This window comes from Colletotrichum acutatum (assembly GCF_030867785.1).
Source record: "Colletotrichum acutatum strain CBS 112980 chromosome Unknown BDZ83scaffold_172, whole genome shotgun sequence".
In the NCBI taxonomy this organism is placed as follows: domain Eukaryota; kingdom Fungi; phylum Ascomycota; class Sordariomycetes; order Glomerellales; family Glomerellaceae; genus Colletotrichum; species Colletotrichum acutatum.
Genome location: NW_026849166.1, coordinates 7,238 through 70,487, shown reverse-complemented (window position 1 = coordinate 70,487; position 63,250 = coordinate 7,238). Strand labels below are relative to the sequence as shown.

The 63,250-nt window shown below is 48.7% G+C and overlaps 22 protein-coding genes across 22 annotated transcripts in view; 9 read left to right on the top strand and 13 right to left on the bottom strand.

The window, feature by feature from the left end:
* Window positions 1-2,807: 2,807 nt before the first annotated feature.
* On the bottom strand, window positions 2,808-3,143 carry BDZ83DRAFT_640641 (uncharacterized protein). The gene has a single exon (XM_060509503.1). The coding sequence runs from the start codon at window positions 3,086-3,088 to the stop codon at window positions 2,834-2,836; it is 255 nt and encodes an 84-aa protein (XP_060358804.1). The 5' UTR covers window positions 3,089-3,143; the 3' UTR covers window positions 2,808-2,833.
* A 1,472-nt stretch (window positions 3,144-4,615) lies between these two features.
* BDZ83DRAFT_640638 (short chain dehydrogenase) lies at window positions 4,616-5,770 on the top strand. The gene has a single exon (XM_060509502.1). The coding sequence runs from the start codon at window positions 4,892-4,894 to the stop codon at window positions 5,669-5,671; it is 780 nt and encodes a 259-aa protein (XP_060358803.1). The 5' UTR covers window positions 4,616-4,891; the 3' UTR covers window positions 5,672-5,770.
* A 998-nt stretch (window positions 5,771-6,768) lies between these two features.
* Window positions 6,769-9,421, top strand: BDZ83DRAFT_640635 (H+ symporter family protein). Its single transcript, XM_060509501.1, has 4 exons — window positions 6,769-7,381; window positions 7,447-7,659; window positions 7,978-8,133; window positions 8,226-9,421. Exons 1-4 carry the CDS (start codon window positions 7,169-7,171, stop codon window positions 9,222-9,224), a joined length of 1,581 nt encoding a protein of 526 aa, XP_060358802.1. The 5' UTR covers window positions 6,769-7,168; the 3' UTR covers window positions 9,225-9,421.
* Window positions 9,422-10,722: 1,301 nt separating this feature from the next.
* BDZ83DRAFT_591478 (peptidase S8/S53 domain-containing protein) lies at window positions 10,723-14,258 on the top strand (the record flags this gene model as incomplete). Its single annotated transcript, XM_060506442.1, has 16 exons — window positions 10,723-10,872; window positions 10,932-11,264; window positions 11,319-11,382; window positions 11,435-11,491; window positions 11,547-11,586; window positions 11,644-11,701; window positions 11,755-11,811; window positions 11,865-12,125; window positions 12,176-12,655; window positions 12,710-12,830; window positions 12,889-13,324; window positions 13,383-13,498; window positions 13,552-13,627; window positions 13,679-13,769; window positions 13,827-14,086; window positions 14,147-14,258. The coding sequence occupies 16 exons, from the start codon at window positions 10,723-10,725 to the stop codon at window positions 14,256-14,258; spliced, it is 2,712 nt and encodes a 903-aa protein (XP_060358801.1).
* A 168-nt stretch (window positions 14,259-14,426) lies between these two features.
* Window positions 14,427-14,816, bottom strand: BDZ83DRAFT_591451 (cupin domain-containing protein; the record flags this gene model as incomplete). The annotated part of the gene is made up of 1 exon (XM_060506438.1): window positions 14,427-14,816. The coding sequence occupies one exon, from the start codon at window positions 14,814-14,816 to the stop codon at window positions 14,427-14,429; it is 390 nt and encodes a 129-aa protein (XP_060358800.1).
* A 362-nt stretch (window positions 14,817-15,178) lies between these two features.
* Window positions 15,179-17,283, bottom strand: BDZ83DRAFT_132450 (amidohydrolase). Its single transcript, XM_060501222.1, has 2 exons — window positions 16,708-17,283; window positions 15,179-16,655 (listed from the first exon to the last, which is right to left on the bottom strand). The coding sequence occupies exons 1-2, from the start codon at window positions 17,117-17,119 to the stop codon at window positions 15,565-15,567; spliced, it is 1,503 nt and encodes a 500-aa protein (XP_060358799.1). The 5' UTR covers window positions 17,120-17,283; the 3' UTR covers window positions 15,179-15,564.
* Window positions 17,284-18,748: 1,465 nt separating this feature from the next.
* Window positions 18,749-19,722, top strand: BDZ83DRAFT_640618 (acyl-CoA N-acyltransferase; the record flags this gene model as incomplete). The annotated part of the gene is made up of 1 exon (XM_060509500.1): window positions 18,749-19,722. One exon carries the CDS (start codon window positions 18,752-18,754, stop codon window positions 19,547-19,549), a length of 798 nt encoding a protein of 265 aa, XP_060358798.1. The 3' UTR covers window positions 19,550-19,722.
* A 7,108-nt stretch (window positions 19,723-26,830) lies between these two features.
* Window positions 26,831-27,519, bottom strand: BDZ83DRAFT_657097 (uncharacterized protein; the record flags this gene model as incomplete). Its single annotated transcript, XM_060510935.1, has 2 exons — window positions 26,831-27,280; window positions 27,466-27,519. The coding sequence occupies 2 exons, from the start codon at window positions 27,517-27,519 to the stop codon at window positions 26,831-26,833; spliced, it is 504 nt and encodes a 167-aa protein (XP_060358797.1).
* A 386-nt stretch (window positions 27,520-27,905) lies between these two features.
* On the bottom strand, window positions 27,906-28,698 carry BDZ83DRAFT_591447 (ankyrin repeat-containing domain protein; the record flags this gene model as incomplete). The annotated part of the gene is made up of 2 exons (XM_060506437.1): window positions 27,906-28,386; window positions 28,445-28,698. The coding sequence occupies 2 exons, from the start codon at window positions 28,696-28,698 to the stop codon at window positions 27,906-27,908; spliced, it is 735 nt and encodes a 244-aa protein (XP_060358796.1).
* Window positions 28,699-32,369: 3,671 nt separating this feature from the next.
* BDZ83DRAFT_724060 (uncharacterized protein) lies at window positions 32,370-33,217 on the top strand (the record flags this gene model as incomplete). The annotated part of the gene is made up of 2 exons (XM_060512621.1): window positions 32,370-32,647; window positions 32,806-33,217. The coding sequence occupies 2 exons, from the start codon at window positions 32,370-32,372 to the stop codon at window positions 33,215-33,217; spliced, it is 690 nt and encodes a 229-aa protein (XP_060358795.1).
* An 88-nt stretch (window positions 33,218-33,305) lies between these two features.
* BDZ83DRAFT_657094 (uncharacterized protein) lies at window positions 33,306-34,061 on the top strand (the record flags this gene model as incomplete). Its single annotated transcript, XM_060510934.1, has 1 exon — window positions 33,306-34,061. One exon carries the CDS (start codon window positions 33,306-33,308, stop codon window positions 34,059-34,061), a length of 756 nt encoding a protein of 251 aa, XP_060358794.1.
* Window positions 34,062-34,433: 372 nt separating this feature from the next.
* On the bottom strand, window positions 34,434-35,345 carry BDZ83DRAFT_766623 (Cupredoxin). The gene is made up of 2 exons (XM_060515271.1): window positions 34,805-35,345; window positions 34,434-34,747 (listed from the first exon to the last, which is right to left on the bottom strand). Exons 1-2 carry the CDS (start codon window positions 35,245-35,247, stop codon window positions 34,492-34,494), a joined length of 699 nt encoding a protein of 232 aa, XP_060358793.1. The 5' UTR covers window positions 35,248-35,345; the 3' UTR covers window positions 34,434-34,491.
* Window positions 35,346-37,858: 2,513 nt separating this feature from the next.
* BDZ83DRAFT_591461 (potassium ion channel Yvc1) lies at window positions 37,859-39,985 on the bottom strand (the record flags this gene model as incomplete). Its single annotated transcript, XM_060506439.1, has 3 exons — window positions 37,859-38,557; window positions 38,610-39,537; window positions 39,600-39,985. The coding sequence occupies 3 exons, from the start codon at window positions 39,983-39,985 to the stop codon at window positions 37,859-37,861; spliced, it is 2,013 nt and encodes a 670-aa protein (XP_060358792.1).
* Window positions 39,986-41,434: 1,449 nt separating this feature from the next.
* On the bottom strand, window positions 41,435-42,112 carry BDZ83DRAFT_591433 (oxidoreductase; the record flags this gene model as incomplete). The annotated part of the gene is made up of 1 exon (XM_060506436.1): window positions 41,435-42,112. The coding sequence occupies one exon, from the start codon at window positions 42,110-42,112 to the stop codon at window positions 41,435-41,437; it is 678 nt and encodes a 225-aa protein (XP_060358791.1).
* Window positions 42,113-44,966: 2,854 nt separating this feature from the next.
* BDZ83DRAFT_724057 (uncharacterized protein) lies at window positions 44,967-46,155 on the bottom strand (the record flags this gene model as incomplete). Its single annotated transcript, XM_060512620.1, has 3 exons — window positions 44,967-45,794; window positions 45,856-45,903; window positions 45,964-46,155. 3 exons carry the CDS (start codon window positions 46,153-46,155, stop codon window positions 44,967-44,969), a joined length of 1,068 nt encoding a protein of 355 aa, XP_060358790.1.
* Window positions 46,156-46,586: 431 nt separating this feature from the next.
* On the bottom strand, window positions 46,587-49,167 carry BDZ83DRAFT_745065 (Sodium:solute symporter family-domain-containing protein; the record flags this gene model as incomplete). The annotated part of the gene is made up of 4 exons (XM_060513179.1): window positions 46,587-48,174; window positions 48,222-48,499; window positions 48,560-48,821; window positions 48,880-49,167. 4 exons carry the CDS (start codon window positions 49,165-49,167, stop codon window positions 46,873-46,875), a joined length of 2,130 nt encoding a protein of 709 aa, XP_060358789.1. The 3' UTR covers window positions 46,587-46,872.
* Window positions 49,168-49,900: 733 nt separating this feature from the next.
* BDZ83DRAFT_640598 (luciferase-like domain-containing protein) lies at window positions 49,901-51,351 on the top strand. The gene has a single exon (XM_060509499.1). It carries the CDS (start codon window positions 50,025-50,027, stop codon window positions 51,285-51,287), a length of 1,263 nt encoding a protein of 420 aa, XP_060358788.1. The 5' UTR covers window positions 49,901-50,024; the 3' UTR covers window positions 51,288-51,351.
* Window positions 51,352-51,402: 51 nt separating this feature from the next.
* On the bottom strand, window positions 51,403-53,922 carry BDZ83DRAFT_724054 (uncharacterized protein; the record flags this gene model as incomplete). The annotated part of the gene is made up of 10 exons (XM_060512619.1): window positions 51,403-51,517; window positions 51,580-51,825; window positions 51,887-52,017; window positions 52,077-52,660; window positions 52,716-52,782; window positions 52,834-52,895; window positions 52,965-53,108; window positions 53,161-53,306; window positions 53,369-53,450; window positions 53,811-53,922. The coding sequence occupies 10 exons, from the start codon at window positions 53,920-53,922 to the stop codon at window positions 51,403-51,405; spliced, it is 1,689 nt and encodes a 562-aa protein (XP_060358787.1).
* Window positions 53,923-54,504: 582 nt separating this feature from the next.
* On the bottom strand, window positions 54,505-55,659 carry BDZ83DRAFT_591466 (peroxidase; the record flags this gene model as incomplete). Its single annotated transcript, XM_060506441.1, has 2 exons — window positions 54,505-54,612; window positions 54,667-55,659. 2 exons carry the CDS (start codon window positions 55,657-55,659, stop codon window positions 54,505-54,507), a joined length of 1,101 nt encoding a protein of 366 aa, XP_060358786.1.
* Window positions 55,660-58,295: 2,636 nt separating this feature from the next.
* On the top strand, window positions 58,296-60,143 carry BDZ83DRAFT_724052 (amino acid/polyamine transporter I; the record flags this gene model as incomplete). Its single annotated transcript, XM_060512618.1, has 6 exons — window positions 58,296-58,427; window positions 58,481-58,665; window positions 58,724-58,803; window positions 58,863-59,267; window positions 59,338-59,657; window positions 59,718-60,143. The coding sequence occupies 6 exons, from the start codon at window positions 58,296-58,298 to the stop codon at window positions 60,141-60,143; spliced, it is 1,548 nt and encodes a 515-aa protein (XP_060358785.1).
* Window positions 60,144-60,260: 117 nt separating this feature from the next.
* BDZ83DRAFT_132066 (uncharacterized protein) lies at window positions 60,261-61,305 on the bottom strand. The gene is made up of 2 exons (XM_060501221.1): window positions 61,067-61,305; window positions 60,261-61,010 (listed from the first exon to the last, which is right to left on the bottom strand). Exon 2 carries the CDS (start codon window positions 60,880-60,882, stop codon window positions 60,379-60,381), a length of 504 nt encoding a protein of 167 aa, XP_060358784.1. The 5' UTR covers window positions 60,883-61,010; window positions 61,067-61,305; the 3' UTR covers window positions 60,261-60,378.
* Window positions 61,306-62,622: 1,317 nt separating this feature from the next.
* BDZ83DRAFT_640589 (uncharacterized protein) overlaps window positions 62,623-63,250 on the top strand; it is a 3,965-nt gene continuing 3,337 nt past the window's right edge. Inside the window, exons 1-2 of the mRNA XM_060509498.1 lie at window positions 62,623-62,771; window positions 62,829-63,250. The exon at window positions 62,829-63,250 is cut by the window's right edge and continues 773 nt beyond it. Of these exons, the coding sequence (XP_060358783.1) occupies window positions 63,023-63,250 (228 nt within the window). The 5' untranslated portion in view covers window positions 62,623-62,771; window positions 62,829-63,022. The remainder of the gene's footprint in view (window positions 62,772-62,828) is intronic.

Below are 63,250 nucleotides of genomic sequence, written 5' to 3'. Positions count from 1 at the left end.
TAGGAGGGGGATCGGCCACAACGATCGCCGGTACCCTTCCCTAACCTCACACTGGGAGAAGTAGAGAGACAGCTCTTTGCGGCAAAGTCGTGGAAAGCACCCGGAGAGGACGGTCTGCCGGTGGCAGTGTGGAAGCACACGTGGCCAGTGGTGAAGGAGAGGGTGCTTACACTCTTCCAGACCTCACTGGATGAAGGGGTGTTGCCGAGGCAGTGGCGACACGCAAAGATCATCCCGCTGAAGAAGCCAAACAAAAGCGACTACGGTATAGCGAAGGCCTGGCGACCGATCTCGCTTCTCTCGACGCTCGGAAAAGTGCTGGAGTCGGTCCTGGCAGAACGTATCTCGCACGCTGTCGAGACGTTCGGCCTCCTTCCCACGAGCCACTTTGGCGCTCGCAAGCAGAGGTCGGCAGAGCAGGCGCTGGTACTGCTGGCAGGAGTACATCTACAGAGCGTGGAGAAAGAGAAAGGTGGTCAGTCTGGTCAGCTTCGATGTCAAGGGAGCATACAATGGTGTGTACAAAGAGAGACTACTTCAAAGACTCAGAGCGCGGGGGATCCCGGACAAGCTGGTGAGATGGGTGGACGCCTTCTGCTCCCATAGAACGGCAAGCATCCTGGTTAACGGTCACGAGTCCGAGGCTCGTCCGCTACACAGCCGGACTGCCTCAGGGTTCGGCCGCTTTCGCCCGTGCTCTTCCTCTTCTTCAACGCCCGATCTCGTACAGCACCAAATCGACGAGAACGGGGGCGCGCTGGCCTTCGTCGATGACTACACGGCGTGGGTCACAGGCCGATCGCGCGAAGCAAACCGTCAGGGCATCCAAGATATTATCGATCCGAGCACTCGCGTGGGAACGACGAAGCGGGGCGACGTTCGAGGACGGACAAGACGGCCATCATCCACTTCACGCGCAACTGGAGGCTGCCGGCGGACTCAACCAGCTTCGTCATCAAAGGTGACACTGTCCGAGCAAAGGACCACGTCAAAGTATTGGGAGTGATGATGGACACGAAACTCCGGTTTCGAAAAGCACATCGCAGACGCGACGACAAAAGGGCTGGAGGCCGTGCTGGGGCTCAACGGCTCAAAGGCCTGTCTCCGGCGACGGCCAGACAGCTTTTCGTGGCGGCCGTAGCACCGACGATGGACTACGCGTCGAACGTCTGGAGGTACAGGTGTCGAGCAGCGCAGATGAGGGTGATCAACCGAGTGCAGAGGATTGGCGCCCAAGCGATCGTGGGAACCTTCAACACGGTGGCCACGGCGGTCGCTGAAGCGGAGGCAAGCATACAATCGGCGCAAGAGAGGTACGACAGAAAATCAACGACATTCTGGGTACGGCTGCGAAGCCTTCCCAAGACCCATCCGCTTCGACGTCTGCGGGCGGTGGCCTTTAGACGGTTTCCGTCACCCTTCCAGTTGATGGCGGAGGCCTATCGCGACCTACCCCTTGACAAGCTGGAGACTATCGAAGGGTATTCGATCGCTCCTTGGGAACGTCGTATTGATACAGTAGTCGACGACGACACGGTCAAGGCCTCTGAGGCAATCCGGTCTGGATGGGCAGTGAGGATAGCGACAGGGAGCTCAGCAAGGAACGAGGTTGTGGGCTTTGGAACGGCGACGACGCTGCCCGCATCTTTCAGAGGGGGCGGTGGCGTCGTGACGGCCTCGCGTACGTTCGGTCAGAGAACGGAGCAGAACCCGTATGTAGCAGAGCTAGCGGCACTGGCAGAAGCGGTCAAGTCTCTCCCAGAGAGACTCGAGTACCGGGCCATCCACGTCTTCACCCGCAACAAAGCGGCAGTGTTGGTGATGCACAACCCGCGGCAGCAGTCAGGCCAACAAGAGATCCGACAACTATATGCCAGCGTGCAAGCTCTGCAGAGACGAGGCAACAGAGTCACTCTCTTCTGGCTTCCATCATCGATAGAGTCAGACCTGGCGCAAGCGGCCAAAGCAGCAGCAAAGGAAAGTACCCAAGTAAACAAGACACCACAAAAACGGCCGGCCAGAGCCTACTCGACGGCACTTAGGATCGCTTTACAGAGCGTGCGACAGAAGCACGGAGCCTTGCCCGACAACGTAGGAGCATATTCGAAGAAGATCGACATAGCCCTGCCGGGAAACCACACACGCAAGCTGTATGACGGACTGGCCTGGAAAGAAGCCAGCATTCTAGCGCAACTACGCACCGGAATGGCAAGGCTGAACTGGTACCTCTACCAGATCGGCGCAACCGCCGCGGCGCTATGCGCTTGCGGGCAATCTGCAGAAACGGTAGAGCATTTTCTCTTTCGATGCACACAGTGGACGGCACAGCGGACTCGGATGCTCCAACAGACGGAAACGCGGAGAGGAAATCTGTCATACTTCCTGGGAGGAAAGCGCGCGTCCGACCCTAAGGATTGGTCGCCAAGCGTAGACGTTGTCAAAGAGACGATCAAGTTCGCCATGAGCACGGAGAGGCTAGATGCACAGATCAGCCAGCAGCGAAACCACACGCAACTAACATCATCAAATTAACCGGAGACACCCCCACGCATCCTCGTGCCATCGACAGCAGGACTAGCTTCGGCCGCCGACGATAGGACGTCGAACACTTTGAGAAACAACTCCGAGATGGCCTGCTACTAACCCCACGAGCAACCGCAGCATCGACATGCAAAACTAAAAAAGACACATACGGAGACGAACAAGACTTGTATGGGCTTCTGGGAGGCAAGGATATGAACGAATGTGGAGAATATGTAGATAATCATGCGAGCCCTAAACAGCTTAGCCGGGGCGTAATAAACTATGTATGTATGTAGTTGGTTCGCGATGATCAAAGCTGTCTATTCTTGGTTGCAGTTGGATACAGGCGCAACTGTCTGGTCCCAGTAGTGATTGCAACAATTGCGACCGTGGGTAGGCATATGTAGCCGTGGGCAATCACAACCGCAACTGCCGTGCGTAGCGCTGTTAAGTACGTGATCATCGTGGCGGGAGAGCTCATATGGGGAAGCGGCCCAGGCTCAAAACTCCCGTGTAGTGCGGTTGCTGACGATAGTTGAAGCGTTATCACAATAATCACACCCATGGCCGTCACTAGCACGCAACATAAGTAGCTAGGCAAGGTGGCAAGCAAGGCGGAGCTAAGCCCACTGGGGCCAGAATACCCGTAGCAGCTGGAAACACAGGCCTGAAAGGAGTCCGAGTTGACATGCCTTGGTGAGACTTGGGTGAGACCTAACTAGGCGGCTGGAGCGGAGGGCCAAACAAAGAAACATCAGCCCATTTGGCGGGGCAAGCCTTTAGGGAATTCAATTCGCAACTTGCACGTAGCTAGAAAGTACCAAATGTTTCTCCAACTTTCAACCCGATCAAGGCTAGAACGGTGTTGGGCGTGCGCGATATACGATGAAGTTTGTTGAATTGTTCTGTACAACTCTGCTAGCGAACCCTTGCAATCACCACCAACAACGGCTCAGCCATGGATTATAAATCTGCCACTTTTTGCGGTCTGCGTAGTCCTACATCTACAGTTCTCTAAGAGCCAAGCTAACTCGTTCTGTCTCCATGACCGATACCACGATCCTAGGGCTCGCCTACTTTGGTCTTTCAGAGCTCTGGGCATTGGGCGCTCCTTTAGACGCAGACGCGTCGGACAACTTTCCCGATTCATCGTATCCGCAGCTCCATCTGACTGAAGGCAAAGCAGCCCCCGCGACCATATCAGTCGAGGTTCGCTCCTGCCACGCTGCTGCAATGTTCCCCTGACTTACGCGGCCTTAATTCAGTCACAGGAATATGGTTTTGGCCACCCTTTGACCGACCTCCTTGCTCGTGTTCCTAGAAAAGGAGGCATGACATCTTGCCCCGTGTGCTCTGCCAGGCGAAAGCTCTCCACGTTCCTCCCGAATTCGATTGGCGGGTCGTCGATGGGGCAGCCGGAGCAATTCACTGTCACACGAAGAAATGGGAAAATCAATCATAGATGAAAGGCAGCGCGAGGCGACGCGGTTCGTCATCGTGATCAGGCCGTAGCGCATTCCGTTGAAGAGTGGTGAAGGGGCACATGTACCAAGACGGATGACTCTGCGGCGCCAGATGCGTTCGCCAGATACGATACCATGTGACGATAAAAAGATTTCTCATCTCGCTGGTCGACTATTTAGAGTAGACTGTGCCAGAATGTGCCTGCAACTTGCAACTTGTGGTATTCGTCATCGGCGGTGACCAGAGGGTAGCATTTTTGCCATTTCGGTGCTCTAATTGAGCGCGCTCCGCAAGAAAGAAGAGTGGCAGTCAGAATCAAGTGTTGTTCAGGTCAACGGAACTCGAAGAACAAAGCCTAACACCAAGCAAACCCATAGGCATCTTTGAACGACCTTATGTGAGTATTCCTCCTTTCGAAGAAGTCACTTACTGTAGCATGATCCCGGATTTTCGACTTACTGTCGCGAAGCCGAATCCTCGCGCGATTAGCTCAACGGACTACAAACCTCTAGTGATGATGTTGCTCTAGACAACCCCTGAGCTTTAACAATGCCATGCCGACATTGGTTGGTCAAATGTGAACAGCAGTCTTCCACTTAAGCAGGAAAACTAGAAGTGTTTGAATCTTGGGTGAAGTCTGTAATTATTTGAATAACGGGATGACGTGATCGAGTCTCACATCCTTCGATCATCTTCGAAATCCTAACCCCACAGTTTACGCCCGAACCCGGACCCCGCTCGCGACTCGCGATTATTGATGATGCGCGGATTTAACCTTCCAGTCCGCTTGCGCTATTACTCAGCTGGTTAAGTGCCTGCTGAGACTTTACAACTGCGTCCTACTCAATATCATACCAACCATAGCCGTCTTTACAGACAAATCATTTCATCTATCACCGACAAAATGGCTCGAATTCTCATCACAGGCTCTTCTGACGGCCTAGGCGCAGTGGCTGCCCGCACCCTCCTCAAGAACGGCCATCAAGTCGTCATTCACGCCCGCAACGCTCAGCGTGCCGAAGACGCGAAGACAGCCGTGCCAGGCGCCGAGACAGTTCTCATCGGCGACCTCTCCAAGATTGCAGAGGTCAAGAAACTCGCCGAAGACGCCAACAAACTGGGAATATTCGACGTCGTCATCCACAACGCCGGTCTCTACCGCGGGCCGTACCGCAAGACCGATCTCGGACTGCCAAGCTTGACTGCAGTCAACGTCTTTGCGCCCTACATCCTCACGTCCTTGATCAACAAGCCTAAGAGGATTGTGTACATCTCTTCCGGCCTGCATAAGAGCGGCGACACCAGCTTCTCTGATCCGACATGGCGCGAGCGCGGTGAGGGAGGATGGAATGAGAATCAGGCGTATTGCGACTCGAAGCTGCACGTCACCACGTTGGCCAATGCTGTCGCTCGTCTGTGGCCGGATGTGAAGAGCAACTCCGTTGATCCTGGCTGGGTTCCGACCAAGATGGGAGGTTCAAGCGCACCTGAAAAGGCAGAGGATGGAGTGGCAAGTTACGTTTTGCTGGCGGAGGGCATTGGTGCAGGAGATGTCACTGGAAAGTACTTCAAGCCTCCCGGACAGGAAGATACTCCCGTTCCTTTCACAAAGGAGGCGAAGAGACAAGATGAGCTGTTGAAATTGCTCGAGGAGGAGACTGGGGTTAAGATTCCCGTCGCCTAAGTAAATATGGTCAATAAACGTTGGCAGATTTGTCTTGGTCCATGGTAATGAATTCCATATGATTGAGAACGTCGTTGTTATCATAACGTGACTGATCAATCCTCTGGTTGGGGAGCTCAAGGATTTAAATAATGGCACCGTAGCAGTGCGGCATGTCTTTCTCTGATTTTGGCTAATCGGCCGGTGCCGTTCATCGGGATTTTCCCGACGACCGTTGACAATGGCTAGCAACTCCCCGGCCGCTCGTCCGAGCCGCAAACGCGGCTCCGCGGCTATTTGGCTCCAAAAGGAACATCAGCAGCTTAGCATACGGGTATTGATCTATGCAAAGAGCTTACCTTGCTCAGATTGCAATGAGCGTGGACAGGAAGGAAGACCGAAATCCCACAATGCGTCAGCCAGCCCCACTCAACCCCGGTTGTCTCTGCCGATCTCGGCGCCGATGGCGCGGGGCAGCTCCGAGTGCTTCCAGAACAATGAAAGAGAATAGCTTCTTGCCAGTATGAGGTTAGCCACGGAATCATGTCAATCTTCGTTTCATCACGTAAATACGATTGCAGAATCACCAATTATCGTGGTGCGTACGGGCCGGCGAACGCCAACTGACGCCCGCTGATGTGCGCATTATTAGCGACCATCCGATCCCTGAACGAGTGGAGCTTGGGGCCGTTGCTAAGAGCAGATAAGCTAATTCCAAGCCAATGGCGGCTGGGGTTCGCCCATGGAGGGGATCTAGTGCCTGTTAGTGCGTAGGATCTTTGGGGAGAATTATTTGTGTTCTGTGTGGCTAGCAGCGGCAGCCGGGCAGGGAAAATAAGGGGTGTGTGGACTTGTTGTCCCCCAAAGGGTGTGCTGCACGCTTGCCATTGCCGTCTTGGCCTTCTCGACGTGATGTCACGGTCACAACGAGACGCACAGTCTCTGATATCCCATCGTCTTGTCGCCCAGGGTTCGTCTCATTCGGGAGTGACGACGCTCGGTTGGGGAAGCTGTCACTCAGCAGGTGAATTATGCGGCGAGACTTCGGCGTATTCAGGAACTCAAGATAGGCTTTTGTCAGATATCTCTGATGGCTTTAGGGTAAAAAGAAACGTTGTTGGCCAGTGTCTTGCAGACGATTACCAATGAGCGAAGATACTTTCTCGCGACCTGATTAGCGGGCCTTTTCGGTTCTCAGTTGTGTGCCCGAATCTAGTGTAAACACCGTGCTATCCCCATGTGTTGGCCAAACCATACAGCCCTCCCCTGTGTCCCCCAACATGAAGGACGGCATCCACCCTCCCCGGACGGGTGTCGACCCTTGTTGGCCCTACATCATTCTAGGTGTATTTGACTCATGGATAACCCCGCTCCTGAATTAGTGCTCACGGGGTTATACCGTCGACAGGCCTCGTTGTTCGTATAAGACCGCTGCGGTGCCGTACGAACTACCGCTGGGTGCAGTGGTCTTGATCTTCAACTGTTCAGCCTGCTTTGCGACTGGATTAACAGCTCATCATGGACGATAAAACACACGTCGAACCTGAGAGCCCTCACGTCGAACATCTTGGGGACCAAGAGCCATGGCACGGCATGTCCGTCCGCCGCTATCTGGGTACACGCTTTACCACCCTCAAGCCGCCTATGCTGAGTGCGCCGAACCCGTTGAGGCTGATCAAGATGATCAATGGAAGGCAATGGGCATTCTTCGCTGTCGCCTTCGCTGCCTGGGTATGCCATTCTCGTCATTAGTGCCAGGTTTATCACCTCGAACATTTGCTTACGCTTCTCCATAGACCTGGGACGCCTTCGACTTCTTCACCGTCTCCCTCACCATCACCGAACTCTCCGAGACTTTCGATAAGTCCAAGACCGACATCACCTGGGGAATCACATTGGTGCTTATGTTCCGATCCGTCGGGTCTATCCTCTTCGGTATCGCAGCAGATCGCTACGGCAGAAAATGGCCCTTCGTCGTGAACAACCTCCTCTTCATCATCCTTGAGCTAGTAAGAAAAATTACTCGTCATCTCTTCCCTCCAGCTGCGCTACTTTGATTGGCTTCAACCGGCAATTATGTGCCGAGCCTGGCCGGCGCCAGACAAGCTTTCCCCTCTCCCCTCTCCCGTCTTGGCTGCGCCGTTGGGGAATCCCTGCTCCCCTCCACAAACCCGTTCTTCTCCGCCGGGCTCCTCTCTCTTAGTCCATCTTGCTCAGTCACCTGGATGCTAGTGCCATGTCGGGGAGTGGTGACATCAGCGTCCGTCCCTTTTTCTGCGCCATCTTTGTTATGTTGGTGTTGCAAGCTAACAAGCCGATTTCCGCAGGGCACTGGCTTCTGCCAAACCTACGAACAATTCCTGGCATGTCGCGCCCTCTTCGGAGTCGCCATGGGAGGTCTGTACGGCAATGCGGCAGCCACCGCTCTTGAAGACCTTCCAGCAGAGACACGTGGAATGATGTCCGGTGTTCTACAACAAGGTGTAAGTCTCAATCCTCGAAACCAAGCCACCAACGCTTGCCTGAATCCTTCAGTTGGTCGCATCACAAGACTAACCTTCTTACTGCCGATCAGTATGCTTTCGGGTACCTATTGGCTGCGGCCTTTGCCCGAGGGCTGGTCAACACGACCCCGCACGGCTGGCGCCCGCTCTTCTGGTTCGGAGCCGGTCCGCCAGTTCTCTTCATCGCGTTCCGTCTGATGCTGCCCGAGACCGACACGTTCATTGAGCACAAGCGCATCCGCGAGGCAGCTGGCCGACGCGCTGAGGAGGCGGGGCATACAAGCGTCACCTCGACCTTTTTGAAGGAGGGTAAAGTGGCTCTGCGCAGGCACTGGTTGCTCTTGACCTACCTGGTCCTCCTCATGGCCGGGTTCAACTTCATGTCGCACGGCAGCCAGGATCTGTATCCCACTATGCTGACGAACCAGTTCAACTTCAATGCCGACATGGTCACTGTCACGCAGGTCGTCGCGAATCTGGGAGCCATGCTGGGTGGCACAACTGTCGGCTACTGCAGTCAAATCTTTGGTCGACGCTTCAGTATCATGGTCTGCTGCATCGTGGGCGGTGCCTTACTGTACCCTTACACCTTCGTTACGACGGAGGCAGTCATGGCCGCCGCCTTCTTTGAGCAGTTCTGCGTGCAGGGTGCCTGGGGCGTCATCCCTATTCACCTCATGGAACTCAGCCCTGGCGCGTTCCGCACGTTTGTCGTCGGTACATCGTACCAGCTGGGTAACCTTGTCTCGTCGGCTAGTTCCACCATTGAGTCCCGGCTCGGCGAGAATTTCCCTCTCACACCAAAGGGCACGACGAAGCGTTACGACTATGGTAAGGTCATCTGCATCTTCATGGGCTGTGTATTTGCCTACGTGTTGTTGTTGACCTTTATCGGTCCCGAACACCTGCGACGCAGCTTTGACGTGGCTGATGATTCGGATATGAGAGAGGTTGCTGGAGATGAGATGATAGAGGATGAGCTTCACAATCGCGAGGGCCGAACCGGTCACCTTGCGCACAGTGACGAGGAATTGGGACACCAAGAGAAGTCGGCTACTCACCGGGAATAAGCTCAGACCACAGCATAAGGTCATGCCGTAGCTCACAAATTGTAGTTGAGATAATCCGATGGTTCAATCCCGCACTAAAATCAGAGTCCGTTGAAAGCATACCACGAAGCGAACCTTCATTAGAAGTCAATGGCCATGGTAAATTCCGTATCGTACCTCACAATAAGTAAGATTCCCGCGCCTGGAGTGGTGGCTGGGATCGTCAAGTGTCGACGAGAGACATTTGAGTTTGTCGCAATTGGACCGGCTCGTCCAGATTCACTCCAGCTGCGGGTGTAGCGCGAATCTCCCGCCCGGGGGCTTTCACGGCTTCAATCCCGGTAAAGTGGGTCCTGATCCGGCCATTTCGCCGAATTCACCTCGATGACACTTATGCTTATCCGCATTGAATCCTCTACATGTACTCGCCGTATTGGTGCTCATCTCACTGACCTACTCTGACGGCTCTCGGAAAAGGCCAAGCCCTCGTGAAGCCGTTCAGCCGACTTCAATACGATTGCTCTTTTTCCGGATGAGGGTTCGGCCGCTACATCCGATCCCGTTCCTTCGGCCAAGATGCCATTTAAAGGGCTGGGTCGCATGCGGACGTCGAACACGAGGTGATTGATAGAAAAATATGCAGGAACCTGCAGCCCGCAGGCGCCTGACGACGGATACTTATCAAGCCTGGGCTCACTTTCAGCCCTTCGCTCTGACATCTTGCACCCAAGGGTCTCTGCAGTTCATTGAAACCCCAGCTGCACTCCATGTCATGAGCCTAATCGCACTCTGAAGTAGGAATGGTGCCATCTCGCGCAATCAGCGACCGGACAGCGCATTTTCCGAGTCACGCAGTTGGTCGTTATCGAGGACGGCGCAACACGAGATTTGCGAGATTTCGACTCGCAATTTGCCATCAAATGCACCTTGTTCTTCCAGGGGTAGCGTCTTGGCAACGTCTCTTGGGTAACATCGAGCACTTCAGAACGAGGTTACCCCTCAATTCTCACAAAACAGCTCTCTTGTTTGCTGTTCAACGCGATGGAGGTTCATGATCGAGGTTCGTAAAATACACTTCGAATAGCATGCTCATAGTTGACTTTGGATACGAGATGCTACGCACTTTAGGCGATTAATTTGTTTCTTAGTGTCTATCGTGAGACGTTCCTACCACCGAAAGGTTATTTATGACTGCAAAGTTGAAAAAGACGGTATGATTGTCAATGTCAGCGCTGCACCATCGTCCGATACCGCGTGCAACCCCGGCATATTAACCATCCCAAGAAGGAAGCTCATTCCAGCAACAATGGCGATATCGCCAGGAATCTCTCCGCCCATGGCCGTATCGGCAATGTAACGCTGCAACAAAGAGTAGCAGCCGGATTTTGGTAGAGGTGAGATGAATGTCACCAGGGCCGTCAATAAGTCATGGCTATAAGAGCTTCATCCCACCGGTATGATTCTGTCTATTCTAGAGACAGAGCTTCAAGCGGCGCACTATCTTGAGTGAACCCTCATGATGCATCTGCTCAATATTGCCAGCCTCCTTGCGCTTCCCGTTCTGGGGAGCGCACAGTCTTTCGCTCCTCGTCAAGCTCCAGAGGCTGCAGATGAGACCAACAACGCAACTGTCCCTATTGCTAAGAGCTACATCATCGAGTATGCCTCGGTAAGTATGCCCAACTCCAAGTCGGCATTCCACACGTTTGATCTAATATTGATATCTAGGGTTCAGCTAAAGCTCGTCGTGACGTCGCCCTCGAGGCCGACATCAAGGTCGTCAAGAACTTTGAGAGCGACATCTTCTACGGCGCCAGCATTGAGACCGACACCCATAACATTGATAGCCTTCAGAACCTAGCTGGTGTTGCTCGCGTCTGGCAAAACACCCGTGTTAGCTTGTCCCCTGTTGAGGGACTCAAGTCAATTGAGGAAGCTGCCGCTGGTGACTACAGCCCGCACAACACCACCGGCGTGAGCAAGCTTCACGACAAGGGCATCTTCGGGCAGGGTGTCAAAGTCGGCGTTGTTGACTCTGGAACTTGGTATACGCACCCAGCCGTTGGTCGTTTTTATCATTCGCTGAGTTGCCTTTGAGTGCTAAACATCTTGCAGCTGGGAGGTGGCTTCGGCCCGGGTTTCAAGGTTGCTGGTGGTTACGATCTCGTCGGCAACGGCAGTAAGTGTCACAGTCAAGTACGAGACGCGGGCATTCTGACTAACATGCATAGTCTGGCCTTATGAAGATAAGACCCCTGATGATGATCCGTTGGACCAGCTTGGACATGGTATGAAGATGCCTGGTGACCCTTGTTAGGAGAGCAGAATCTGACCACCGCGCAGGAACCCATGTTGCAGGAATCATTGCTGGAAAAAATGACTTGTAAGCCGTCAAGTAATTCGTTGACGCTGCCTAAGACACTGACAATTTCTCTCACAGCTGGAGCGGGGTTGCCCCTGAGGCTACGCTTTACTCATACAAGGTCTTCGCTCAACTGGTGAGCTTGACATCCGGACCCTCGCAAACGTTCTGACTTCTGACTCGCGGCAGGATGCTACGGACGATGCTACTCTCATCGAGGCTTTCCTCCGAGCTTATTCTGACGGCGTAAGCATCCTTGAGACCTTGAGAAATCCCAAGTAGCGCTGACACAAAAGCAGGTTGACATCATCACTGCTAGTATCGGCGGTCCAGGCGGTTGGTCTACGAACGCGTGGGCTGAGATCGCTTCTCGCTTGGTCGACGAGGGAGTCGTAGTCACCATCGCCAATGGCAACTCGGGTGCTGCCGGTGCCTTCTTCGGAAGCAGTGGTTCTTCTGGCAAGAATGTTCTCGCCGTTGCCTCTGTGGAGACCGAGAAGTATCCTGCATCGCCATTTGAGTTGACATCAGTTCTCGATGGCAACACCGAGACTGTTAAGGTACGACCTTCAGTCATGGATCACATGCCATGGTCTCTAACATTAGACAGGCTGGATACTTGCCTTCGACTTACTACTTCTCATCCGATATAGTTGACTGGCCAGTTGTTCCTCTCAACTTTGATATCACCGATCCTGCGGATGGCTGCGAACCCTACCCAAACAGCACGCGCAGCCTCAAGGGCGTCATTCCCTTGGTGAGAAGAGGCACTTGCACTTTCGCAACTAAGCAAGCCAACTTGGTTGCCCTTGGTGCCGAGTACATCTTGTTTTACAACAACGAAAACCCCATCATCACTCCTGGAACTGATGATGATGTTGGCCTGATTGCCCTCATCACCGCCGCCGCTGGCAAGGCCATCATTGAGACGGTTCAGGCCGGCGGCAATGTCACCGCGGACTTTTCTCTCAATCCCGAGCAGGTTGTTGGTTTGGAATACCCCGCCGGTGGTCGACCAAACACTTTCACTTCCTGGGGTGCTTCAAACGACCTCGACATCAAGCCCGACATTGCTGCTCCTGGTGGTCAAGTCAGTCTTACTAGTCCCAACATCTCCTTCCTAGACATTCTAACATTGTCCTAGATCTTCAGTACCTATCTGGATGACACATACGCATTGCTCTCCGGTACTTCGATGGCTACACCTTACGTAGCCGGTGTAGCTGCCCTCTTCATCAGTGCCCACGGCGGCCGATCTGTACATGGTAAGTCCACCCAACTAGCCAGAATCTCTGGATTGTGGCTGATCATTGCATCTTCCAGGCAAGGGCTTCGCCAAGACACTGCACCAAAGAATCATCGCCAGCGGAACCTCTCTTCCCTGGTCCGACGGAACCGCTACCGACTACGGCTTCTCTGCATCGGTGGCTCAAGTTGGCAACGGACTCATCAACGCCTTCAAAATCGTCAACTACACTACCGACATTGCCTTTGAGAAGATCGCTCTCAATGACACCCACTACTTCAGCCGTTACCACGACGTGACTGTTACTAATAATGGTGCCAAGGACGTGAGCTACAAGCTCTCGTATGAAGCAGCTGCTGGGGTGGAAATCCTCGGCTGGTACCCATTCGTCGCGCCCTGGGGTGGCGAGAAGAGACTCAAGAGCTTCACGGAGCTGACGCCCAAGAGCCTCCCTGTTGAGGTCTCTTTGCCGCGGGACTTCACTTTAAAGCCCGGTGAAAGCAAGACCCTCAGGTAAGAAGCATATTGTAAGCACACTCCATTTGGCAGTGAGTTAACACAGTGATTCTAGTGTCAACTTCCCCAACCCTGACAGCCTTGGCTGGAACTCTTCTGCTCTGCCCATCTACAGCGGAAAGGTCATAGTCGCTGGTAACAACGGAGAACAACTTTCAGTGCCCTACCTAGGTGAGATCCCGCGATGATGCAGCGCTCTGGTGAATAGGCTAACTCCGTTCCAGGCCTCGGTGCGAACCTAAAGACCGAAATCAGCCCGATATACCGTCCCTCGTACCCCTTCACCACACAGAGAGACTAGTAAGTTTATAAATCCATACCGTGGGGCAAGTACCAGCTAACCTTGGCCAGTGTCTACTCTTTCAATCTCGACCCATCCGTCGCCGATTTCCCCATCATCTACTCAAAGCTCATTTGGGGCAGCAAGGAAGTCCGATGGGATGTAAGTCTTGCTGTAAAATCCGGTTGAACATGAGAATGGCAGCTAACCCGTGTCAAGATTTACGAAGCTGGTTGGACTGATAGACAATGGGAATATCCTCCCGTCCCCGGTCAGAACGGCTATATTGGCCCAGCCACCAGCCACGTCGTAGCCGGCAGCGTGTCGTACTTTGACCCTACGCGATATGACCCTGATGACACCTGGACATACCCTCAGGTCGACTTGTACCGCAATGCTCAGACACAGGCGTCGTATCACGAGTTCTGGTGGTTCGGGAAACTTGGCAACGGAAGCCAGATTGAACTCGGAAACTACACGTAAGTCATGATGAACCCTTGCGCCTTTGACTAGGGCTGGCTGACAATAGCTCTGGATAGCATGCGATTTGCCACGTTGAAGCCTTTCGGAAACCCTGCGGCTGCTGATAACTGGGATGTTTTCCAAACACCGCAGATCCAAGTCACTGGCAAATACGAGAGACGAGGATAGGCGAAGCATAGTAGATAAGTTTTGAGAAGCTACAAGCATCATGCTGGTGGGAATCGGTCCTATCTGTGTACTTAGTTTAGATACAAGCATTGCTCTGGATATTCGGGTGTCAGAAACTCTCCAGACAGCTCTCAAGATGACGCCTTTCAAAACTCACATTTGCTGAACTCATTCCGACCGCTTCTTGTAATCCTCATCCGTCACAGCTTCATGCCACTTCGTTTCTCCAATACCAACGACAAAGTGCGTCATAATGCTTCCATCGTCGGCGCCGTGCCAGTGAGTCGTTCCCGGAGGAGCCCAAACAGTATCTCCAGCCTTGATTCGCTTAGCCTCACCGCCCTTGTCGCAAACCCATCCGCTGCCGGCCAGCACTCTAATCATCTGTCCTCCGACGTGGGTGTGCCAATGCGTCCGAGCGCATGGGGTAAAGGTGACGTTGGCAATCGCGGCGTTCTCGTCGCGGTTGATGAGTTCCATGTAGACGTCACCGGTAAAAGTAGCCGTTGGCTTTGCTACTGGCGTAGACGAGGCCGGAATGACTTTGGACTCTGGCATGTTGGTGATTGTTTGGTGGGATCTGCCTGAGTTGAGCTTGGTGTTGGAAGGATGAAGACGAGGAGGTTTGTGCTTCAAGCTGGCGGTGGGTGCGGTAGTTATAATCACGCCATCAAGTCTCCGCTATGTTGGCATTCCATGGCAAGTGGAACCGAGAGGGCATCATGCGAGGTCTTTGATCTCTGGAGTAGAACTCAATCTGAGCTGCACCGAGCACAAAATGAATCGAATGGACTTATCTGCTTCTAGACGCAAGCAAATACCTCTATCAAGATAACTCGGCATCAAAGGCAACCGGCATAGACACAGGCGCTTTTAGATGCGGCGGAGATCGGCCGAAGTGGGGTTGGCTGACAGCTCCCCGCATCTTCAGTGGTAACTCCGTGTGGTTATAACTAACTCCGTCTCGAGTTGCTGCTCCCTGATTCAAGTCATGCCTAAGCCAGGAGCCGAACATCCGGAAGTCGACCTCAATCACGACGATGTTCGAGGTGCCGAGTTGCGTCGATGGCTGGTGGTGGTCTTGAACACCTCTACCATATAAGTATGTGCACATTATGATTGGCGATATGCTCAAAACCTTTCGGATTACTTAGCGCGCCCAGCCATATTATCGGCTCCTCTGAGACATAATAGACATTCCGAGTTTTACTTTAGGTGAATGACGATATGTGAGTCAAAGTTGACAAGATAATGAACCCTCAATTGTAGGACATCCGAGTGCTCGCACATCATCAACTCCATAGACTCATGACTGCTCGAGCATATCCTTCCGATTTACGTAGAAATTGTCCATGATCGTCTCTTCCACCGCCATCATGTCGATGCTTTCTGCCGTCTTGTTCAATCTCTTCCGGCTCTGAATCAAATTCTTCGCAACATCCTTCCATGTAATGCTTTTCCCGTGGAGACCGAGGTCACTCGCCCCTTCCACTTGATCGGTAACTGACACAGGTAGCAACTTGCCGTTCTCCTTCCGAATGACGCCTCCAACAATGACAGTTTCCACATCTCTCTCACTCGAATGCAAAACCACCGCTGCAATGGGGTCCTCTTCAGCAGCAGGAAGCATGGAGGGGCTGTCAGTGCTGAAGACTACCAGGTCTGCCTTTGCACCAATGCGGATTTGGCCAACCTCGCCTGCCATGCCAATCGCCTTTGCACCACCTATTGTAGCAAGATTGAAGACTTGCTTAGCCGACGGTCCGACATGTCGGCTCCACTTGCCTTGTCTGCGAAGATTCTCTTGCCGTTCGGTTCGGGCATACTGTAGGCCGAGCCGCATCTGGCTGGGCATGAAGCTGCTGCCACAGCTGTGGCAGTCAACCCCGAGGCTGCAGTTTGCTTCAAACTCAGGCTGAAGGGCGACTGGCGGCCAACCCATCTGAAGCTCTGTGTTGGGGGTAGCAGAGATGTAGACATTGTGCTTCTTGACAAGCTCTGCGTCGCCATCCTTTGGGAAGTTGGCGTGAGAGATGAGTATATCTGAGCCTAGCAGGTTGTGGTTGTTCAGGATCTGGACGACAGAAGGACCATCGCCGAAGGCTAGGCCGCCGGCACCGTGCGATGTTATGACCTTAGCCCTTGCAGCGCGAAGCTCCGAGTAGAGAAACTTCAATTGGTCAGGCGACTGATACAAGTTATCTACCGTGAAACCAATCTGTACTCGCCCGTCTCCGTATGGGCCCTTTGTCGCTAGCGATTTCCATTCTTCGAGAACATGTGAAGATGTATAGTCATCTGCTGTAGAAAACGGGCTCCAGCTGGTCGCTCTGGGAACGCAGTAGCAGTAGACAGAACGAAGCCCGGAGGCTATCAGCGCCTGAACCAACGTAGGGGCTGGTTTCCAATGTCAACTACTGGCTATAATTATATCGAGCAAGGGTCTTACGGAATTCTGGGCCAACATTCAGGCTGGAGTGGTCCACAATGGTCGTGGTCCCGCCATCAATAGCTTCAAGTGCGCCACCAAGTTCACCCCAAAATGCGTCTTCGGTAGAGAACAATGACCCAATTAAATTTCCTCGCGGCAAGTACTCAAGTAGAGTGTGGTCGACATGGCGACCCTTGAGCGCGGTTTGCCAGACGTGATGATGTGTGCTTATAAAGCCTGGAGATACGATCTTGCCCTCGCAGTCAAACACTTTGACATCCTCGCCGGTTATCCTGACGTTTGGGCCGATTTCCGAAATCGTGTCTCCCTCGATGAGAATATTCGACCGTTCAGGGTTCACTCTGCCATCCTCTCCATGGATAAGAAGCACGCCATTCTTCAACAAAATCTTGGTTGGCGAGACAGTCATGCTTTTGTTTCTAGATAAGAAGATGTGTAGAAAGCAAATGTAGCTGCCGCATCATGATGTCTGAGGAATCCTATGGTTATTTATGGCCTTTCCCACCAGCCGTATCTGGGAGGTAATTAGCGGCACAACGGTGGGCTTCTTGAGTCCAATGTTCTTGCGCTAAGACGAGAAACCCAACCAAATAGGAAGACGCGCTCATTTCTAGGCCTCGCGCTCTTTATCTAGAACCATAAACGCGAAGAGCGACGAGATTTTGGGCCTGTGAAGGAAGACCTACAACTCGGTCCCGGACATTTCGGAGGCCGGATGTAGATGTGGAGATACGCCTAATGTCCGAACGGTATGAAAGCTAGACGCCACCCAATGATAGGGTAACGTACCTTATATAACTTCTCATCGCTTCCTAAATATTGCCTTGTATTATGCCGGATGACTTCATTCATTTACAGGTTGTGAATATGTGAGCATTTCACAGACAGCCGCCGTGGGGTGTTGTATCTAGCAGTGCACGGGTCAAGTTCTCAATTTTTACTGTTGATAAGTGGACAGCAAGCATCAATGAGGTTTGGTATTGGATGAGTATCAAGGACACAACAAGGGAAAGATAATAAAGGACTGGTCTCCACGTTCTAAACTGAGAAAATGAAGATTTCAATCCTGGAAACTAGCTTCAGATACAACAGCTGTGTCTTTGATTTTGCCACGCCAAAGATGTCGCCTGGCCCCTCGCACTTGCTTCTTTTCATTCTGCCAATATTGTAGGTATAAAGATCTCAGTACTTCTGTTAAAGGGTAGCAACTTCACACAACACTAGAGAAATCTCACAATTCGAACCAATTCTAGTGAGTTTCAAGGAACTTGGATGTCAATGCGTCAAATGGCCGCCATTCTCAACACGCATGCTATGTTAACGGCAAGTTGGGCGGCTCATGAATGAGGACTCCTTTTCAAGTTTAGACCGACGGCATTAGCTTTTACGAGCTGAGTTTTTAAGCAATGTCTCCATCTACTGCGTAGCCCAGAAAGCACTAACAGCTTCATCCAAGTCTATCAAGATGCTTTGGGTTCCCGCCCCAGAATGGGGTTCTCTATTGGAATCGTAAAATGTGTTCACCTGGTAAGACGGTGATTTTGGCAGAGGTATCAAAAAGCACTCCAGCCGTACATCAATCAAGTGAGCTGTTTTAAGCACTTAAATCACATTCCATGACAACACAGCAGGATGCATCGCCGAATGTTAATCAAGGACAACCCCGCATGCAACTTGAAGTCTTTGTAAATATCTGCCTAAACATTTTCCGGTGGATTGTCCTCTGACTTTAGTTGACGTATAGAAATTTTCTTGTGCGCCACTGCCCAAGGACCCATAAGTCCCCAGTAAGTCAAGTTAATAATGTGCGATTTCCAACAACATAAGACCATGAGCGCGCAGAAATATCTCGAGATAAGCTCCTAGCGTCATGTTGAAATATTCGCAGGATGTTTGGGGGTGGGAGTATGGGAAGAGGGGCTCACCATTCATGCATTGACGGAACTTTTGTTGGGGCTAGGCGTCAGCTTGATAGTAAGCTTAGTAGCGCGCGATAGGACGACTCGGACTCTTTAAACGCAAAGGGGACCCCTTTCCAGCTATGGACCGTGTAGAGATAAGGGCAATGGGTCGGCTCAGTCATTGCACAAACAATCGATATTTCAGACTTGACGCAGTACTCAGAGTAGTTCCCTTCATTCCCAACTGTTTCGAACAGTCATATTTGTTGCGACACCACGAGCACACTTTTGCAACCACCATGCTCACTGACGACCTGAGAGGCGCCTATCGCTCCGAACGGCTTACTTTCCGAGCCGTGGAAAACAACGACGATGACAAGAAGTTCCTACATACTCAAATCGAGAATGACCCAGTTACTGTCGCACTATCAAACCCGATGGCGCTGATGCCGAGGACTAGCAAGCATAGCGAGTGGATGGTTGAGCAAATGGCCAAATCCGTTCTCGCTGTCATAGTTTGCCTTCCAGCCAATACTCCAGGCGACGGCGACGAGGAAGCTGGCGAAGCGAAGACGACTGCGCCAAAGCCTATAGGATACCTAGCGATCGGCTGGGGTGGGATCCCTCCGGCAATGGCCCATCACCGCTCAGTCGGCCTCGGGATCGCGATAGCCCCACAGTATCAAGGAAAGGGCTACGGGGCCGAGGTCATCAATTGGGCTCTCGACTGGGCTTTCCGGTATGGGAACTACCATAGGGTTCACCTTGGCACTGTGTCTTACAATGAGCGAGCTCAGCACCTGTACAAGAAGCTTGGTTTCGTGGAAGAGGGCCGCAGCCGTGAGTCTTATTGGTTTAATCGACAATGGCATGACATGATCAGCTATGGAATCCTGGAGAGTGAATGGGAGGCTATGAGGGGCATCAAGTCTGGGTAGGCAATTTGCATTTGGACCTAGGGACAAAAGCTCTTTTATCGAAATATATAGTAGCTCACTTAGCACAACCAACGGGATGGTCCTGGTACCAGTGAGCCTCTGCGTTCTCATAAGCCGTGTATCTAGGGTAACTTGATTGAAGAAATGTACTGGAACCGGTACACCTGAGCTCACCTTCCTGATGAGGTATCCTCTGTAGCGAGTAGTCTGAATGTGGCTGTGATGTTCAAGGATCCTGATAACCACTTTTGAGAAGCTCAAGATTTCAACTAAAAACAGTGTCTTACAGCTACGAATGACTAAACAAATAATGAAACGATAGAAGATAATAAAAGCTAAAAGCAAATGGGTATAAATCCTTCAACCCTTGGTCTTAGTCATGTCAATTTGTTGTGGGAGGTCCAGTTTCTAGGGCTCAATAACACTCGCTTCGAATTTGTTTACCGTTCCTACTCCCAGGCGTCGTCATGGTATGGTTGCCTCCGTCTCTCAACCCATAGGGCAGCCTTCTTTTTCTCTTGGTCATCGGGGGAAAACTGGAACAACACATGTCCAAGTGCAGTTTCAAATAATTGTCGGTGTTAAGAGTCCAGCCCACGTGAGTCTACGTTAAGGGGATTTCAGTATATAGAATCTAAGCTAAGGAGTAGAGGTTTTTAGAGCAGAGGTTCTACAAAGGTTCTATAAAAAAAAAGCATTTAAATAGGACCTTTATAGAAGCAGTATAATAAACTATAATAATATCTAGGCTAAGGCTTAGATCTATTAATCGGGTTTAGTTTATAATACGTACTCCTTTACCTCGTTTTTAAAATAAATCCGCTATTAGTTCGTTTTTTAATTATAAGTACCCTAGGTAGTTAATTACTCTATTTTAATTTACTAGCTAACTACCCGCGGTCCCTTTTATTAATTTTTATTAGGCCCCCCCCCCTTTATAAAAAGCTTTTTTTTTTTAACCCTTATATAACGATTTATAAATACTTTAATTTATTTATTTCTACGTTTTTACTATTTAAATTTTATTAATTTATTATAGAAATTTAATTTTTAATAAACCTACTATCCCCGCCGTCGTTTTTTATATATATAATCTTTTTTTTATATTCGCGCGCCTATACGTATTTAAAAACCCTTTTTTAATCTAAAAAATAATTAAATAAATATTTTATACGTTACTATTACTATGTTTTTTATATACTACTATTTTATAGCTTTCTAGTTTTTTATTCGTTATTAATACTTTAATAATTCGTCCCCGTTAATTAGCCCGCTACTACTACCGCGCTTATTAAGCCTATTGCCCCGTTTAATAATAAAAGTAATATAAATAATAAAGAATTAAAGTTTAGCTCTAACTCCGAGCTATTATCTATTTACCTCTTTAAAAACGAATTAAATATCTAAATAATATATTAAACCTACGTAGCGTATCTATTCTCTATTTATAAAGTCCGCTAATTTTATATTTAGCTAATATTTAATAAAAAAAATAAAAGAAAAAAGGAGGAAAAGGAAAAGAAGAAGGAGCGTAAGCTTAAAAAGGCTCTTATACTAGGCGCCCTATATAAGGTCCCCTATTTCTTTTATATATAGGCGCTAACTAAGGGTAGCGATGCCCTAGCTAGTATTAGCTACTACGACTATCTTTATATACTAAGCTATTATTATTTACTTATTTATAGGTCGCTAATTTATTATAAAGCTAGAGGTATTACTTACTACGCTACTTATATTAATAGCAAAGTTAACTACTATTATAACCTTATATATTTACCGCTATTATTCTTTATTTATTCTACGATTATTAATTTATTATTTTTAGTTTAACGACGTTATTAAGGCTATTTAAATAGAGTTTTCTTAAGTAGTTAAGGAGTATTACTAGTTATTAACCCCTATTATAAGCGACCCCGCTTTTAAGGCCGTTATATATCCGCTTAATATCCGTTATTTATATATTATTAACCGTTCTTTTTTTATTATTAATATAAAGACTTTATAGGTACCTTTAGCTATTTATATATTATTACTACTACTTAAATTAAGGCTAAGAATAAAGAGGCCCGTACCCGCTATAATACCTACGCTATAACCACCTCCTTTACTATTAAAACGCCTACCCCCTACACAACTCCCGCTACTACCCTTACCACTACTCCTATTATTAAGGGCGTAGCCTTTTTTATTATAAAAAAGGCCCGCGCTATTAATAAGCACTACTAGGCCTTTACCTCTCTCTATACTACTATAAATATTTCTTTTATATTCTCCTTCTCTATAACTAATCTATTTCTAGGCTATAGCTCGTTATTAACTTCTCCCTATTTAGGCTAAAAAGGGTAATTAACCCTCGGTTTTTAAACTTTAAATAGCCCCTTTTCGTACTTATAGTATTACTATTAGCTTTATATTATACCCTATAAGGCTAAATAGTTTTTTAGTTTATAGATTTTAATTTAATTATTTTTTTACTTTTTATTTAATACCCGTTTTCTTTTTATTATTATAATTTATATAATTATTATAGGCTTTTAGTACTTTTTAATTCTATCTCGGTAGTTCGGGTCGCTATTAAACTTTTTAGCGGGCCTATAATATAATTTAAACTCTTTTAGAATATCCGTTAAATAAAATAAAAATAGGGGTTCTTATATTAGCTTTTAATAGCCCTCTTATTTAACGAGGACTTTTTTTTATTATCCGCGGCCTATATATTTCTATTATATTATAAATATTTTTTTAATTAATTAATAATCCCTATCGTTTTTTTTAATTAGAGGGGGCTTTTTATCCGTTCGTTATTAGTTTAGTAAAGGGTCGTTCGCTATATACCGTAATATATTAATATAAAAATAGGGGTAAATATTACTAAGTACGTTAAGTTATATAACGGTAGGTTTTATAACTTTAATTATTTTATATTTATAGTATAGCTAGTTTAATTTTTTATTAAGTTTAGAGGACTTATAATTACTTATATATAGTTATATTTTATTATTAACTTCGAAGCGCTCTATTAGCGCTCTTTATCTATTAGCTAAGCGCTTTATCTATTCTTATAAAGTAGCTATAATAGCCTAAGTAAACTTTATTATTTTTATAAATTTTTATACTATAAAATCGGCTTTTATTTTTTATTTATTTACCGTTTTTAATATATTTTTTTAAATTTTTAAGGGCTCGACGTTATACTCGTATTTTATAAAAAAAGGTAAGAGCTTTATTATTAAAGCTATTTAGTTATTAAAGCTTAATTAGGTAGCTAATAGCTAGTCCTTTTAGTTATTTTAAATATATACGATTATATATTATAAAATTGCTTTAATTTTTTAGTTAAATTATTTAGTTAACCCGTTAATCTATAAATAAAAAGCGGTGTTTAGGTACTACTCTATCCTTATTTTTATATAGAATTAGTATTAAAATTTATTAATTTAATTACTATTACGATTATTTATAATAGACCGAGGTATTTTATAGAATTAAAAGTAGTAGTTAATAAAGCGGTTTACGTAGGCCTTTATTTTTATAAATACTATCGGTTTAAAAATAACGGACTTTATAAAGCGGTTAACTATTACTTATAGGAACTGGGCACCGCTCTTTAATAATAAGGGGAGGTTAGTAATAAAGTTTATTACTAAGTCGCTTTTTATTTATTTTAGTATTATAAAAGTTACTCTATTTAATAGCTTTAGCGCTTAATTAGCTTTTACTTTTATATAAAATATTTTAACCTTTTATAGTCCGTAATAACTTTAAATTTATAGGAGCTCTATAGTTTTATGTTTTATATATTTAAGTAGGATATTATAATAAAGAGCTTTTTATTATAAATTAGGTAGTTATATTAAGTAAGTATAAGCTTTTATAAATAAAAAGCGATTAGTTAGCGTATATTTAACGGATCTTTTTATACGAGGGAGCTTCTAAATATAAATTTAGAGTAATCGGTCTTAACGACTATTATTAAGTTAGGGTTAAAGCTTTAAAATAAGGGTGCGGATATAAAACGCTTTTTAAGTATTTTAAAGGCAGTATTTTGCTTAGCTATTTATTTAAACGGCGCCCTTTTTTTAGTTAGGGCGTTAAAGGGTTTAATAATAGTAGAGTAATTATATATAAATACGTAGTAGTAGTTAGTAAAGCTAAAGAAGTTTTTAACCTTTTTTATTATTTTAAGTGCGAGCTATTTACGAATAGTATATACTTTTTTTAAGTTATATACAATCCTTTATCTTATTTTAAGGATGAATTTAATATATTTTATAGTTTAAATAGAGAACTCGCTTTTAGCTAGGTTAAGATTAAGGCCCGCTATTACGAGGGCGTATAATATTTACTATACTTTTTTTTTATAATCCGTTTTCGATCTATTTAAATATATTAATATATTATCTATATATATAAAGGCGAAGTCGTTAAGGAATTCCTTTAAGGTTTAGTTTATATACTTTTAAAATATAGTAGGCGCCCTAGTTAAGCTAAATAGATAAACTATTTATTTAAAAAGGCCGTACTACGTCTAAAAAGCGGTCTTTTTTTAATACCCTTTAACTACTTTAATTTTATAAAAGGCTATTATAACGTTTAGCTTTATAAATTATTTTATTAAACTAATTCTTTAAAGGGTTTTATTAATTAATAGTAAGGGGTAACGGTCCTTTTATATAATTACGTTTAACGCTCTATAGTTATAATAAAAGCGTAGGCCGCCCCCTAGTTTTTTAATAAAGAGAACGGGGGCTCTAATAGAGGAGCTATTAATTTAAATAAAGCCCTTATTAAATAGGTCTTTAAAAGTATTACGTAGTATTAATAGCTCTTCGCGGGATATAAAATAAAGGGGGCTTTAAAAGAGGGGCGCTTTTTATTTATTAAACTATTATTCGAGGTTAATTATAAAGTTAATTCCTAGCCGAGCTAATAAAAGGGGGTATGCTTTAAATAGTTTAAAAAGGTTACCGTATTCCTTTTTTATTTATTATAATAACTAAGAGAAGTAGTCGGTTTCGTTTTTTAGTTTTAAGGCCTTATTAATATTAATAAAGCTAATTACTTAAATCCCCGCGGCGTACTCGCTCAGTTAGTACTTTTTTTTTATAGTAACTTTATAATATAAAGTAATAAAAGAGGGGGCTTTTAGGCTTCGTGCTTTGTAAATCTTTTATATTATAGCGCCTTTTTTTTATTTATTAAAGTATATTTTTATTTTACCCTTTTGATATTAAATCCGCTATTTAGCTATATTATATATAACGCAGTTCTATTTTATTTAGGGTTTTTTAAAGAATATATTTACGTCTAGGCCTTTAATAATATATATATATACTTTTTCTATATAGTTATTAATTTTAAAGTTAAAAGCGACGACCCCTTTAGTTATAATTTAGGCGGACTTATTTATAAATCCGCAAAGTTTACGTTTTATTTTATTTATATATAGGAGGTAAAGATAGTAAGCTAGTTAGGAGTTTATTATAAAATATATATTATATCTATAGTTTATTAGCGTTAAAGTTTTATATATTTTATTAATCCTCGCAATAAATAGTGCTAAAGGCCCGTTTATAGTTCGTTATTAATTAAATAATTCCTATCTTATCCGTTTTTTATTTATAAGTTTTAGTACCCGATTTTGTACTAGAGCTATTTTTTTCTTAAATAATATTCGTTATTATTTAAGTTTACTTTTTTTACGCGGTGCTCTATAGGCGCTACCTAAGCTATATAGGCTTCTTATTTTTATTTATAGTTCTTTATAATATATCTAACTTTATTATAATTAAAGTAGTACTAAGTTTTTAGTTTTATTAATAGCTTTATTTTTTACTCGGGCTTCGTAGCCCTTATAGCTTTAGTTATAGTTATATTTTTATTACTATTAATATATTTTTTTATTATACAATATCTTTTTTATATTAGAATTTAGGGGTTATGTTAATTAAAGTTATAGCCCTTTATATTACTAGCTATTACCTAGACGTTATAGAGGAAGCTAGTATATAATAACTTATTTTAAAGTATAGCGATTATATATTCTTTTAATTATAAAGTTAAAGTGCGGGTAAAGTATTAGATTATAATATCTACGGGCTACTTTTAGCCTCTAGCGTTAACTAGGGTTTTTTTAAATTAAAGTAAAAATGCTATAAATTTCTTACCCTTTTTTATAATTATTATTAATAGTTCGTTAAGGGCGTTCTTAGCTTAATAAAGGTTACTATATATTTATAAAAAGTATACGAGGAGTTTGTTAGACCTTTATTTTTTATCTTTCCTTCCTTTATAATAAAACTAGTTTATTACTTTCTAAATTTAAAGGGCGAGGTATAAGAAAATAAAGTATTTTTATTTTTTATTAATATAGTAAAATAGTATATTAATAACGAGCTTATTACGTATCTAGGCTTCTTAGATATTATATTTATTTTTATTATTTAAGAACTTTACTAAGTTTAATAAGGGCTTTTTATAGGGGGCTTTATTATTAAAAAGTGCTTTTAAGCTAGCGGGGGTTCTATAAAAGTTAGGTTCTTTAATAAAAAGCGCAGGGGGTTTATTTATTTATTAAAGCTATTTTTATAATAACTATAGGATCTCGTTAGACTTTTTATATTTATACTTCTATTTTATTATATTCGCTACTTTTTTTATTTTACCCTGCTTCTAGGCTTTTATTAGTTTTTATAGGCCCTAAATAATTTATTCTTAAATCTATATTATAGTTCTCGCTAGCTAGGCGCTTAATAATATATTAATAATCGTATTCGCTTTTATTATATAATATAATTAGTAATAAAGCGGGTAAAAAGAGGAGCTTAGATATATTAAAAGTCTAGCCTATATAAGTCTACGTTAAAGGGATTTTAATATATAAAATCTAAGCTAAAGAATAGAGGTTTTTAGAGCGGAGGTTTTATAAAGGTTCTATAGAAAAAAAGCGCTTAAATAGGACCTCTATAAAAGCGGCGCAGTGAGCCGTAGTAGTATCCAGGCTAAGGCTCGGATCCACTAATCGGGTCTAGCCCGTAACAGTCGGTCGTTCCTACGTAACCGGTTGTAGATGACTTCTTCCTATTTGTCATCTGACGCCAGCTCCGGTATGATGGCTTTCACGGTGTCTTTGATTCTATTCCATTGAAGTCGATAACCATCAACTGCGGCGGGCGTGGTTTTCCATGTTCGTTGAGGATGAACAAGGTAAGCCTTGATATGATCGTCCGCAATCTCGTCTCTGTCGAGCCTAGTCTGCATTGGTTTGCCTTTGACAGCGGTTCAGCTTTTGAGGCCGCTAATGACAGTACGTTCGAAAACCTCAGCATTGGTTTCGCCTGGGTTTCTCCATTCTTTCTCAGGCGCAAATGAGATACTCTCCCAATAGTGAGTGGCATACACCCCTTTTCTGCTGATGATCCACAGAGAACTGCACCCACAAAGACCGTTCGTTCCGAGGCTAAAAGAATTCCTAACAAATTTTCGGAAAATTGGTGTGTTGGCGTCGGTTCCTGGGCTGACTTCCCAAACAATTGGTTTCGTAGTTTCAGCGCGTTCTCTCATCCACACATCCATGTCTGTGTCATCACCAGGGACTTCCAAGTTGACCCTTTTAGCCAAGGAGACATTGTATCCTTGAACATCAAGTCTATTAATCGGCTCATGGAGGTCTTGAATCATGGAGAATGGATTGCAGGTATCTTGGGTATCCTGATCATCATCGCGCTTTTGCTATTGGGTGAAAGGGTCGACATCTCGCCGGAGAGAAGTAGACCGTGGCCAATCTAAGGACGACGGTCCCATGACATGAGAATCTAGAAATCCAGGTTAGTCTCAATTGCAAAGCATCCAGCATTATGAGAGCCGTGCTTTGCAGATCACGTACCAAGTGACCACGCCGATGGGAAAGCGCTTACCGCTACTAAGAGCAGCAGCAGGCCGAAAAGCGGGACAGAGACATTCGGAGACATTTGAAAGTGAGCAATTCTCCTCGGAACAATCATAATTTAGTAATTGTGTTCGTTTGGGTGGAATTACGGATGCTTATGAAAATCGTGACATGCAAAGAATTCAAATGAATATGAGTTGCACGCAAATTGCCGCCACTGATAACTTGATGTTGATATGTTGAAAGACAGCTTCTTGTCATAGAAATCCAGACTTCACAAACAGATGTTGCATTGCACTTTATATCTCCAACAAGATCTTAGGTCGCATCCATCTGGTACGGCGACTGAGTATTGGCTTGGTGTAGTATGTATCTAGAAAAGCCTTCTGTGGCCATCCTCACGACCGATACTATCATTGTGCGTGGGGGCTTGTTGGACAGACATTCTACCTCGTTCTTTCCGGTCCATTAAGGGGCAGATACTTCGGGGGCTGAATCTGTACTAAGCAGATTATACATTTCCATGTATTCAAACTCTTTGGCTGTGTCGGCCGGCGTATCGTCCCAGTACTTGACGCCGGGATCTGCCCCTGCACTCAGCAAAAGCTGAGCAATGTCAAGTCGATTGGTACCAGCGGCAACATGTAGAGGGGACCCTTGCCAGATCTTGTAGCCTATTTTGATGTCGCGGACATAGTTGAGTTGAGCCCCTTTGTCAATGAGATATTGGACCATATCCATTCTGGTATCTGTGTGATCAGAATCTATGGCAGACTGGAGTATGTCTGCTGGTAATATAGCACCATGGTCAAGGAGGAGTTGACAGGATTTCAGCGATGGCTCGATCACAGCCGAGTGAAGCGCTGTCCATCCCTTCGAATCTTTGACATTGGGGTCTGCTCCGTGTTGTAACAGCACCTCCATCCACTCAATGTGTCCAGTGGATAGCCTGTTGAAGAATATCAGTGTCATGTTTCTCAAAACCTGGTTCGAAGGGAGGTACAAACGTCAGCAAGGTCACGCCCGGCTCCACTGTGTTGATGTCATACCCCCTCTTGAGGATTTCCTCCAACATCGTTTCGTTGTGGCGTTTAGATACAGCAAGGACAACTGAATCGGGTATACTAGCTCCGTTGTTGAATAAGAAGGCGACAACATGTGCGTGATTCTTCCAGGCTGCCTCATTAACGGCGTGCCTCATCAAAGTGTCAGGATACACATAACGTTTCTGCTGTGCCTTGAAGTCGCTGTGATCCTGCATAATGCTTTGAGCCAGTGGTAAGTCGCCGTTCCCGCATGCTTCAATGAAGCTCTGTTTCGGGGTGCCGGTCATCTCCGTCCCTGGGCGGCGAACTGCGTTTGGGTCGTGTCGGGGGGAAATGAAAAGTTGGGATGTGGTCTGTTGTTTGGGCACAAAGCTGGTGTTGGAACATGAAGTGAGGGCACCAACCACGTATTTATACCCCAAACAAGCCGCCCGCACGTTGGCTTCTCCGTTCGAATTGTCTATTTGTAGAGACACATACTCAAGGTTGGCAGATAGGTCTAGCCCATGAGCTACTGTTGGCAAACAGTCAAATGAAACCAACTGACATGAGCACATACCAAGCAATGCAGCAGAAATAGGTTCCAACCATTCGCCCCCAACAGGCAGTGATATGCACAGGCACCATTTTCGTACCAACCATCGACTGACCATTGTTCAAACTCGGTAGGTAGGGTCAGCTGAAATAGCACAATGTGAAGTTGAGGGTTTGGCCCTTGCTTCGCCAGCCAGCAACCCCAACAAAAGCGTCAGAATGACAGTCCTGGATCGTGATTATTGAGCTTCATCCTAAAAGCCATCATGTGGGGGTTTTGGGGCAGCCCCAAAGCCCCCGACATGGCGATGCCCTTCGCAGTCCCTCATGGTCGACTCTCATCGACATGCAGATTGGCCTGGAAGTTTCAGCCCGAAGCCAACAGCTCACCACCGGCTCGAAGCTGTGAATGTATGGAAGAAGTCCTCCGGAGATTAAAGACGATTTTCTTCAATTCAAAGACAGGGGGAGATTGGGAAGGCATGAATACTCGCATTTCCATCTCCTCTAAAGTCAGGAATCCAAGGCAGCAAAGTTCTGCCAGGAAGTCGACACCCTGGCTTCACAAGCACTTTGGTGGGTTGTCGACATAATTGGCAATAATCAGGAAGCCAAGCTGCAGGTCCGAGCTCCGCCAGTCACACTCGACCCGTACAAGGGCTACATCGTGAATCTCGGTTGGAAACCAAACATGGTATTTGACGCAGGCTCTTGCCAGAAAAGCTGCCTAGACGCATACAAAACAATTGCGAACACATGTGAGTTCATGCCATCTTCCAATCTTCATTGGATGACATTGACTAAAACCTAGAACACTTCAGGCGGGCACACGGGAGGCGAAGGCAATGTCATAGCCGAAGAGGGCCAATACGATGCTGGGTGCGGGACGTACTCATACATAATCACCAACACGGCCCCTCGCAAAGGCGAACTACGTTGCAACAGCGAGGGCGACTTTCCGAAGCACAAAGATGTCCACGAAGTGACAGTCAAGCAGGGACTTAAGGCTATGTGCAATGAGGTCTTACCTGATGTTGTGACACCCGGACATGAGGCAATAACCCGGATCTACTACTCGAAGTAGTTCAATGCCGCGAAGTTGAAGTACACCGTGGCTTGGAGAAAGCAGTGCTCGCCTGCCGTAACGGAGCAGAATCCCAAGGAACCTTGGGGTGGGGGTACAATTGGATGTCGCCAATTATTCTACCAACTTTGGGCCGATTGTAAGTTCGCAATTGCCACGAGATCCTATCATATACAAAACGGGTGGCCTTTATGTCATTTCTAACTCGGGCCGACAGGTATCAATGGAGGTGTTGCTGGAACGCGGGATATTGAGTGTTTGACATATTCCTTGAGTCCTACAGAGGAGTGAAGAGACTTAGGTACTTTACTAGACACATTTTCTTTTCGCAAAACATCGCTCAAGTGAAGTCTATGCAGAAAAGCTAGTCAATCATAATGGAATCCAATGTCTGCATATTAATTGGCGGGTATGCTATGCTTGTCGCCAATTTCGCGCCCTTGGCGGACGAGTTCTCCGCATCAACGCTATCGTGAAAACGAAGTACCGCAAAGCTATTTCTCTTACTTTGCTCGTGCAAAAGGACTTGCATACTTTGGAGGCCTGACGGCTAGCATTTTTCTCTCAGGTCGGCCCCACTAAAAGTCGGTCTATGGAGGCCTTTGGATGCTCCCCAAGCGCGATGCAGTTCGATGCTGGTTGATCAATACTTGTTCAAGGCATTGTCTATTACTGGGTGGACCACTTCTGACTCGTGATTACTAAGTCACAACCTCTTTTAGATGACATGCTCCTCCTTTCCGAGGGTGGCAATACTAGATATATGAATTAGAAGACGATCATGTCCTCCTTAGAACCATGCGACAACGGGTATCTTGAGTCAGTGCACGACGGCTGCGAGATCTTGCCACGAAGAGGTATTGATGACCAGGTATTAAAGTATTGTATGGCCCACCATACAGTCTTTGAATCCTGAGTGAACCGGTCCGTTCCCTTCTAACCTATTCCCTCGCCACCTAGCTCATAATCACCACGTGAATCTATCACTGTCATCCCAATCATGTAGAACTGGGTTACTTTGATTCTGGCGGCTTTGGTTGCAGGCTCTGCGGCCAAGGACTGTGCTTTCTTCTACGACTCCACCGTCTCGAATCCCTTCATGGCTTCCATCCCTGCTTCCAACGCCCAGTGGTATTGCGAAAACGACATTGGCGGTACGATGGAGGACAAAGAGTCGAATATCTCCAACTCGGCAACCAATCCGAACTTCAGATGCGGTATTTGTCGGGGAGCTAGGAGCTCGACCAAAGACTACGACATCCCTGATAAAATTGGCAACTATGCGATTCGATGCGGGTACTATGCTCCCGGAAAATGCACGGCGAGCTGAAAAGAAAATGTTAGCCCAAAAGCTTTAGGTTCTTCTATGCACAATTTCGAGCTTTCTTTCTTTTTCAATTTTTCCTTCTTTTCTTCTTCCCTTATCTAACAGCTTCTAGGTTGCCGCTTCATTGGCGTGGAAGGCGAATGGAAAGTCAAGGATCGTATGCAGTACAGCCTCGATCCAAATATGAGCGGAACGCTTTGTGGAAGACCGCGCTTTTGAAACAAGCCCAGGCAATACAAACGTTGTGTTGATGTGAGGATGTACATGACTTCGGGATCGTCCGCGACATTCAGTCCAGCACCATTGAAACCAATCGCCAGCGCATATTTAGGAAAGAATCTTGAGTCTTCACTAATTATTAGAAGGTGCCTACTAGAGACTATAGCTTAAGTGACTGTCTATGTTGTCTTTCTTTTCAATGTATTCAGAATAGTTCTGTCGAATACAACGTGCTGAGTCCGATTTATTCTTTTACTACTCGTAGTATGAATCTTTCGCCAATAGAACTCGGTCTAGACTTCCTTCATTGACTCAAGAAAACTACACTCTAATTATGTGATGGGTTACTCTGCTAACTCTTTCGTGAATGCAAAATCTGCCTCCAATCATCAAGCAGTTTAAAATTCGTCTGCCTCTTACAAAAAGCTTTCGCATCTGGTTACCTTATGTCGCGACAAAACTCAGCAAATACTCGGGCGAGCATGCATCATATCCCGCAAAGTTGCCTTTGAGAATGGCCCACAATCAATCAAGTCAAATATATGTACTCAACGCCGGTTCCGTATCAACCACCCCATGAGATGTAGCTCCTGCAATTCTCATTATCTGTGATAAGAACCCTTGAATACCAATAATTCCTGGTGACCAAACTTTCAAGTCTTCATATTCCACATTACGCCGCAATGAAGCTCCTCAACTGCTCCACTCTTCGCATCGGGGAGATGTATCCGGCAAAAAAACAAGAGCTTGAAAGGGAGGGCATTTCAACAGCCTACGCTATTCTTTCTCATAGATGGGAAGGCGACGAGAATGAAGTTACCTTCAAAGCCATGAGCACTACTGACATAAAGTTCAAGAAGGTACTTGGATGGTCAAAAATTGAGGAAACTTGCGCCAAGGCACTCGAAATCGGGATCGGTTACGCCTGGATAGACACTTGCTGCATCGACAAGCGAAACCTCACCGAGCTTACCGAAGCAATCAACTCAATGTTCAAGTGGTATTCATAGGCAAAGATTTGCTTCGCATATCTCTCGGACATCGAGTCAGATGATGATATGACAAAGTCGGCGTGCTTCACCAGGGGCTGGACTTTCAAGAGCTCATCGCACCGCGGGAAATGAAGTTCTACGACAGGCAATGAAAGCTAATCGGGAGCTGTGTCGAGCTTTCGAGCGAGATCAATCTCCGAACAATGATCAACGAGGAAGTTTTGGCCTATACCTCATCGACGCAACAAAGCTTACAGAATCTGCTGGTCGAAATTCCTGTGGGTCGGCGCGTGTCATGGGCTGCTGGCCGTGAGGCGAATAAAGTCGAAGACCGAGCCTACTCACTATTGGGTTTATTTGGCGTCAGCATGCCTCTTCTCTATGGAGAAGGCGACCGAGCTTTCGTTCGATTACAGGAAGAAATCATCAAGGAAACCAACGACATGTCACTGTTTGCTTGGTGCGACTCCTCCGCTACTCCCACTGATGGCGCCGCAGAGTTTTGTGGGATCCTCGCTACTACGCCGGATCATTTCAGGAGTTGCTGCGATCTCAGATCGATCGGGCACCTAGATTAGGTCCAGATGTTTGTTTCCAACGGGCATAACAAACGCCTCAAGCCAAGAGTTGGATATAATGCTAGTGCGTCCATCTTGCTAGTTCTCCATGACAAACAAGGGTCTCCGACTTGAATCTAGAGTTTTCACACATGGTGAAGATGTACACTTTCTGAGTCTAGGATTACCAAAGGACGGGAAATCAAAATACGAGTTTCTAGGCATCTTGTTCCATGAACTCAATAGTGGAAGTTTTGTAAGAACGAGGCCGGACGAGCTGCGTGTCAGAGGTACTTCCTCCAACAACCGACGACTCGATAAGAGCGTCCTTTTTATCGCTAAGCAGTTCACTCCAGACTTCCTAAAAGAAGTTGTGCGGATCCCCGGCCGCGACTTCAAGATCTGCATCGACGATAAAAAACCAACTTTGATGGTGCGCAGTGCCTCTTCAGCCCATCACTGGGACAAGTACATGAACACATTTGTCAGTCGAGACTTTTGGGAATTTGAAGGTTGCCTGGAGGTCGGAACCGGGAGCGAAAGGAAGTTTGACGTAGTGTGCGGATTCGACACACAGTATGGCACTTGGGTCTATCCAAACCCAGCATCCAAGAATTGGAGACGTGGTGGCAACGATCTTCAAGCGGACATGCCCCCATTGCATGAAATCAAAGTGGTGGAAGGGACCCAGGATGGCATTCCTACTACTTTCGTTCATCTTAACCGCATCAAGCCCGTGGCACAAGCGCCTTCGAAGACAGACCCTAGTTTGCAACCGAAGAGTGTTAAACAGGCCGATGAGGAGGGGCCGGCCGATGGAAATGAGATTTCCAAAAAGCAGAAGTCGAACTGCAAGCAAATGTAGTATAAGCTCAAATTATTCAAAGCCCTGAATTGGGGACTATCATGGAAGACAAATGGGGGGGGGGGGCCCAAGGCTTTGAAGGAGCTGTTGAAAAACGTCGGACATATCAAATGGCAGCTGATCTTGACATGACCTAAAAAGGGACCAGGCACTGGGACATAACTCAGCGTCATTTATGGAATTCGTTGTTTAAATTCCAGGTCGTCGTAAGAGTGCAAGCATGCAGTAGGGTACTATGTATGTCGAAAAAGGGGGCGAACCACCCATTCCATTCAATGGAAAGAAGCTCCAGGCTTTGCAACCATCCAATCCAACTTTTCGTCTCTTTTTGGTTAACCCCAGCCTTTGATGCATAATTGGTATAAACGTGATCCCGCAATCCTTCCCAGTCTTTCTCCGCCTACTCAAAACCAAACCCCACCGCAGGACATTAAATGAGAAGTCCACCGACAACACCTGCGGCAGCCATACCCAAGCTGAGCAGACCCCAGCGGACGTCGCCGCGGGCCTCAATACCAGCGCTGGGCTGCGATGAGGATGAAGCAGAAGGAGAGCTCGAGGCAGAGCTGGGGCTGCCGGTGGCCGCGGAGCCGAGGGTACCACCACCAGTCGCGCTGGGAGCGACGTTGGACTGCGCGGCGGCGGCGGCCTGGGCGTATTGCTCAATGGTTCTCTGACCGCTGGCACTATTGATACAGTTAGCAAGTTTAACTTCATACCTCTGAATGGAAACATGAACTTACGGAGCGTTAATAACACCAACCATACCACCCTGGCAATGCTGCCCAGTAGCACAGTAAAACCACTTGGGATTCGTATCCTTGACCTCAACAGTAAATACCTCGGACCCAACACCAGACGCAACCTGAACCGGACCGCTGAAGAAGCCCGTCGTGGACCCATTAGTCAACGGCTGGCAGGGCGAGTCAAAGGCTGACTGGGCGACGGAGTGGGCGCGCGGGTAGAAGTGGAACTCGACGACGTCGCCGACGGCGGCGGTGACGCTGTTGGGCTCAAAGGTGAGGCCGCCGTCGCCGACCTTGACGACATGGACGCCGGCGATGCTGGAGGAGGAGGCGGCGGCGGCGGAGGCGGTGTTTGTGGAGGACTCTTGGGCGCCGTAGCCGTATTGGGCGAGGGCTCCTGCGGCGGGGAGGAGGGTTGCGAGGAGGGATGATGTATGCATTTTGGGGGATGTCTGTGAGGTTGTGAGGTGGATTCTAGGTGGTGTCGAGTATAGTAGCTGATGCGTGCTGATGTATTATGTGAAGACTTGTTTTGTTTGATGATGAACAAAACCCAAATATCATGGGAGGGAATGTGTCTTCTTATACACGTAGTTCTTCTTGCTGCCTTCACCTCGAGATCCCCAAGAAACAACACTAAACACGACCCTCAAACGATTTACACCCCTTGGAACATCCCAAGCCTCCATCCCCAAGCCTACACCCCTCTACCTCCCCCAGGCACCATCCACGTTTGATCCCATCACTCCCAAGCCTTGGTCCCCATACCATGTGGCGGCGGCCTCCTTCAGCAAGTCCGTCTCGGAAGCAGATTGACCCTTGGGAACCAGACCCCATCTAGACTTACCTACCAAGACCAGAAGAAACAAAATTCGGCTAGACGGTAGCTCTCCAAACAGCGTAAGGTAATCACAATTAAGCTCCGCCTCGCGGATAGGATAGTTTCCATGGTGGCATGGTCTCCATCCCAAAACCCGCGCCCCAGCCGACCGGGTGTATCTGACATCCGAGGTGGCAGCAGTCAGAGAGCCAGAGCCAAGGGCCAGGGATCAGGGGAATGAGGAATGTGAACAAACACGAACAAGCGTGCAGGCCAAGCATTGTCCTGACGCATGCTGATCCTGGGGGAGGTGGACATGGGAGGGAACATGAGAGAGGAGAGGTCCCTCGTCTGAAGGCAAATAAGTCTATTTCGAGTCCAAGCTTTTTTCTTGTCTCCTTCGGGCCTTACTTTGGGCTTGACAGTGGCAGTGGTACCAGTGACATTATACCCCCAAAGCACACCAACAATCTGGTCTACTAGAGTTGGCCCTAAGCCGAATTCAACCTAAATTAGCACAATAGCAAGGGGTCCTCACGGAGACGGACAATGACGCCTCCAAGTTTAGCATGACAAGCCAACGAGGCCTGCCACGGATTGGATGACAGCGAGTCTCAGTGCATGCTCTGCTGTGGCCATATGACTGTCTGCCGGGATTCAACACAGCCGCTGTGCATGTCCCGTCCTTCCCGCGCCAATGTTCGGATCATGTTTCGAATAGTCGTGGCCCCCAGGCCAGATGTAAGCGCCAGGGGAGAGCAGTCCAGTACCAGTAAGTATACCTCACTCAACGTGCGAAAGCGTCAACTAAACACACAACAAGACTGTATCATTCCCAGCCCCCATAACTAGCCGCTAGAGCCGTGTTCCGCCTGGGAAAGCTGGTCGCTGGTCAGCCAGTAAGCAGCCCCCTCGGCCGAACCAACCATTCAGGTCTACAATCAAGCCAGAACGGAAACAATGGCCAAACCTCGTTCATCCCAAACAGAAACAGGGGGATCTTGAATGAAGGAGGGGGAAGTTGGTTGTCCAAGGATTACTGGTAGGTACGGCAAGCTTAATCCCCTTTCACTTTTTCACCCTTCCATGTAGCTACCTCAAGTCTCCAGTATCCAATTCTAACACAGTACCCAATGTATACACACTAGCTCATTAGTGGCCTTCCCATAACAACGTTTGGCGTTTCTCGCTTCGAGTGCCGAGCGTTCCATTCCCAGAGTTGGGGTGGCAGCATAACCCTGTCGCGACCATCATCCGGGGTGATGATTGGACCGGGGGCCGTCTTACGCTCTGTTGGCGCCGCAGAAGTTTAAAACGTCTTGAGCTTGAAGATGCCGCTTGTTCCAGCCCTTCACTCTCCCCCTCCTTAATCCTCATCCAGGGGTTCATCGTCCAGAATGAAGTTCATCAAGACGACTTGACTGTTTTCACGTTGTGTGAGAGGGGATGAATCACGCATGAGAGAAAAGAGAATCGCACTCCCGATTATAGTTAATAGTCCAAATGCCTGTCGAGCTGCGCACCCGAAAACAACACAGGCCTCAGCCGCTGGCTATAGTCAACATCTAGTCAGCTTTGCCCACGCCGTTATTCCCAGCTGGGGAGGTCAAAAGAAGACTCATCCCATCCCAAGCACCCAAAAATAAGGTTCTCCTAGTGTTCCTCTGCAGGCGGGTCAACGAAAACTCGCATCTCCTCCGCACTTTTTCTGCACCACAGCCACCCTCGCCTAGCACCCGAGTCGGGAACCGGGACAACTCACTTCCCAAGCGCTTGCTCTGGTGCCTTGTACTCGTAGTAAGTGCAGTAAATGACCGCCAAGTGACGATAATGGGGCCCTCCTCCACGTTGAGCCACAAGTCACCGGCTGAATCATCGCACCGGAGCCGGTCACGGAGATTCAATCGCTTCTCAAGTATGGGCATTGCTCACACGATCTAACCCGTCCTGGTGCGCTTTTCCACTCATGTAGTCGAAATTGGTAATTGGATTTGCCTTATTCAACACCATGCCACGCCTTATTACAAACCATGACTGATGCCCGACGCCAATATTTCCCTGACTCGTATCCCAAGTTGCCAACGACCAGCGGCCAAGGTACCCGAAATCGAAACAAAATAAGTTCGTGACAGCGTGACGTGACGTGACAGCCATGACATGTACAAACTCAATTCAATAAAACACACAGCGCAGGGTCCCGACCACTGCCAGAATCTTCAGATGAAAGCTCTTCACTCTTCATCGCTCGAGCTAGAGGAGGCTGCTGCTGCTGCTTCTTTGGCGTCGTCTGCCTTCTTCTCCTTCTTGTTCTTCTTGCTCTTCTTCTTATTCTTCTTCTTGCTCGAGGAGCTCTCGGCAGGCTCACCAAGATCGATCAAATTGGTCGAAGCCTGGCCATTGCCGGCATTTCCAGCCGAGACAGCCTTGGAGATCTCAACTAACATCTTCTTGAGCTCTTCGACCTCGCTCCGCAACTGCTGCACCTCGTAGATCGTAGGATCGTGCTCCAAGTTGGTTTTTGCGCTTGCGCAGACCTTGTTCCATCCATCGGATTCGAAGTCGACCTGGTCCATCATTTGCTCCCACTCCTCAATTGTGTCGTCGTCTTCCTCGCCTCTCGCTCGGTTGCTCCTAATGTCGGCGGCTGAGCGAGTCTCGAAGATTGCGGCGACAATAAGGACAGGTGAGTAGAGGATTCCCATGATGACGTCGCTCATCTTCTCAAATTTGGACTTCTCCATCCACCAGAAGAGGCAAATGACAATCATCTCAATGAGGTTGAATGGTGGGATATAGACGTTTTCATCGGGGGCACGAACGAATTGCATCGTCTTCTGGGCAAACAGCGCAAGATACTCATCGTTGGCGTTGTCGTAAATGTCTTCGTACGCAGAGTTGTACAGCGCAATGAGGATGTTGAGCAAGACAACCTGGGACCTGAATTAGCAACTGACTCGGAGTCTTCCTAGGACCACCACTTACCATGACAATGAACGTGAAGCAATAGTACAGGATGATACCGAACGGCGGCGAAAACCTGTCGAACCCGTCAAAGTCGGGGCTCTGCATGATGGCATTGGCCATGGCTGACATGATGAATGTTATGTCATCAGCCACCAAGTCGTCTGCCAAGTCGAGACCAATAAAGGCCTGGAGGAATCCAATGATCAACACGGCAAGTAGGGCGAAGAAGATGATTGACTCTTTCATCATAACCTTTAGCACGACCAGCATGGCTCCAAAGAAGCGGAAGCTGTCGAGATAAAGCAAAAGGCGAGACCAAATCATGGGTGCGCTGAAAGCCAAGAAGTTGTAGCTCAATTCACTGTACATTTTACGCGCGGGTTCGCCTTCGTCGTGGGTAAGGCCGATGATGCGAAGAATCAGGGAAAGTGTGATGAAGGTGTAGAGAACGCCATTGAAGGCATTCCAGAAACCCAGAATGTGGTAGCCGGCCTTCCAGAACTTGGTAACCTCCTCGCAGATAAAGCCGAGGGTGAAGATGTACAACAACACCTCGGCCGCGTCCAAAACACCCTTGGCGTTAACCGAGTTGATGACGGCAGTGTAGAGACCAATGTAGATGAGGGAGATGAGCACTTGGGTGGCATTCTGGTACATGGGAGCGCGGATGCGGTCGGGGTCCATATGCACGAGGAAGGACGGGTTCGTCTTGTCCTTGTAGTCGACGAATACTGCGGGGTCGTTCTCGTCCTGAACCAGCCATCCCTTCCACAAGTAGGAAATGCATTTTTGGTATCCCGAGGAGCCGATGACTCTGACGGCGTGGAGATCGACGGCCTTTTCGATAGCGTTTGCGGGCGGTGTGGATTCGCCGTCGACAACCACAGAGTATCGGCGGAGGAGGACCGAGTGCATGAGGTATTGGAGATCGTCTTCGGTTTCGATGCTGTATCCAGGCATTAGTCTTCCTGGTGTCTCCTCTGGTAAAGGAGCGTTTTAGATACTTACATCTGCTTCGCAATAACCTCACAAGCGACAGCGCGCACTCTGTGCAGGTCGGCATCCCAGAGCTCAGCCAAGGCCTGGTGCTTGAACCATCTCTTGCAGACAATCAAGCAGAAGACAACACAGGATCCATAGTGCGAGCCGCCAGCCTCCTTGGCGGCCTTGATGACCTTGGTCGTGATGATCTTGCTATGCGCCTTTGTGATCTCGACTTCGTCCAATTCGCAGGGAACTGCCAGCTCGATCAGGTGTCGAAGCTTGAGGGCAATCTTTGTAACTTCGGGGGCAGGGATCGCGGACTCGAGGTGCTCGCTTCGGTATTGGGGAAGGACTAAATCGGGGCAGCAAGCCCAGGTGTAAGCTGTTGAAACTGATTGAGGGGGTTCCATAACGTGCTGGAGAATGAAGCGGCTGGAATTGGTACAGCCTGACGTTCCCAAAGAAGAGAGGGTCGATTAGGAGTAGTACGTACGGCGTCTTCGGTCATCGCGGATCCAGTCCGAGTGGAAGTCGTGGTGATGGCGAGGGTGCCTATCCCACCCCAGCATACGGGATACCCAGTTGAAGTTGGCCATGGCGACCGCGATTGCTTCGTTTTTCCAGGGACACTTTCGCGTGGCGCCCTGTCCTCTTTGAATAAACGGTCGATCGATTGAAGGAATCGGCGCGATCGGATCGTAGGAGCAGGAGTCGAGGAGCAAGAGCGAATTGACACAAGCTCACAGGAAGGTAACTTCCTGGATGGAAGCTGGCAATTGATCGATGAGCAAAAGGAATCAGGAAGCAGGAAAGAAATCCCAGATTCGGCTCCTGGCTCTGAGGAGGTGCAGCAGCGGCCGTCGCATTCTTGTCTCCTCTCCGCGCGGCCGGGTTCCCTGTTTTTGTTGTTGGCGCCAGAGAGAAGGTCCGACAGGAGCTTGTCCTCTTCCTGCCGCAGGTGACGTCGACCGACAGCGGGGCATTCCCTGTGCATTGCCGGGGTACTAAGTGGATCCTTAACAGCTTACCGTCTTTGTTATTGGTAAATGAGATAATCAGCGACATCGAAGCTCCAATCTACACTAGTCTCTCTTTAGCCGTCCCCACATCACTGGCGTGAGAAAGTTGGCTGCGCTGCCACGCTTCACCAGCTGAATCCTGCCGCCGTCACTCACACACCACCAGTCTCAGTCTCAGTCTCAGTCCTTTTTTATTTTTTTCACTTGCTTTTGACTCGAGTCTCCAATTCCATGATGAATTGCTCTAGTTCAAAATAAGGCAGCCCATAGCTCAATCACTTAAATGTCCGACGACATGGCATATCATACCCGGTCTTCACACAAACCTCTCACGGTGCAATCAGCTGAGAATCTTCACCATCACCTCTTTGTGAGTGAACAGCCCAGCATAGCATGAGTGTATGAGTGACCAACCTCATCAACTTCATTCGTTTCCAGTCAAATTTATGTTTCACATACAGTCTCCAAACGAGACCATCCCGACGCTGATGATGTCTCACTCACACCCGTCATCGTCTTGACCCAAGATTCCCTGCCATTCACCAAGCCACTTGACTGACCACGAAGGGCCCCTTGTATCCCCATTGGCTTGCTCTCTGCCTTCTCCATCGTCACCTTCTTCATCTCTCTCATTCCCCCACAATCATAAATGGAAGAGATGGTGAAGAGACAGACGAAGTGAGCGATGCTTGTCATCCCCATCACCCGCAAGCCGGCCGTCTCCTCCCTCAGTCTCGGCCCCTCATGAAGGGTGAGGTATGCCCATCTCCCTTGTGTAGCAACACTAGGTCGTGAGTCCTGCCGATCTTCTCGCTACTGATGATACCCTCACATTGTCCATCACGCCGTCGCCCCTGTCGTCTCCTTCCACAAATCAATCACCATGTTCGCGATATTCTGAATAGCCTCCGGCGCATTCGGCAAATGATGCCCCCCCGGATACCTCACAACCTTGCGCGTACTCCGCTCAGAACACTGCTCAATCAACATCTCGCTCGCCGGCTTCCACGGATCAAACAAGCCCACCACATGAACAGTCGGCAACCGAATCAGCACGTCGTCGGGCACAAAAGGAGGATATGTCCCACACAGAAACACCCCAAAGAAGTTGTACGGCACAAACGGCTGCCGCTGCTGCTCAATCAACAGACTCGAGGCCGCCCGCGCACCCTGCGAAAACCCCAGCACGCCGACGTAGGGCCCCGTCTGCTGCACGTACACCTTGAGCATCTCCATCGCCGTGTCCTTTTGCTGCTGGAACTCCTCGGCGGGGATGGAGGGATCGTCGCTGACCCATCGTCGGTACGGCCCGCACCCTTCGAATACGGGGAGCACGCCCGGCCCGGCCTCCGTCTCGATCGGCCCGTCGAGGTAGACGAATTCGAAGCGCGGTTCGAGGACACGCGATAGCCTAATGAGTTGGATCTGGAAGATGCCTGCTGAGGAGCCGCCTCCGTGCAGACAGAGAATCTTTGGCCGTTCCCGCGGCGCCTCGTTGACTGCGTAGGGCTGGTACATGATCTGACTCTGCCCGTGTTGCCGGCGCGCTAAAGAAAGACCCGAGAAGCGAGGAAGACGAGTGGCGTGTGGCGAGCGAACTAGACTCTAGAGAACGGACGAGGTAGCGAGCGACAGATCCGGCCTTGCGTGAGGACTGTAGAGTGACGTGAAGGATGTTTCTTCCAGAGTCCTTCTCACACGGCGTGCGTGGTGCGACTGAAGTGACAGGGCATTAAATGTGACTGACGGGGATGCAGGTGAGATGAGAAAGAAAGTGGATCATATGCTCGCTCCAGCCTCCAGTTCCCTGGCCCCCCACGGCCCCCAAAGCTCTCGGCCGTTTCGGGCTTCTGCCATCTTGAACCTCCGACGCCCGGCCCCTGGTCTCATCTTTCCAGTTCGCCTTACATAAGCGTAAACCAAACTCACATCTACCATCTGGCCAACCAAGTTAACTCTGGGAACTCTATCAGGCAGCATCAAGATTACACAGAAACGTTCTAGTCTGATTCGGGTTGTTGGCGTTGAACTTTAAGACGTGCACTGCTGGAAGACAGTTCAACACTCGCCCGGTTCGGATCCGGCCTATCCGTTTATTCGACGCGTAACCATAGTGTTTTGGCGATTTGGTGATGTAAGTAAAGTATTCTTAGTCTTTTTAAACCGTACCTTTGCCAGCTTCAGAAGGCTAAAGAGGCGATATACTAATTAGTTCATGGTAGCCAATGGGTGGACATGAGGAATGGTCGATAAGTGGAACTGCCTTCACGTTCGCTCATTATAATATTGACTACCTAGATCTACCAAAGCTGAATCCTTCGCTTTCCACTGTCACGTCTTCCGAGATATCGATACCGGTATTGGCCTTTAAAATACTGCTTGGTTCTATGGAGCGTATGTAATAAGCATGCTAACGCGTAAGACTTTTGATTATTTGACTACCATTCTGCTATCTTTGCAAACAGCTGCCGCTTGGAGTGCAATTCCCCCGCCTTACTAGTTTCCACTTCGCAAATCAATCGTAGGGCACGGCGATCTGCAATCTGTTGCCACGACTTGAACCGCAAATCTCCAGTTGCCATGTCGCCGCAATTGTGATTATCGCTGTGTTATCTTTCCCAATGACAAATCGGAGAGAGAATGAAAATGGTTCCGTTGGACTGAAGTCTTCCATTATTTCGAGCTTGGGCATATGCGTTGCCGCCATTCCTGCTGCCGATATCAGGAAATTCGTCCCCGCGACGTCTTTAAGAAGTCGAAGAACATGATTCGTCAAGGACAAATGAGTAAGGCACGACCAACGACGCGGGTGTTCTGGATCATTTGCCGGAGCACCAGTAGATGTAGCTTTGATGTACTTTGCGAAAAAGTCGATAGCGTCGATGACGTTGGGTAACGCGACGCGTTCACGCCGGTAGCTCGCCTCCACAGCCGCGGAAATAAGACTGTAGCTGAACGGTCTGTATTGACTGAGGTTCCAGGGGAATATCTCCATTATTGCGTTCCAAACGGTCAACGTTTTCATGCTGGGGTTATTGATTACGGCTCGAAGGACTTTTTTGCTGGCCACATCTCGAGTCCCCCGATCGTTTCGACCAAATGCAGGCCAGTACATATATCCAAAATATTGGATACAAGGCAAGCTGGCGGCAATCTTTTCTCAAGACTCCTCCGAAAAGCTTCGGTAGTGTTGCCGATCCATGGAGAATCTCTCAATGATGGGAACTTGTGGTAATTCCTGAGCTTGGAAGTCGGGGTCTGAGAAAGTGCTGAGAAGACGCTTTTTGCCATCCAGAGTCCGGTTAGCCTGTGCTCGGCCACAAGAGTATCGATGAAAGGCGTTGCAATGGGGCGTTTTCTCGTTGTCAGCATTAGAGCCAGCACAAAGTTCAAGTGTGATATGATGTACAGGTATTGCTTTTCCCCATTGTGAAAGCACACGAAATAAGGCTGTCAACGCCTCCGTGACTACCACATTGATTGCCGCTACTGTGTCGAAAGCCTCTCGATGATCGTATTCTGCTCCGGTGAACTCCGCTGTTCCGATGAGGAGGGTGATATTCCTGACAAGCTGTATTCGGTAACCTCTCACAACCTGGTCCATGCGACCGATTTCTTTTCTGCAGGACCGAAAGCTCAGATTTCAAAGATCTCAGGCTCAAAGAAATTTTGCCATCCCTCGAGACGCTGGCCCAATGTGCCATTTCATGTCTTTCCTTAGCTAGCGGCGGGAGCTTCTCGAGTATCATAAGCCAGAGCTCTTGCGGCAAGGCCTTCCACAATGGATGGACAGAGATACCTGCGGTTCGAGGATTGGGTTCGGATTGCCCATTCGAGCCCATAATAACATCTGAACACAGCTCCATCGTTGCCTGGGGAGGTCGTTAAATTAACTCTCTGACGAACAATCAGTTTGAAGTCGGAAGCCGGGTTTGGCGCTTGGTATTCACGTTTCAGTGGTGCATTTTCTTTCGTATTTGCGTGCTATGTTAACTTTTCGTTCAGTTGTGCAATGAGAAATGACTTAAAGTCGGTACTAACTTATACTGCGCACGAAAAGCTGTCAGTCCGACACCCGGAAGGGCAGCACATTGATATACTTCGACACCTTGGTGGACTCCTGGGACCTTAATGGCCAACCCGATCTTGCCTTTAGCCAGGTTACGGTAATCAGCCGTGCCCTTCATATTTCACTCGCTTAAGGGTTCTCAGCAGATCTGATGCATCGGCCTTCTACATTAAAGCATACAGTTGAGCCATCGTAACATGAGCATGGAACCACTCGACATTTTAAACCATCTGATTTATTGGCTAGGTTGGTAGGTAGGATTACCGATTTCCGTATGTTCTCTCTGTAAAACAACTAAGTTGACTACTTGCCCTGCATAAAAGGCGCCTTCTCGAGAGCCTGTGCTTGAATATGCCAAACTCTCCGACCCTTTCGCAAAAGCTGATCACCAAACTTGTCAAGTACCTCCTCAACGTCAGGCAAGTTCTTGCGCCTAGACTCGTGGAATTCTTTCTCGGACCCGAATGTGGCAGCCTGCCAAATGTCTTTCCAGCGATGGACGGCCTGGATGGCCAGGTTGCTCTTGCTCTGCACTCTCGTAGCCACCATGTAGAACGAGGAGCGCTTGTTATGACCAGTCGTCGGCTTGAAGGTTTTGATCTCGGAAAACTGGGAAAAGCAGTAGAGCTCACAAATTGTGCCCCAAGCCTCCATCTTGTGGAAGAGTACAACCATCGTTCCTCCAGGTCTCAGCCGCTCGAGGCCGAGCGCAAGCTGGCTGGCAGTCAGTCGCTGAGACTCGCTCTCAAGTCGATATGAGGCACGCTCTTGCTTGTGCACCTTTGTTCCTCCACAAATGACGAGATCGAACTGTTGGCTAGGCGTGAATTGGCGAGGTAGGAACTTGGCAAAGTCTGGGTGGTCGGCAGGAACGTCATTGATGCCCATGTCCGCAGCGAGCATGGTCACGTCGACGTCTCTGCGGTCGATGTCAAGATTGTCCGGTATCATGGCTTTATGACCTCCGTCAGATTCGTGAAGACTGAAGCCCGTTGCTTGAGCGCCTGGGTTTAGATGCATCGCCGTTGCGAGGAAGCCGCCGGGCGCCATGCCCATGTCAAGGATCTGCGTCTTGCCCCAGCTAGGGGTTTTGACTTTGAGGGCGCCCGTGTTTTCTTTGCATCTCTTGGCCTATTCTCTTCATCATGTCGTAAAAAGCTATCGTAGCCCGCTCGCTGGGGTTCTCGGCGACGCGACGCTGGTTCTCGAAGAAAGTGTCACCTGCAGGGTTCTCCCATCCCTGTGGATTGCGACCGGTGTTAGCATTCTTCAGAGCGAACAAATAGAACTATTTACGAACTTTCTTGCGCAAGTTGCGGACTTTGACAAACTCTGGGGAGTTCTTTTCCAGGTAGTCATGGATGAGCCTGCCCCGACTTTCCCAGTCTTGGTCGGATTCACGACACTCCCGCCGCTCGGATGTGGAAGCTTCCATTACCACGGGCGAGGGAATTTCGTCATGACTGCCGATACCTTCGGTGACTACCGCCATTTGACGTGCCGTGTTAATATGTAATCTTGATGAATCGAGCAAGTAAGTTGGTGACAGCGGGGTGAAATACGCAAAAAGAAAATGCATTCAGAGGTTTGGATTTATTTCATGCAGCCGCGAGTGATGCCTGAGATGTGCCATCACGTGCCTTCCAGCGTATTCCAAACAAAGGTTTGGAATATACCGAAGCCTGAAGAGGGTGATCGCAGCCTGATAAGTTAGATGCCGACATTCACTGGCCCCATTGCTACCTTATTTCCAGTTGGGGTTGACGGCCTCCTGCATCTTGTTTGTCTTCAACCAATGAGGCCCGACTCATCTCCGAACCAAACGCACATCACATGCGAGACCTGTGCTAGTACATACTGGCCAAGAGCATTTATAGACGTCAAGAGCTGGTAAAATATTGTCATGTTCTTTGAATGTAGAACCATGAAGATCTGTTCTTGACAGAAGCCGAAATCAGTCTCTCTGATTGCCATCCCGCACTATCAGCGCACTGAGACTTCGAGAGACCATTCTAAGCTTCCATCTACTAGGAGGACACTCGAGTTTAATGCTCGTCGGGTGTCTCAGTTGGGAGCAGGCAAGATTGGTCCGCAGGCCTAAAATTACGGGGATTCTGCTAGCAGAAAAGATTTTTCAGTAGTCAACACTAATGGTGGCTCAGGCCGTATCTAGATATTGGAGCCCATACCGGACTCCCGGCTTCTCAAATCAATGTTTAGACTTAAAAAGGTCCCTACTCGAGTGCCAAACGCCCTTGGCGCCTCTTACAATCTCATAGCGTCCATCATACAGAGGGTATACAACAACAGCAAAAAAGGCAAAGAACTGCCAGATGATCGCCACCGTTGTCCAGCTCCTAAAGAAGGTCTTCTCAAAGATGTAGTCGCGATACAGCGGCATTGGCCAGACAATGAAGGTAATGAGTACGATGGCGACGAACATGTACCAGGCGATTCGGTACCAGCGGTATAGCAACTTGATGGTCTCGTCGTCGAACGGGTGGCGAACATCATCCAGGTTGACTTCACCTGCCACCGAGGTATCTTTGGAAGAAACCGCGGCAGAGACCTTGTCGCCTGCAGCAGTGGCGGCATTCTTCTCCGAATCATCTGATTTTCCAGGATTGAATAGAGAAGACGCGAGTGGTTCTCCTTCCGAAGTCGACGAAGTACTACCGTTGTTATTCGCCTCCTCTTTTTCGGTACTCTGCTTCAACTGATTCTCTTCGGCAATCTCGGCAACAAGAAAGCGTCTCCAATCGAACTTTTCGGGTTTATACAAAGACAGAAGCACCGAGTAGAGCGCAGGCGAGAAGAAAGATCCAATGGCCCCGTAAAGAGCTGGTAAGCTGCCTTCTGTGGTCTTCATGTTGATTTCACCGTAAATGACATGTGCTGTTCCGAGCCAGATGCCCAATCCTGTGAGGAAACCAAGGATCGGGGATGCAATCGAAGCTAGGTGTGTCTGGCCTGACCAGCATAGAGTCAAGCCAAGCGGAATGATACCCGGGCAAGAAAGGATAGGACGGAAGTAGCCGATCCAGGTCATATCAGCGCCTCCGTAGTTCAATGCGAGTGAGATTGCCGTGATGAACACCGCATGAAAAACCACTGTAAGATGGCTGACGTGGACCAATTTCTTATCGGATGCTTTGGGGTTGAGGTACGTTTTGTAGACGTCGAAAGATAAGATGCTGCTGACTGCGATCATCGACGAAGAGACGGTGCTCGTCAAGGCCATGAATACAAGAACGAGGAAAGCGTCGATGCCCTGATCGCCGATGAGAGCTTTGATGGTGTATGGCATGACAAGTCCAGCGTTGACCTGTGCCGACGTGAACTCATGCGGATAGCCCGGCCAAATTGGAGTGTTGTGCAATGCTCTTGCAGTGAGACCGATGACGGTACCGAGGCCCCATGGGATACCAAAGATTGCTACTGCAGCCAGATTGTATCCCGGAACAGTTGCGTTCACTTCCGTTGCGAATGACTTTTGCCAGAAAGCGGTGTCCTGCCAATTCGATTAGTATCAACCTCCATGAGCACGCAATCACTCACCATTACGACAAGAGCCAAGTTTCCAAACTTCAAGATTAGACCCCAAATGATCGCATCTCGAGACTTCATCGTGAGCAGAGAGCCCTTGTAGTTTCCGTCAATCAAGTTCTCTGAAGCCGTGGCCACCACCTTGTCGTATAGTCCACCAAGCCCACCGACGGCATCATGGGTGAGGACCTTGAGTGTAAAGTAGATGATGAGGATCAGCGCGATGAGGGTATGCAAATAGTCTGTGATGAAGGTTGCTTTCAGTCCGCCAACCGCGGTGTAAAGTACGACTGAGTTGGCCAATGTCAGCTCACGTTTGCATTTGGGTTAAAGGTATTGGCTCAACCAACCTCCAAGTGGAATGAGAATTGTGGCAGCGACAAAATGCATGCCCGAGATACCGTAGATGAGTTGTGACCCGGTGAGGATCATACCAGCACAGCCGAAAACGTTATTCGTAATGTTGAGGATAATGAAGACAATGTGACCGATCCATCCGTATCTTAATCGAATGATTTCAAGCGAGGTGTGCGCGTAAGGAACTCGAATCTTTGCCAACACGCCGAGTGCAGCCATCAAGGCAATTTGGAAGCAGAGACCTGTTGACCACCACTGCTCGGAGCATCAGTGACAACTTCGCCTATCGTAGTATTGGGGCAATTGCACTCACAAAAGGCACAGCAAGGCCAAATTTATAGCAAAATGCTGCTGAAAATACTGTCTCATTGATCCACATCCAAGAAGAGAAAACAGCTGATGCTGTCAAGCCTGTCCCAACCGACCGATTGGCCACCATGAACATTTCTGAGGTGCCAGAGTCCTCCGCCAAGTAGGCCTTTTGGATCTTGACTGCTGCTAGAATAACTCCACAAAAGCCGATACCAAGGCCAATGAGCATGCCATAGCTGGTCGACTGAGGAATCAGGGTCTCTCCTGATACATCTAGTTGAACCGACATTGCGACGAGACGTTTGTCTGCTAAACCTCTGTGTACGAGCAGGCCGATTTGCGAGTCGATGAGATGGAAAGCAGAGGCTCAGAACACCACAAAATTGAAATTCATCCGAAAGGCCAAGCAGCACTACTTTAACATAAGCCGCTTCCGCAAAGCTTGACTTCGAACCGAGATCGGTATCTTAGGGCCCCAGTTGTTGGTCACATCTTAGCTGCCCCGCATTGCGTTATGAACTCAACCCATGTCGGCAACTACGATTACTTACTTGCGGGCCGGGAATTGATAACAGACGCCTGTAAGGTGGTATCTGTAGTGTAGACATAATTTAGACTTTTGTTGGAATTTAAGCGATTCTGCCGGAGACATTGCTCGGAGGTTTGCTAGCTTGGCAGATCGCAATCGGTTGCGTGCGATGATGCAATCTGCAGATGAGCCACCCACAACTCATCGCGACAAGGCTATTGGATCAAAGCAGTAACAACAATGCGCGCTATCGGCATTCCTTCGACTTGACATAGTAGCATATAGTTACTCTGAGCCAGCAATGTTGAAGGAAACAAATGGCAAAACAACCGTTTTTTGGGGGCCGCCATCGCTAGAATCCAGAGATTGCAAGACACATAGCATCACAACCGAGACCTTGGAAAAGTCTCATCATGGCCGACAACTCAGATCCTACCACAGGCCGGAATGATCCCAGCGGCAAGAAACAACTTATTCTCAATGCCTTTGTCATGAACACGCCTGGCCACCTAGCTCCTGGCCTCTGGAAACACCCCCGCAACAAGACAGACCAATACAAGAAGCTCTCTTTCTGGACCGAGCTCGCCCAATTACTAGACAATGCCGGGTTCCACGCAATGTTCATCGCCGATACCCTGGGGCCGTATGATGTGTACAAGGGACCGGCCAACGTCGTCCCAGCCCTGGCCTCCGGCGCGCAATTCCCGGTCAACGATCCCTTGTACCTCGTCCCAGCCATGGCACAGGCCACGAAGAACCTCATTTTCGGAGTGACTGCGAGTTTGACCTACGAAAAGCCCTACTCGCTGGCAAGGCGGCTTTCAACTGTAGATCACCTGAGCGAAGGCCGACTAGCCTGGAACATTGTCACCTCATATCTGGACAGTGCAGCCCGGAACCACGGCTTAGAGGAACAGATTCCGCACGATGAGCGTTACGCGATTGCACACGAGTATCTCGAAGTTCTGTACAAGCTCTGGGAAGGCAGCTTTCGGGACGATGCGGTCTTGGCGGATCGCGAGGCTGGGACGTACATTGCCAGTGACGCGGTTAAGCAGATCCACCACAAGGGCAAGTACTTTGAGGTACCTGGACCGCACTTTGTTGAGCCTTCACCTCAGCGAACACCCTTCCTCTTTCAGGCAGGCGTGTCTGAAGCTGGGAACGGCTTTGGTGGTAAACATGGAGAAGCTATCTTCATCGGCGGCCAGACGGCGGAGGGCGTCCGAAAGACCGTCGATAATCTCCGCAAGATTGCGGCGGAGGAGGGAAGAGATCCTAATCACATTAAGATCATTCTCGGCATTAACGTCATTGTGGCAGCGACAGATGAGGCGGCCGAAGCACAGAAACAAGAGTACCTGAAGTACGCGGACACCGAGGGTGCCCTCGCTCTCTTCGGCGGGTGGACAGGTATTGACCTTTCTGGGTACCCAGATGATGAGGACTTCTCAGTGGCAGACTCTCCTCGGATTCAGTCCATCATCCGACGTTGGTCAGATACCGTCCCGGGTACAGATAATCTCCCTTGGACCAAGCGAAGAATTGTGGAATACCTCAGTATCGGCGGTCTAGGTGCCAAGATAGTGGGTAGCCCTACCACAGTCGCCGATGAGCTGGAGCGTTGGGTTGAAGTTTCTGACGTGGATGGGTTCAACCTGGCCCACGTTACCAACCCCGGTACGTTTGAGGATATCATCGAGTACCTGCTTCCTGAATTGCGCAGACGAGGAGTTTTCAGGTCCGCCGTTGAGAAGGAGGGAGTTACGGCGAGAGAAGTATTTATTGGCTCGAAGCGACTACCCGCGGATCATCCTGGAAGCAAGTACAAATGGCGCGCCGGGGAGCCAGAGCCACCATTTCTGAAGCAGAATATATAAGTGCCAAGGGCTTAGGAACAACAATAGGGACGAAACTTTCTACTAGAGTAGATTCCTCAGGAGGGCTTCTGTGCTTAGTGAATGTCGATAACTATTGCTAGCATCCATGGAGCATTCAGCAAGTCGTCTGGCTGTGGACAAACTCCATGGGAGAGAATGAAGGATACATGAACCCGGAAACGCTGATCAGATCTGTGATATTACCTGCAGGGCCATGCGAGGGAAAGAAGCTGCTATCTGGTCAATTTCTGATGATCCCGTTTGAGAAGATGCTGGGTCGAGTTGAACGTACTGCGCATGGCCTGGGACTTTGTCTCGAGTGAGAGAGTTGAGAAGCTCCTGCACGGCTGCGTGATCAAACGTTTCAATAAACGCCAAGTTTCCATGGTCCGCATCAAAAACTGCCGACGAGCTTGTCTCAACTGGGCAAGAAGGGATAATAAGGGCGTAGCCATGGTCCTCGGCGTGGATAGTGGCTTCCATGTCAACGAGAGCAAGCTGCAGCCTGCTGTCTTTGAGCACATAGGAACCGCCACGTCTTTGAAAACCCATAGTTTTAGTTGAGGTATTCTGCTAGGGGAGAATATTTGGAGACCTACGGATAAGAGACCACCTGCTCTCTAGGGACCGTAGTGTAGTATCCTGCGGCATGCTCAGGCACAATGAGCTTCGCCCCTTGCGCGACATAGTCTACTACACCGAAGGCATGATCGTGATGATGGTGAGTAGGCTGTTGGACTTGTGTCAGCGATCAAGAGGCAAAGGCTTCAAAGATAGATTATTACAAACCCAGACATGTGTTATGTTCTTTCCAAGATTTGCCTGAACCCACTCAATGACGAGCTTGCTCTGATGCGGCGGAGCATCCAATACAATGACAGAGCCATCTTCAAGCTCAACAAAACCTTGTCGCATTCCTAGATCACCGCCGGGGCTGATAGTCCAGAACCCAGGTAGGTCTTGGAGAGGCTGAGAAATCGAACCTGCTATGGACTCCTTTGTTCCGGTATAGGCACCCGGCCAGAGAAAGTTAGCAGACGTTTCTCCAATCTCTGAGAAGCTGTACTGGGCGTTACGAATTGGAACGCTAGAGTCTGGGACAGTCCCGTTGCCCGGCACTGCGAAGAAGTCGCTCGATAGACTACCGTTGATGATGGTCTGGTCAGCGCGATAGTCTCCAACGAGATGCTTTCCGTTGTAGATGGTTTTGAACCGTCGAGGTATTTGGACCCCGTTGACTTCAGCATAGTCATGAACGAGGAGGTCATGTGTGGATTCGCCAAAAAAGGGGTGATCTTCATAGGATCTAATGATGTAAGGGAGATTTGTGGCAGGATCGAACAGGACTGTCAGCTCGAGCGTATCGTCATGAACTGCGATGCAAGTTACAATCATGTTTGTCGCAAGTTTGTATAAGACCTCTCTTACCTCCTGCTAGCGTTATTCCTGCTCCTGTCTCTCCTTGCCGAGATGTAAAATTGTTGTTGGCAAGGATCTTCATGCGGCGATTAGGTGAGTGATCAAAGTAATCTCGACGAAGACATACCGTGGGAAGAAGTAGTGGATGCCATTTGTACGCTTCGCTAATCAGGTAGGACGCAAGTAGGCCTGTGAAAACGATCAACATTAGCCTTCGGCGAGAATCGTCATCAAAACAATGGATATACTGCTACTGACCGTCAAGGTAGCCCTCGGGTTCACCAGAGGGATTATACAAGTTGTAGCTGCCCCTGGTCACAGCCGCGTAGCCATTTTCACCACCCTCGGCAACGATGGAAAAGTCCATCGGCGCGAGGTTTGCCCTTCCGAAGGTCCATCCGGCTGGTAACGGTTAGGTTGAATACCATAAGCAGCCTTGTGAAGGGATGCTCACGCCCTAGTGACGCGACCTTGTCAATGCGCTGCTTGACGTGTTTTTCGTCAAAGGCAAAGGACATGTTTTGTCGGCCTGCTGTTACGGCCGCATTGTCCACACCAGCAACGGAGATTCCCATCATCAATGTTCTTCCCCTGAGAATGCTACAATCTGTTAGTGATGTGGCCGAAGGGAATTTCGGAAAGTAGACCATGACCCGACTCACGTTTCGCCGACGTATGTCAGGCTTTGGATGGAAGAAACAGCTTCACGCCCTCCAAGAGCTTCTATTCCCAAGGTCAGAAGTACTAAGGGATCTTGAGTCGTGCCATTTTGGCGAATATGTAAGTGGCCCAGGGTGAGCTGCGCAGCCGCCAGGAAAAACAAGCTTGCATGTCGAACAAACATCTTTGCGATAGGATGACGACCGGACGAACAGAAAGCTTGAACAACATGTCGAGCTTAGTTATAGGTCGCAACTCCGAATTGAGACCTATGTCGCAATCAGACTCTGTTGGCCTCCGTGAGGTTCATCCCAGTTGCTCTTCACCCCCTGAGATTTGGGTTTACTGAGATGTTAATTTCAAAGCATCGCCATTGTGATTAGCTGCGTATCATCTAAACAAGGTCAATGGAATGTCTTGGACGGAAATCTACCAAAAGAGTACATGTAGCTCCGACCTCATCACTTCCGATAGTGCGACGTTTGCTTCCGCTCAAAGCATACTTGAAGCCTATCACGTGCGATAGCTTGGCCAGAGACGGATTACTCCGGCCCATGTCTTAACCCCAGCACCAGCAGGGCGGATAACTCAGGTCGTCTGACTATCCAGCGACCCTGGTCAGTATTGAGGTTAGATGATAACTAGTGTTAAGATCACTTCCGAATCCTAGATCTTGGCAGTGTGGGGAATTAGACTTAAGCTCAGGGGATATCAAGATCGCGGCCTGTTCTCACCAGGAACTAAGTCCGAGGAGCTTAGGTCCGAAAGGTAACTCGGCCGGAGTCACCCGAATTGCAGTGCGCTACCAAGACGGAGATAAGCTTGCTTACTGACTTACCCGCGGCTAGCGGCCTGAACATATTTATTCATAATGCAACGCGAAGAAACCATCAGACACCCACTGGGCTTGCGCTCTAAAGGGGAAAGACGGTCATCATGATGATTGAGCGCTGATAACTTGAAAGAATCTAGCTGTTATCTTTCATGCGCTACGTACCTCTATGCATTTTTCATGCGTAACAAATAGTAATTTGCCTTGAAATTCTGTTCTACAGAGAGAAACCTCCATGATCTATGTTGAGCCTCTCCAAATTCATATCAAAGATACACTGTAGCCAAATCAAACGCCTCTACAGATCTATCTTTTAACACCGGTGCCGGCGGGGAGCGCCTTGCTGCAATCAGTCAAGTCGTTGATGTTAAAGACACCAAGGAGACTCAAACGGAGGTACTGCTTGGCATATGCCTGCAATTTGATTAGCTATACTTCTAGAGCAGATGGAATCGAGTGTAAACTTACTCCACCCCAAAGAGGTGCATTATTAGCGAAGGCCTGGAAGGCTGGGCCCGAACGGGGATCCTTGGACAGAACCGTGTCACTAGGGAAGGTCACAACCTCGGCAGGAGCTCCAGCCAAAGTTTGTCCGTAGAAGTCAACATCCCAGACATTGGGCGTGGTATCCTGCGGGGCGTTGACCTTGGATGTGTCGAAGAAGCGTTGACGACTGGCAGTGTGCGCACCGACGAGGGCAGCGAGACCAGGGGCGGTGATGGTCTTGTTGCCAAACAGCTCGATCAACTTGTCGGCAGGGTCCTTCGGGTCCGGAAGCAAACCATCGGGAGCAGCCACGGAAGAGTCCTTGCGGCCGACGAAAGTCTTGATTCTCGGTCCGCCAGGGCATGCCACCGTCGCAGCGTTGGCGGCGAACTGGATCAAGTCTGCCATACCGGCACCGTGGTCCTTGTACTTGTCGAACCACGTCTTCATCTGCGATACGATCTCCTCTAAGCCCTTGTTGAGAGGGCGCCCGATTTCCTCGGGAGCGAGGACGATGGAACCATCGGCACCGCCGAGGTCGCCGGTGTTCAAGCTCCACCCAGCAGCATCATGGAACCCGAGGCGGATGGCGGCGCGGGCAGGGTCAGTGCAGCCGTTATCGTCACGGAAGGTGGGCATCAGGTCGGCAGCGACATGTTGCCACACGCAGCACTTATCCGCGTTGCAGTCAGAGCTGCCGAGATCAGGGAGATTGCCGCTCGCGGCATCGGACGTGGTTGGCGATCCGGAGCCCGTGAGGATGCCCTTGACATCCTTGCCGACGTCGGACAAGGATCCGTCGGGAATCTTGAGGAGATCACCGAGATTTTGGTTGTCTGCGGCACCCTCTCGGCTAGCGAGATGCGCCATCATATCTCCGTGGCTCGTTCCGGCGCCGCCCCGTCCCATGCCGGGGTAGGCAGTAGCAACGGCTACGAGTGCCGTCAGAGCAATGAGTGCTTTCGGTCCGGCCATATTGCTGGAGAGGTATGATGACTGGAGGGAGAGAGAGCGAGAGTGTTGTGAACGAAAGAAATGCCTGTTTTAGAGCGAGTGACCTGAGTGCTGGAGCGATGATTGATAGTAATGATGGGATCACAAGTGTCTAATTATACCTGTCCTGACCGCAAAATACTCGGTGGCAAAGATGCACTCTCTTTGCAGAGAAGCAACTCATATTCTCTCATGGCCGTCAGCTCGGCCCCGATGCGGGAGGCAGGAGTCATTAGCCTGCTTCAGGCATCGAGAGCACGGTTGGGATGTTTCGGCCTGTACATGTAAGCACGTCAACCTGGAGGAGAGGGCACGATAAGCTGTGCATTGGTGCAGGAGAAGAGATCCAACATAGAATATTGACGGCTTGGCCCATGTGTCAGTTAGCTCTTTGGTGACTTTCTCTGGCTGCCCGTCCGAAATGTCATCTTGCGTGGCGTTGTAAGCGTCCCGTCCTCAAATGTTAGTCTGATGCCGACCTCCAAGTCAGGGCGCCTGAAGGCCCGAGAGCGTAAGCAAAAAACGCCTCAAACTTTCTCCCTCGTGGGATCATTGTCCAGCCGTTCTTTCCGACTTATCGGTTTTTGCATGAGCTGAAAATGCCGAGTTCCAGGCGCAAAGGCAATTCTGTAATGTTCGGACGCTGTAAGTTGATGTTAGCCTCAAGTCAGCGATCGTCCCAACCTCAGCCAACCTCGACGGATACTTCCTGCAACGATTCTTCTCGGAAATAGATGCCGTCGGAAAATTGTCAAAGAAGATGAAAGTTCTACGCCGCCTCGCCACTCTTCCTGAATCCTTCCAACCAGATCACAAGACTTGGGGCAAGACACTTTCTGTAGAATGCATGTTTCTCCAAGAACCTTGGCTTAACCATCAACCATCGTTTCATACCTTAAATGAATGAGTTTGCCTCGCAAACGATGCCAAGAAAAGCTACGGGGTGAAGCCTGCGGGAACTAGCTACCAAGGGCGCCCCGTCGATGTGTCGAATCTGGCGGCTCACGCTGGCCAAGATGTGGCTAAACGGTCGCCTCCCACATCCCGCCAATGAGAACAGACTGAAAATAATCAAGACGTGTCGGCTGTACGGCAGACTATCCCCTCAGCGGCTCACGGTCTTCAATCGGCGTCGCTAACGTGGGTGCCGGCCGTGCTCCAGTTTCTCGGACATCCGAGCTTACATGTCTGTGCCGGTGGCATCCAACCCAACCACACCTAACTCTCATTCGGGAGGCCGCACCTGATTCCCCTTCCAAAACAGAAATGGAGAGAAAAGAAGAGGTGGAAACTAATGCACATGTCGGCCTTCGCCACAATCCCGGTCTTTTCCAGATTGGCCTAGGACGCCGGCCTCCCGAGATCGATGTTGCACCAATCTAGCCCGCGTCTGTCGGTGGCGTTCTTTGACAGGAGCGCGAGGACCATGAATTATTCCTCAGACGACCGATGACGCGTCTCCGAAATGGAGGCCGTTCCTGAGGCTCGTTGGCTTAGCAGCGTCTTTTGCTCGAAGCTTACTAGCTGGGAAAAAGTGTCGAAGCTGTATCGTATGTTGCTTGTACATTGTCTTAAGTTTGAACAGCCGATTGGCACTTGACCACTGAAACGGCCTAGATCTCTTTTCCCAAGCTCCCGGACCGGCATCGGGAAGAAGTAGCCCCCGACACTAGATTCAATTTCTTCCATCCGCTCCGGGCAAATATGGCGGAACTCTTCTTCGATAGTTGTGGCTAAGCGTTCGCTCTATCAAACCAGTTTCGCTGCTTACCTTATGTAGTGGAGTCAAATGATCGAAGATTACCCAAGTATGTACGGAAGCCCAGGATACTATGTCCTTGGCTGTTCCGGCAGCAACATTATCTTTCTTCAACGCCGCAAGTGTCGAGCCAACAGACACGATAAAGTTTCCTGACCCGGGCTCTCGCCGCTGAAATTACTCCCAAACTTATCTGTTCCCCCGCTTCGTCTGCAACACCGTCCTTTCTTGTTAAAGCTTTGAAGGGAGAAAAAAGAGAGAAAAAGAATCTACAGAATTACATATCGAATAATCACACCATTGCAGCACCTACATCGCATATCATTACAGTGTTACCTTGTCTCTGACATCATAGGTATGCGGTTCGTTGTTGCAACTTTTCGATGTCCCGTTGAGGAACAAAGTCAGTCAGGCTTCTTCATGTACAAATCCAAGAAGTTTGAAGACTTGTTAACCTCAAATGCCGGAATAAAACAGGGCGCTCAAGTTCATTGGGTCGCCAAGAGCTTCAAGGCAGTCAGCTTACGTGCATACGATCTACATACAGCTATGTAACACCATGTTACTCCAGGCTGTGCTGCTGTGTGATTTAATGCTACGCTAGATTCACAGAAAAGCGGTGGGCGGCTAATCCAAGCCACAGTGGGCGCTATCTCCGTAGTTCAATTGGAGAAAATGGTCGCTTCTTGCATGCTGTTTGCGACATCGGGATTTAAAGAGGACTAGGGCGTTCTTTGAAGATAACGGGACATGCGGTAGGAAGGCTGGAAAGGAGACGGGATAGAACTCTATAATACTGCGTAGGGTTAATGCCTTTTGCTCCTCGAATGTTCGTTTAGTTCTGCAACACAAACCAACGATGGCGCCTGTCGTAGATACTGACAGAATTGGAGCAGACGCGATTGGACGCAGAATAGATGGCGCTGATGAAAAGACATTGATCACGTATTCAGAGGAATATGGCGAACAACAGCAGCCATCTGGTCTTGAGGTCCTCCAACCCAACTTCTAAGCATCTGTGTTCAAAGTCTAACAGCCTCGTAGCGATATATCAACCATTCCTCTGTTGTAAACTTTGGCGTAATCATACTCGCATCATGGGAGTCATTCGCCGTAACTTTCCAATTCGCGCTAGCGAACGGTGGCCCTGCCTCAATGTTCTACGGCTCAATCCTGGCTGGCTTCGGAGCTTGTGCCGTCGGCTTCTCACTCGCTGAGCTAGCGTCGATGTAGGCTCATTTGCCTTGGTGGAGTATCAAGATTCTCGCCGCTAACAAAGTCGAATAGTGATCCGACTGTCGGCGCGCAGTACCGTTGGTCTGCAAATCTTGCTCCTAGCGCTAATAGGTTCTGGGGTTTACTTCAAGGTACCTAGCTGCGTAGTTCCCTTGGAATATCAAAGTCTCTAGACTGACCAGCTATACAGGATGGATCACTACTGCTGCGTGGTGCTTCGCTTGTGGAGGACCACCGTCAATCTTAGCAAACATCATAACGTCCCTGGCCATCTTCAACTATGATAACTATACGCCAGAGCGGTGGCATACTAGTCTCATCATGATTGGTACCCTCGTCTTACCCTTTTTGTTTAATCTCTGGTTTCGAAAGTTTCTCAACGCGTTCGAGATAATTGGTGGTGTCTTACACATTGCTTTGTTCGTGGCATTCCTTGTTATTCTTGCTGCCCTTGGACAACGCAGCAGTTCCGATTACGTTTTTAAGACGCTTACATCTGACATCTCGGGGTGGAATAATCCCGGAGTATCATGGGGCCTGGGACTGCTGACGATTACGTTCTCTGTAACGGGATTTGACAGCGTCATACACATGAGTAAGTTGCTTACCCCAAGACTACATTAATCGGATTTTCAGGTGGCAGTTGTTAACCTAGATAATGATAGGCGACGAGGTCAAGAAGGCTAGAACACGCGTTCCACGAAGCGTTATCCTTGCCTGTGTCGTCAACTCAGTCATGCTTTTTGCGTTTGTTACGATCTTACTCTTCTACATCGGACCTCTGGACGACCTTTCTACAGCCCCTTTACCGCTCATCTACGTAATCTACAATGCGACGGGTTCGAAAGCCGCCTCTAACGCTCTGGTCTCTCTGGTAGCAGTCATTATCTTTTTCGCCTCCTTCAATATGTTGGCTTCAGTATCTCGTCTAGTATGGATGTTCGCGAGTGACAAGGGTTTGCCATTCTCCGGCTTTTTCTCATACGTAAGTCACTCTGACTCCCAGTTTCGATGCCAAAGCTCCTAGCGTGACATTTTATCACAGATCAGTCCTACTTTCAAGTTGCCAATGAATGCTTTGCTCCTCATTGCGGGCATAGTCACTTGTCTGTCCTTGATCTACATTGCCTCGGCCACAGCTTTCAACGCCCTGATTTCTCTCCAGGCTTTGGCTCTCCACGTTTCGTACTTTTTTCCGATCCTTTTTCTTTTACTACGCAAGATTCGCGGTCCGCCACCACCATACGGACCCTTCAAGCTAGGAGCTGTAGGCTCTCAGGTCAACATTTTTGCGCTCAGCTACTTGATCTACGTTGTGTTGTGGATGCCGTTCCCGCAAATTTTGCCAGTCACAAAGGACAACATGAACTACGCAGGTCCGATCTTTGGAGCAGTCTTGATAGGAGCGCTTGTCGATTGGTTTGTGAGCGGAAGGAAAAGGTTTCAAATGCCTCTGAGGAAGTATGAGTAGTCGACTCCATACATTGCTCCTCATCTGGAAACTTGTTTTTGCTGATGCTCACTACCTTTACTGAGTCTCGATTTTTGAGATCGACTCTGGGTTCCTGTACTCAAGCTTCTTGAGTGGCAAGCTTGCTAGACCAGACCGCTCACCTCGGGGTAGCTTTTCCAACACATCCTGGGTTTCAAAAGACATTTACATTACTGAGTGCATGCACATGTTCTATGCGACTCCCCGATTTTGCTCACACACGCAATGTGCTCAGAGCCCCAACACCGAAAACAAGCCAGGCACCTAGGTCCACAGTAACCATGCGCAACCAGTTGGCATTCAACCACTTATCCAAAATTCCATTTACATCGTCATCGTCTTTTGCCTCGGCTAAAGCCTTCACGTGGGGCGCAACAGCCGGAACATAAAGCAAGTGTCCCGCCGACATGGCCGCGCCAGCAGCGTACCACCAATAAGTGCCTTGCGACCTTAGTGCGGCTGGCTGGCTGTAGAGATTTGCGATACCTGTGCTCGTCGATACGGCGATGAAGCCTAGGACGAAGAAGACGCCGCGAGAAAAGAAGGTGTTGAAGTAGGGCTTCAACATAGGCGCGCTCTTCTTTCGAAGCTCGGATGTGTCATTGAAAAGACTGAGGAAAAAATGCTGATCCCAAGCGAATAGCAGAGTGCAAGTTGACGAGACTAGAGGTGCGACGCGGAGTGCGACCAAGGGATCGAAGAACTGGCCCGATGCCATCTTGTCGGTCTTGGACAATTGGGTGGAGGATTTGTCGGAAAATATTAGCTGAAGGTCTCTGCCTTGATTGGAAACAAGACCCAATGAAGGCAATGTGTTGTTTCCGATTAAGCGCCTTTCGCTGTCAACTTAACACTTGGAATGATGTTATTGTTTTTAGATGGTTGAAAGGAGTTTTGCTTACTTCTCGACTTCTTAAAAACTCCTAGGAACGGGATTTTCGGCGACTTTCCCCGCCGAAGGATTTCGTGGCGCCATCTTCAACTCTGTTAGAGGCGGGGAATCGCCCGATTAACGTGAGAATCGTAAGCGCCGAGCTTTCAGTGAGATAGGTCATTTTTGCGTTCGGCCGATCAGTCTCTCCATGAGTCTTGAATCCGTAGACATTCTATGACCGATAACATCAATTCATATCCGCGGTCGGCGAGGCACGGTATCTCCGAGCATACCCCACTGCTCGGCAGCAGCCGGAAGGTGGGGCCGATGCCGGTCCAAGGAGTATCAGAAACGACGCCCCGAGACATGAGGCATTGAGTTCAAATGGTGTGCCTTCTTCTTAGTTATGGCCAGTAGAAGAGTCATTCGCCTCCTCGCGTCAAAGACTTTGTCTTCCGGCCACGGCCACACAAGGATACGCACCCCCTATTCGCTGGCATGGACGCCTCACTCTTCCAATGTCGGGGCTAAGCAACTTGGCACTGCTGTCTGCCATTCGTTTGTATGCCGCCCCGCGCCGTCCAAATATGCAAGTACATGCAGGATACCTAGAACCAAAGTCTTAGTCGGGGAGTCACACAAAATGCGGAGATCCAGTAGCCCGGATCGATTTCTCATCGGGTGATGTGGAAAAAGCACCGAAGCCAAGGAAGAGTGGAATTAGGCAGACAAGGCGTCCGCTTTGGACAGCAAACGGTCTGCGTCTACACCTCATTCTCAAGCGAATAAAAGCCTCTTGTTTCATTCCCTTGGGATTATGAGGCTGATTTACGCTGTACAAACGGTTCGCTTCGGCCACAAGGCCGGTAGGGTTGCTGATCTTGGTCGCAACCCCTGCCCGAGACAATTTGAGGTAGAGTGAAGGGCGAAGAGCTATGTTTCTAGGCATTACTTGCTGATGAGGCAGACTTTGTACGTATCATTCAAATGACACGAATCAGTACGATGCGTAAAAACAACATGGTACATCTGACGAATTACTTTCGATTTCCGACTCATATCTAGCACCGGGAACACGTAAGAAGGGTGAACAGGTGTGGACACCACTATCCCTTGACTGTTTGGAGGCATTCTTTGTTGGCTGCAGAATACTGCCGTAGTCTGGCTTCTTGCCAGCCTCAGAAATTTGCATCGCATCTTAGAGGTAGAGCGGGGCAGATGATGGTGGACGGCAATTGCCACGAGCCTCCAGCCAAGTCGGAGTCATGGTGATGCTGCCTAGAATAGTCTCTAGGGCTTTCCAGCTATGTGATCAAGGAATGCGGCCATCAAGCTGACAGCGGCTCTAGGCCAACGCGGTGGGTGTCATGTGTTTGCCTTGTCGGTCAGAGAAAAGTACAGAGGGGCTGGCGTAACCAACAGGATAGTGCACGCAAATTACCTGCATGGTGCAGTGCTTTCCTTCAACGGATAGGTAGATCAAAGTAGCAGAAGGCTGTCATACAGTCACCCATATTTCGCAGGGATTCAGTAATTACATAAAGAGGCGAGTCACCCGATTGCGGCTCCAAAGCTAGCAAGGAAGCCTTGATTGAGATGCTCCAACGTGCTGTCGAGCGCTTCGATATTCCATCGTTATTTTCTCTGGGCTAAGGCTCATTGAAAGAAAGTGACCCGATTCCGCACCGTCTCATGAAGATAATCTTTATTTCTCTCAAACACACGTGTCAAAGGTGAATACCATCCCAGGGCGAAATAACGAGCAGCAAATTCACCTCCCCCGCGACCAGCCGCAGGGGGCAGCATTTCCACGAAGAACCGTTCGAAAGTCTCAGGCCAATAGTACTGTCGCCATTCCTAGTTGCACATAAAGTCTTAATCCGCTGCAGAGGATTTTCTCACTCCTTCCACCACCTCATCTACTATTAACTCCTACCGAGCCACACATCAACACGTCATCAACCCCTCACCAGGCTTCATCAGCATGGCATCTGCGGATCAAGGCATGACCGACCGGCAATCAGACAATACGCTAGCTGAACCTGCCATCCCCAACATGGACGCAAGCAAAGACTCTACCGTGGTCGTCGTCGCTTCAGCCTCACCTTCACCAAGCAAAGCATCCAAGAGCGCGAAAGCGGCCAAAAAGGATAAGAAAAAGGCTGTCAAGTCTAAGTCAAAGAAGCAGCTCAAGAAGGCAAAGAAGCACAAG

Excerpts from the sequence above, each read along its gene's own strand:
- BDZ83DRAFT_766623 (XM_060515271.1), bottom strand. The coding sequence starts at position 35,247 with ATGCATACATCATCCCTCCTCGCAACCCTCCTCCCCGCCGCAGGAGCC. Across the intron at positions 34,748-34,804 it reads GTTGGTGTTATTAACGCTCC|TGCCAGCGGTCAGAGAACCA; the intron begins GTAAGTTCATGT and ends CTGTATCAATAG.
- BDZ83DRAFT_640638 (XM_060509502.1), top strand. The coding sequence starts at position 4,892 with ATGGCTCGAATTCTCATCACAGGCTCTTCTGACGGCCTAGGCGCAGTG.
- BDZ83DRAFT_132450 (XM_060501222.1), bottom strand. The coding sequence starts at position 17,119 with ATGACTGTCTCGCCAACCAAGATTTTGTTGAAGAATGGCGTGCTTCTT. Across the intron at positions 16,656-16,707 it reads GAATGTTGGCCCAGAATTCC|CCCCTACGTTGGTTCAGGCG; the intron begins GTAAGACCCTTG and ends ATTGGAAACCAG.
- BDZ83DRAFT_640641 (XM_060509503.1), bottom strand. The coding sequence starts at position 3,088 with ATGGGTGTGATTATTGTGATAACGCTTCAACTATCGTCAGCAACCGCA.
- BDZ83DRAFT_640635 (XM_060509501.1), top strand. The coding sequence starts at position 7,169 with ATGGACGATAAAACACACGTCGAACCTGAGAGCCCTCACGTCGAACAT. Across the intron at positions 7,660-7,977 it reads TCTTCATCATCCTTGAGCTA|GGCACTGGCTTCTGCCAAAC; the intron begins GTAAGAAAAATT and ends CGATTTCCGCAG. Across the intron at positions 8,134-8,225 it reads CCGGTGTTCTACAACAAGGT|TATGCTTTCGGGTACCTATT; the intron begins GTAAGTCTCAAT and ends ACTGCCGATCAG.
- BDZ83DRAFT_132066 (XM_060501221.1), bottom strand. The coding sequence starts at position 60,882 with ATGGCATCGGGCCAGTTCTTCGATCCCTTGGTCGCACTCCGCGTCGCA.
- BDZ83DRAFT_640598 (XM_060509499.1), top strand. The coding sequence starts at position 50,025 with ATGTTCATCGCCGATACCCTGGGGCCGTATGATGTGTACAAGGGACCG.